Source organism: Drosophila mauritiana, chromosome 2R (genome assembly GCF_004382145.1).
Source record: "Drosophila mauritiana strain mau12 chromosome 2R, ASM438214v1, whole genome shotgun sequence".
NCBI classification, from domain to species: Eukaryota; Metazoa; Arthropoda; class Insecta; order Diptera; family Drosophilidae; genus Drosophila; species Drosophila mauritiana.
In genome coordinates this window covers 4,001,823-4,073,911 of record NC_046668.1, presented here as the reverse complement: position 1 = coordinate 4,073,911, position 72,089 = coordinate 4,001,823, and the positions used below count along the sequence as shown (strand labels likewise).

Sequence of the window (72,089 nt, the reverse complement as noted above, 5' to 3'; positions counted from 1 at the left end):
TATAACCACTTGGAAGAGCAATTAGCTCTTCTATAAATCCATTTATCTCAGAGTCCTGCGTCCGTTCATAAATAGCGCGTTGACGAGCTGTCATAAGTTTGGGGTCTTTTATCTTTTTTAGTTCCTCATCAACAACGTCTAGTTTCCCGGTTTCTATGGCTGTAAGCCATCGATCCTCTTCACTGGACGTATCACTGTTGCGTCTTCTTTTACCTTTTTTAGCACCCGTGTGAGGCAAAGTGTCATCATGTGCCAATTTTTTTGTGCAAATATTTCTTGTGCGTCTGAGCGGATGTTCATGAATATTTGAATTAGATGCAAGCCCATCCGTAGTGTAATGAAGATCTTTAGGGGTCAACGAATTTGACATAGACTCAGCAGAAAAGTACTCTGCATCCTTAGATCCTTTAAATAAATGGGGTTACATTTTAAGAAGTTACATTAGTTAGGTGATTGATATAAATTACCTTCTTTCACCATTTCAATTGAAATATACACGTTTTGTAGCAGCGGTTAATATCTTTTTGTATAAGAATTGGCTTAATGAGTATTTTGTTTGTTACATTTCAATTTTTTATAGAGCCAGAAAAATTGGATTGATCATACATCAACTAAGACGCTTATAGCCTAATTCCACGAATGACATCCCCATTAAACGGTTGGGAAATGTGTGTAATATCTCTGCCCACATGGCATAATTATTTTAAGCTGATAGATATTAACAATATAATTAAGTAAAAAAAATTGAATTGTGCACAACATAATTTTGTGTTCCCCTTGCTAAATGTCTTTAAACAATGCACAGAATACATCACAAAAGCATGTTTAGCTGTTGAGTTGAACCGATAACCGATGAAACTGTATAGTAAGTAAATATCGTTGCTTATTTTGACACTCCTATCTGACACTATATGTGCATATACAAACGAGTTCTAATTCTGTATGAAAAGCGCTTAAGGTAATAAATAAATAATGGATAAAATTTAATAAAATTACAAATTATTTGAATTTTTCGTCGGGTCGGGTTCAAAGATTTGTATGTTAGTGTCCAAGAAATTAAGAAAGAAAGAATTGGCATTCAGCATACAGATTCTAGAGACAAAGACACACACACGTGTTGATATTTTTTCACATTTTTATTGGTCTTGTAAATTTCTATCAATGTGCAAGACAACATTTTTGCCACGCCTACTCTAACGCCCTGAAAGTGCCTAAAACTGCCACTCCAACTCCTTGAAAATTTCCCGTTACTCTTCGAGCGTACTAAATTTTGTTGAATATGTTTTATGAGGTGCCATAAAGTTTAACTGTGCCTCCAAAGTTGGGATGTAAGCAAATAACAATTTTAGGAATTGCTGGTGGCAGGAAATTGCTGAGGAAGACTGCCAATATGCCACCATTTGGATTAAAATTTATAAAAATGCACAAGGAGATGCAGACTGACACCTACATACAAGCGCATGGCTACGGTGGAATGTTGTCCTCCTTAAGCAAAACTTTGTTTCCAACCTTGATTTTAGACGTATCGACGCGCCACTTGCTTCTATCTTGCAGTAGGGACAAATACTCGCAGATCCAACCATTCCAGAAGTGTTGTTGCATCTGGGTCACCCGTAGCCATCTGCTGATGCGGCCTTCGCGAAGATGAATTATGTCTGGCTTAGAAAATTTTGTGTAGCTGGAACCCTTTGGAAACAGCGCCGGCATAAGCTAATTAGACAGAGTGAAGTGACCGAAATCTAATACGAAAAAGTTCTTAATTCTTCGATGGCTAGATGGAATCACCTACGACTTTGTAGAATTGAAATTTTGCCGACTTAACAGCAGTCTCTGTTACCTGCGGCAGTTACATCAAGCGGGTAAGCAAAATTATCTCAAAAACTTTGGAGAAAGTTGATAGCAGGCTTATCGGGCGGTATGAGTCGATCTGTGTTGGTGACTTTCCAGCTTTGAGGATCTTTATAATGCGCGCACGCTTTCATTGCCTCAACACGCACTCTTTTATATAACGAAGTGTTTTCGACCCAATATATAAAGTTGAGACTAAAAATAAAGATTCCAGAGACATGGACGAAAGTGAATAACGGTTAGGTTGAACGGTAATTAATGGACCTTGGACCCCGGCAAAGCGGAGAGACTGTGAACTAACGGTACTCTAGCCGGCCAAGGGCACAGGTCGAACGTTAACGGTGCGGACTTTAAACATGCACAAAGACGACGGACCGTGAACTAACGGCACATTAGTTGGACCTTTTACCCGAACGGGCCGCCGCAAAAGGGGAAATAACGGGATCCCCGCCGCCTATAAAGGGCCGGCGCCGGTCATGTTTGAAAGGGACAGTGTCAGTGGTCGACAGGTGGTCCCAGGCCTAGCGTTGCCTTAACCCGTGGACGATACACCCTGCACCCATCACATCCTAAGCCCATTCCGTTGTCAAGGACCCACTTGTAAGCGTAGTCGTTGGTTCGAAACTATTGTTTAAATGAATAGTCGATTCCGTTATAGGATGGTTTGTATTAGTTTATTCGTAAGGAACACACTTTAGTAGGCTAGAGGTACACATACATAAGTTCAGTATAGCAACATAGTATATAAACATTAAGTTATTGTTCGCTTTCGGGTGGCATTCTCTCTGTTTCGCAACATCGGCTCTGTAGCAACAAGCATAGAGAGGGAGTCAGTCGAATGCTAAAGCTGAACACGTGAAGTACCAAATAAACCAAAGAGGCCAACTCCTGCGTTTGTGTTTTATTTAAATAAAAGGACTTATAGTACCCCTACAACACCTATTGCTTGAATCGTTATATATGTTGGCCCGCATGGCCATTGAATAGATCGTGGCGATCACCGCGGGAGTCAGCTGTAAAATACTACAATAAAACAACATTAATCTGAAACTATGCCTTCTCCTTGCTCGGGCAATCACACAAATCATAAATTTGAAGGGACTAATACACAAACTCTCTGAGCTAGCCACTGCAACTCGTAGCGAGAAGAACAAAGAAAAACAGTTCGTTACATCTGGCGCCCAACCGTAAGTGTCCTGGCAAATGGAAAAGAGAGTAGGATGGGGAAGTCGTGGCTGTGCAGCATAAAGAAGGATAACTTTCCCGCCAAAGAGGTCGTGGGAATGCGGAAGACGCTGTCCGAGATCATAGACCAGACCACAGACGAGACCGAATCAGTCTGGATGCATAACAAAAGGAGTACGGAAGGAGACCGGCTGTAGAGGTCAAAATCTCCAGCGTTGAAGGCCTGGTGAGGAGCCTCGAATTCGCTAGCATGGCGGATGCCAACAGGAGCAGGTCCGAAAGGCAGGGTTTCGGACAGGAACGTCGGCATGCCATTCGCGAAAGAAGGAACGGTGGGAAGGCAGCCGTGATCGGCGGAAGGGCAGCACTGCTGTCAGGCAGAGAAAGCAGATATGGCGAGAATTTCAAAGACTATATGGTAGACATGCAGACCCTAATGCGACCCTTGGGGTTGTCGCAGAAGGAGACACAGGCGAGGACAAAGGAGAACAGCACCCCAGCTTTGCGAATGTTCATACGCCCGTACGAGTGCCGACACCTGGATGCCCTGATGGCCCTGACCGACGAACTCGAAGAGCTGGACACATAAAGGAAACGAATCGATCTGGAGCGGACTACCAGGGCCCACCACCAGCGAGATTTCCCAAGGGTGGAACCAAACGCGGCGTGCAGGAGGTGCCAAGATGACACCGCAGGCCTGCCGGACCCGGTGCGGCGTGATTTTGTGCCAAACTCGGCACAAGCCTGCAATACATGCGGTGGCCAGGGCCATTCGTCTCAAGAGTGGCAGAACCGTCCGAACAATTTTTGCTGGACCTGCGGGAGAATCTGTCCAAGAACTGGAGATAGGGAAAACGCCACGCGACCAAACCCTGAGAGGGACAATTAGGGTTAGCAAGGTGCAGCCCCTCAAAATTAATATGCAATCTGAAAGCGGAAGAAGCGCAATTGTCCGACACAGTGCTAATAGACGGAGTGGAGATAAGGGCCACGATGGACACCGGAGCTTCGGCTAGTTTTATTATCGAGGAGCTGGCGCACAGGTTGCAGGTGGCGGGAGAGGTCCTACCTACGAGGAAAGAAGTAAGAATGGCAGATGTATGATATAAAGAAGTCACATCGCTGAACGAAGTCAACATAGAACGTGGGGAGAGGACTGTTAGGATGCAACTGCTGATTCTACACAATATAATCGATGCTCTAGTACTAAAATAGGATTTTCTAACGAGAGTGGGAGCAAGGATGGAATGCGCCGGACTGAGCGTAACAATACCGGTTGGCTCAGCGGAACAAATCAGGACAGAAACTGTCAGTAGCAATCATGGAGAGGACTGCGGACTTCTCGGAGGAGGATGTTGACGAATTCTTAAGGTCGGAGTTGATTAATTTAGGAAGGGACATCAACAGTGGCAGTGCATAAGGTAACAATGATGGACGATCAACCAGTCAAACAGTATTACCCGAAGAACCCTAAGATGCAGGTATATATCAACGCCAAAGTCGACGAGCTATTACAAAAAGGATGCATCGTGCCGTCTAGAAGCCCGTACAGCTCACCAATAGTGAAGTTGAAAAAGAAGACAAGACAATGGAGATTGTGTGTGGAACGGCTACGACGGTTACTTTCATATTCCGTTGGAAGCAGTGAGTCGACAGTAAACGGCAGTATGAAGTACAAGCCCAACCAACTACCGGCAGCCGGAAAGATTCTGACCCAGGTGCCAGAAGAACCATGGGCAACCGGGTGCGCAGATTTCGTGGGACCCTTGCCGTGGGAATTCGATGCTGTTGGTCCTGGTGGACAGGAAACGACTGAGACACCACGAAATTATGTTCGAGAGCGTATAGTGGCCAGATACGGGGTGCCCAAGGTGATGATAACGGACAACGGTGTGCAGTTCAAAAGAAGAGCGTTCAGGAGGTTTTTGGAGGAGCTGGGGGTGCGACACGGCTCACGGCTCCATATACCAGAAAGGGCCAACGGGACCGTCAAAATAATAAATAACTCGCCGGCATTCATAACGCAGGGAAGGGAGCCGAGGCTGCCGAATGCCTTATTCGACGAGCAGACGACCGGGACGGGCAGGTGTGCGGAGAAACTGAAGAGGCGCAGGATCAGGCGCGCCACTATAATCTTCGAAGACGGCCGTGGAAACCCAAGGTGGGTTTCGGTGGTGGCTCGGCGTCGAAGTTGACGCCGAGGTTTGACGGCCGTCCCCAATAAAAAAATTAGACATCAACGGTTATCTGCATCCTAGAGCACAACGCAACCAGGAAAGTGATGTCGGCTCACATCAGCGACTTGAATTCGGGAAGCGCGGGTGCCGGCGGGAAAGGGGATTTCGAATGCTAAACGGTAGCAAAAACTGTTGTGCGAAGAATGGAGGCAGACGATACAAGGTATCGAATCAGCACAGAAGTCACTCACGTACACACACAGGCCCGTTGGTTTCAAACTTTTCGATAGTGTTATCGATTTGAAGTGCAACGAGGCGGGAAGTTGTGAGTCGTTAAGGCCGAATAAAAACCCGGATTGCAGTAAACGGGTGTATCAATGGTTAAGGGGGAGGAAGTTGAGGGTGAGGTAGGCACAGCACCACACTTGAAAAAAAAGGTGCGGGTGTCATGGTGGTGGCGCGGGGTATCGATTATGCGAAGATAAAACACGTGCACATGTACAGCAGCTGTGCTCCGCCGAGCGACACCCCCAATCAGTTCGAAGAGTTTCTGGAGGCGCTCGTGGACCTTGCGAAAGGGTGAAGCCCGAAGGTCATTGCCGGCGATTTTAATGCCTGGGCAGCGGAATGGGGCAGCAGGACATCCAACACCAGAGGCCGAGCTGTGATTGACGCCATGGGAATGCTGGACCTAATGCTGCTGAACGACGGATGGAAGCCGACGTTTTACAACGATAGGGGTACGTCCTTTATTGACGTTACCATTGTCAGCAGAGGGCTAGTGGATAACAACAACTGGATGGTCCATGACGTCATAACGCTGAGCGACCACGATCTATCTCCTTCAGTCTCTGTAGAACAGCCGGGCAAGCATGGGACACCAGGAAGATCGATGAGGCCATGCTGGCCATGAATATGCTGGGAAGAATTTGCGACGCAACCATGCCAAAGAAAAATAAGGTACAGCGCAAACCACCCCTCTACTGGTGGAGTGCCTCCCTAAGCCAACTACGGTCTGATTGCCTAAGGGCTAGGAGAACGGCGCAACGAGCCAGAGGCAGTACCCACCACGCGGAGCTCTTGGAGGCTTTTAGAAGGAAACGCATAAAGTTCAAGCGACAAAGCGCGGTCGTATAAGGAGCTGCAGAATGGCGTAGACAGCGATATCCGGGGCCTCGCCTACAAGCTTGTTACCAACAAGCTAAGGAGGAGAGCGGTAACCCCATCCGACCCGGGGGTCCTGGCTAATATTGTAGGGGAGCTATTTTCTAAGCAGACCACACTATGGAGACCAACAGAGGCAGCCCCTGATCCAGATTTCCCGTGCGTTACAGAACTACAAGTCGTCGAGGCAGCCAAGCGCATCAAACCCAACAAAGCCCCTGGACTAGAAGGTATTCCTGGAGCTGTTATTAAATGATGACTCGTAATCCTCGCAGCAATGTTCCGCATGGGGATCCCGGAGTACCTGAGGATAGTCGTTGGCAGCTACTTTAGGGACCGGGTCCTATGGTACGATACGGAATATGGCCCAAAAAGATACCGAGTTTCGGCAGGTGTTCCCCAAGGATCGGTACTTGGACCAATCCTGTGGAACATCATGTACGATGGGATCTTGGGCATCATCAGGCCCGTAGGTGTAGAGCTGCACTGTTTCGATGACGATGTGGCAATCACAGCAGTTTCAAAATCAATCGCAGGGTTGGAAGCTAAATGTAACTATACGATTGTGCTGCCATCCTCTGGCTCAAGAAAGCCGTGGACTTATCAGCTCATCCCAGAGATGACGGTTTGGGCAGAGTGCCAACACAAATGCTTGGACTACCACCTAACCCAGTTCCTCACGGACCATGGCTGCTTCCGGGCCTATCTACTCCGGTTCCGTCACGTTGAGTCAGCCCAATGCTTGTTCTGCGTCCACGGTGAAGAAACAGCAGAACATGTGCTAATGCAGCTTCACGGTGGAGAGGGAGGAGCTAAAGACGCTGTCAGGTACCCCGTTCAGCCCTAGTGGCTTGTTCGCGGCTATGGTGGCGAAAAGCGGGGCATGGGAGCTGGGACACAGCCTTATCATTAATATGATGAAGCGTGTCCGATCAGACGAGATGGCCAACAGAGTGGGTGTCTAAGTCCAAACAGGCGTCCTGGGAAACGGCGGGCGAAGAATTCTACATCAGCGTTCCCAGCTCGTCGTAAAAGGCGACTAAAGGGTGGAAGGAGGAGCCGTCATGGACTACACTGAAGGGAGGGAGTGCGACCTGGCCTCACATCCTGATCATCGAAGTCATACCTTGACTGGCAGTCCCGGTGAACGAGCAATGACTGAAGAGCACGCGGAGGTTTTTGATTTCGTACGTAGCCATAATTCCAATAGGGCTTATGAATCGTGCATGCCACCTACGGACGGTAGGTGGTATCTTTAGAAGATTTTAATTTGCCTACCGAAAGTCGTATAATAAAAAAAAAAAAACAGGTATCTGCTGCGCCTTCAGAACAGTGTCCAACAAGGCGGCATTGGTGATCGCCGGCATACCGCCTCTAGACCTGTTAGCGCAGGAAAACAAAGTGGTCTTCAACCAAACCCACGGTAGAAGCAGAAGCTAGGCAGCACACCCTGGAGACATGGCAGCACAGGTGGAACAACGGGCTAGAGGGTCGCTGGACGCAGTAGTTGATTCCAAATCTCAAGCCGTGGATAGAACGGAAGCATGGCGAAATAACGTTCCACCTAACGCAGCTGATCAGCGGGCACGGTTGCTTTCGCAGCTATCTGAAGCGCTTTGGTCATGAGGAGGCAGATGATTGCCCATGGTGCGGAAGTGGACGGAGCGATAAATATGCAAGGTAAAGGAGCTATTTGGAAAACGTACTTGGCAGCAGACTAAATGCGGATAATCTAGTCCCATTCATGCTGCAGGGGGAGGTGGAATAGCAGGCGGTCAACAGCTTCGCGCAGCGATAACTACTCAGCTCAGAAGGGCTGAGAGAGGCAGGACGGTCCACGAGTGAGCTCCCTTTGATCGTCCTCGCGAAGCAATGTTTCACGGCCATACCGCGGGGGGTTCTGGATTTGCCCTCGTTACTGTTACTGTTACATTGTTAATTAATTAATCTTAATCTTAAACTGAATAAAAAAAAATTTTAATAACTCAAAAAAAAAAAAAACACTAGAAATTATCACTAACTTAAATAACTTTATTATTCCGGACCCAGCTCGCTGCCTTATTACGGAATCCCTTCGCGGTCGCCAACTTGGCCTTAAGATTTACGTCAAAGCATCCCCGCTATTCTCAAAGAAAAAAAATATTGCCGCAAAAGCCGCGACCATTGCTTTGGGCCAGACTCCTGGAACTAATCAGTTCGATCGCTGTCTTCCCTTCCCGCTTGGAAACTTAGAACGCGAGCGGGAACCGGGAATTCAAGGCTTATAGAAACAAAAGATTTACGATAAAAAAAATCCAAATTTTGCGGAGACATTGCTACGCCTCTTCCGATCTTTCTTTACTCTTCTCGCTTATTCCATTTTTCTTCTTAAATGCCCTTCAATTTTGGGCTGCACTACTTTCTCTTTCTTGGCCGACCCCTAAATTAAATGCAGCGTCTCGCTTTCATTTACACTTACAAATATAACTCCAATAACTCGGTTGCGCCCGAGCGAGTAGTTGGCGCTCCTGGAAAATCTCTAAATTTTCCGTGTCGCGGAGGCCTGATGGAGACAGGAGCGGCTGTCTTTAACACGCAATGTTGGCCCGTGTACTCACCAGCAGTAGGCATAGCTCCAAATGTCCATGGATCGCCCGCCGGCGCCGATTCTCAAGGCCATGGGGCAGGACAGGGTGAGAGAAGCAACAAACTTTTCTCTTCTCTTCATGCCACCACGTAGACTGCCGGTCACACCAGATGATCACGCAGTCAGCTGGTATAGCAGTCATGGTAAACGGCTAAAGGTCCCAGGTTTAGCAGCGCTGGTCGGATGCACGAGTCCCCAAGCACAGGTGGCGCTTTTTTCTTAGTGGATGCACTCACTAAGTAAAGCTAACAGCTACGGAAATCGCCAAATGATCGGATTACATTTATGGGCGGCCGACAGGTATTCTTGGCAACATCCCATGGAAACCCGGAGACAGATACATAATCGAGCAGGAGAGGTAGAACAAGAGTGTAAAAAGTCAAGAATCACACCAAAAGCCAACCCCCCGCGTAGGCGGCACACTCAAAATCCCCTCTCGCGACCGAGCTGGAGCGGTATATCGCCCAGCCTCTGTCAAACTCAGAATGGAGGGAAGACTGCTGTAATAGCAGTTCCAGGATCTGGCGGATCCGCTCGGATCCAAAGATGCTTCAAATGTCTGGAGGAAAGAAGCACCGTAGACAGAAGCCAGTGCTGCTTCAGATACGGGTCCGCGGGACACAAGGCCGCTGAGTGCCCCAACGAGGCTAAATGCTTCTTGTGCGCAAGCAGAGGAAGCCAAGCGACCAACCGCCAAGCAGGCACTCGGAAGTGCCCATTGGCGGGCAAAGGAGCACCAAAGGTACTGCAATGATGCGTTTGATTCAGCTAAACCTGAATCACTGCACGGCAGCCCAGGACCTGCTGGTGCAGACGGTGCGCGAACGCAGAGTGGAGCTTGCGCTACTTAGCGAGCCCTACCGGACAGCGGCTAGCCCAGACTGGGCTTTCAACCGCACCAAGAAAGTAGCGATCTGGAGGTGCAGCAGAGAAGCCCAACAATTAACCGATGTTCTTTCGGACATCGGATTTGTTAGGGATAGGGTAGGCAGATGGTGGGTGTACAGCGTATACGTAGCTCCTAGCCTGACCTTAATCGCATTCAGTTGGGCATTGGATAGACTGGCAGCGGATGCTAGAGACCGCAACCAGGTTCTCATAGCGGGCGACTTCGACGCATGGTCAGAGAGCTGGGGCAACCACCAACGCGAGAGGCAGGATGGTGCTGGAGGCATTCGCGACGTTGGACCTGGCTCATCTAAACCATGGAAACCGGCACACGTTGAGGCGCGCCGGACTGGGCTCTGTGATGGACCTCACCTTCACTAGTGGCTCGTCGTTCAGGCTGAAGAGGTGGAGACTCAGCGAGGATTACACTGGCAGTGACCACTTGGCCATCATTTGCGACCTGGGATGCCCTCCCTCGTCCCAAGCCCAGATAGCAGCCCAAGCCAGGATAAAATACTAGACGGACACTCTGGACATGCAGGTATTTCGAGAGCAGTTCCTACCCACGGCGAACAGACAAGGAGCCGTGCTGACGGCAGTGGAGCTGATGAGGCTGCTGAAGGCCGCGTGCTACGGCAGCATGCAATCGAGCAGGACGCATAGCCGACAAAGAGCCCCTGTCTACTGGTGGAACCAGGGGATAGATACGGCTCATCGTGAGTGCCTCTCCGCCAGACGTCGCTATCTACGCGCTACAGGTGCGGAGTCTTTTGCCGAACGCCAATCCGAGCACAGAGCCCGCAGAAAAGAACTCAAGATAGCCATAAGGGAGAGCAAGCGGAAATGCTTCCTCGACCTATGCGATTCTGCCGACAGCGACCCATGGGAAGTGCCTACAAGGTGGTGGTCAAGAAGGCTTACACAAGGACTCCCAAGCTACTGGACCCAGCGATGCTCCACAGTGTAGCGGAACATTTGTTTCCTTTGACGGATTGCGGTTGGTCGCGAATTTCTTGGCAAACTTTGGAGACCGGCGGTTCGATCGCTTTTTCTTTCGAACCTTAATGTTTTCTTAAAAAAAAACAACCCACCGGCGACCCTCACAAATGCATGCCAGTTTTCCGTAATTTCATTTCAAATTTAGGATTTTCACTTTTTCGGGCATCAAGGTCCATTCCCCTGGTGTCACCCCGCAAATAGCCGCCGAGCTGGTGAAGAGGAGCAGACGGCAGCAGAAGATGGAATCTGGGGAAGGGCGCAAGGATCGAGTTGTCGAGTCGAGACGCCAAACGACAAGGTCTAAAGAGTTATTAGTTCAATATTTATTTATGGATCATAGTGCTATGACAACAGTGCATTTACCTTTATTTCAATATTTTCAAGGTAAAATTTATCATAAAGTGGGTTCAGTGTTGCCAGTCCCAAATTCGGATCATCGTATTCTTCATAAATAAATTTTTCGATTCAAAATGAAATAACAGGCGATTAGTATTGCTAATATTAGTACTAGTATTGCTATTAGTATTAGTATAGACGACGTTGTCGATTATCGATTGCCACCCACATAGTTTGCGGTTAGTTCGGTGAAAAATTTGTTGAGAAACCTCAATCAGCCTCTTCTTTGCAACGGTACTGGACTAATGGTGAAAAAATGTTATCCGAATGTTATTTAAGCAATCTTTTTAGTTATTTATTTATTTTTTATACATTTTTTTATATTTTTATTGCGTCAAATTCAAATGTGAAAATACATTAAGATACACTGAAATTAATTTAAGAAGAAATCTAGAGATCCTTTTCTTTGAATCTTAGGAGGGACAGTCAGTCAGTCCGCCAGTCAGCTAGTTATTATATATAAATTCTTTTTTATATTTTGCTCGTTCTATACTGTTTTAAATTTATCTTGTCTAGGCGAATCGAGCCGTACAGTACACAACAAATCCCCTCAGTCGGTCATTCGCGATTTTGCGGTTTTACCATTGCTTATACTTTACAAGTAAAAAAGGCTAGGAATATTATATCATTCTGTACGTACTGCAAATTACGCTTCAAAGTATTATTCAAACATGCATAAGTCAAAGTAGTCGTAAATACTTTCACCTATGTATATGCATTGTAATTGTAATAATTCAGTAGTTTAGTCTTCGTTTCAATACACTTTATTTCACAGTTGGTTTTATCATTTATTATTAGTTTACAATGGTTATTCTAATACGTGTGTTCGCATTCAACTCCATTGATCGACTGCCTCTCTCTCTCCAGCCCGATCGCTCGTCTCTCTGCTTATGTTAGATTAATCGGGAGAGCGTGAGTTGCGCTCATCTTCCTCTCGCACCGGTTCCCACATCCCTCCTATGTTTTTCATCTTGAGCTTCAACCCAGGTCCCGCAGACGTATCGTTTTCCTCGGATGATTTGGCCAGCGAGTGTTGGTTGTGTTTCTCCAAGTTCGTGGTGGAAGCCGGAACCGACATCGTAGTGGAGGCAGCTGGAATCTTTTTTAGATGGCTAACGTCCCTAAGAAGTGTCTTACCACCCCCTGAGACTTTAACCATATTTCCCTCTCGCTCCAAGACCTGGTATTCAGTTATGTCAAAGTTCGGTGTCAGCTTACTAGGAAATATTACGTTTTTCATTAGTACCAGATCTCCTACCTGAATGTCTACATCCTTTGCCCCTCACTTTTTATCCCCAGCTACTTTACCTTTATGCTTTTGTATCTGGTCATTATCTTTTTCAGCCGAGTCAGTAAAAGCCCCTACAACATCTTGTATGTTAGGAATTTTATCTCGAATCAAACGATTAAACATTAACTCTGAAGGGGCTGTTCCAGTAGTACCATGAGGGGTGACGTTATGCATTAAAAGAAACTCCTGAATTTCCTGCTCCAAGTTCTCCTTGTTTAAGTGTGCAATTTTTAGTCTTTTTACTAGGGACTTGTTTATATTCTCCACCTCACCATTAGCCTGAGGCCAATATGTTGGAGTTCGTATTAGGGTAATGCCATTCAAACTGCAATAATTTTCAAACATCTCACTAACGTACTGTCTACCATTATCTGTACGCAGGTACTTTGGAAACCCTAATCGGCAGAATATTTCCTTCATTGCCCCAATAATAGCTGTTGAGGATATCGATTGCATAAACTTTAGCTCCATGTATCTTGAAAAATAGTCTATAAAGACCAGGACATATTTTCCATTCGGCAATGGACCCAAAAGATCACTGGCTATCGACATCCAAGCGCTTGTTGGAAATGGTGTTCTCTGCATCGGTGCTGGGCCTAAAGGTTGAGAGACTACTAAACAGTCTCTATATGCTTTTACAAAATTCTCTGCGTCTCGGTCGATGCGTGGCCACCATACCTTTGACCTTAAACGCCGCTTCATTGCAGACTCGCCTGGATGACCTTCATGGGCAAGTTCTAATACTCTCTTTCGAAGTGTTGCCGGGATGACTAATCGTGTTCCTCTAAGCAGAATTTTCCCAAGCGTCGAAAGTTCATATCGAAATGGGTAAAATTTGTTTGATGTATATAGATCCCAAGTGTCAGTCTCCAAACCGGACATGGCGTCAATGATTTCCTCATCCATACTATTTGCTTGGGATATTTCTGATATGTGTAACGCTGCAGGAACAGAGTATTCGATGACCCGAAAGACATTATATTCATCATTTCGCCAGGAAGAGTTCGTCGCAGCCAGTTCACAAAGTCGAGACAGAGCGTCTGAAATATTCTCTTTGCCCGCCTTGTAGATTACTTTAAACTTGAACGCCTGTATGCGTCAGAGCCACCTTTCAATTCGCGCTGGAGGCTTCGAAGTTGGTTTGAATATTGCCTCCAGTGGTTTGTGATCCGTCACCAGCTCGAATTCTAATCCAGCCAGGTAAAAATAAAACTTCTCAACAGCCCAGACTAAGGCCAGACTTTCTTTTTCCGTCTGTGAATATCGCTTTTCAACATCTGATAGACTCCGACTAGCAAACGAAATTATTTTTAGTTCCTTGTCTCTAGTGAACTGTAATAGTACAGCTCCGAGCGCGACAGGGCTGGCGTCGGCTATCAGTTGTGTAGTGTTATCGGGGTCAAAATAGGACAAGTTTGGTATCTTGGCCAAGTGAGATTTTAGGTCCTCGTATGCTTTTTCCTCATTTTTATCCCAATTAAATCTGCAATCCTTTCTTAGCAAACGTCTTAATGGTTCTGTACGGTCGGCTAAATGAATATGAATTTGCCAACATAAGTGACAAGGCCCAGAAAACTGCGGACCTCCTCCTTATTTTTGGGACTTCTGAATGAAAGGATTGTGGATACTTTTTCCGGACCAACTTCAATTCCTCTGTCTGACAGGATATGCCCAAGAAATTTAACTTTATCCGTCTTCCAAATGCATTTCTCCACATTCAAGAGGACATTGTTTTTCTCCAATATATCCTTTATTTCTTTTACGGCGTTATCATGGTCATTTTCATTGGTTCCGAATATGATGATATCATCGATATAATTCAGGACATTTCGGCACGGTGCCAGTAGCTCCTCCAGTCTTCTTTGAAAAATTTCGGGTGCAGAGTTAACCCCGAACATCAATCGCTTATACCGGAACAACCCACGAGGAATTATGAAAGTTGTTATAGCTCTGCTAGCCTCGTCCAATTCTAATCGATTATATGCATATTTGAGATCCAGACGAGAAAAATATTTCGCTCCTCTCAGTTTGGTCATAAACGTTTCGAAGATAGGCAATGGATAGTTCTCCCTTAAAATTGCTTTATTGGCTAGTCTCATGTTCATACAGATGCGGAGATCCCCGTTTTCTTTGAATGTCATGACCATTGGTGAGATCCATTGAGAATGTCCCATTACTGGTTCAATGATATCGAGGGCTAACGCTTCCTCCAGTTTTCCAATAACTTTCTCTTCCAACGCTTTTGGAATCCGCCTCATCGGTTGTTGAACTGGTTTGATGTCTGGGTCAATGGATAGTTTAACTGGCAATCCTTTCCATTTTGGAAATGGAGATACGCTCTCTATACTGTGGACTCCCAAACCGAGTCGTAATACTTGTAGCTTTATCGCCGTTTCCTTGCCCAGTAGTGATTGTTTTCCTCCATTTGGCAGAGATTTATTATCTCCTATAAATTGTACTCTTTTTCCAAAAGTTTCCGTTTTAGGCTTATGTTGGCGCAGCTATCGATGATTTTATCCTTTAAACAGATCTCCTCGATTTCGGCTTTAGTGGATCTAAAATCGCATTTTTGAATTTGGTACCTCAGCCTCAATACAAATTTCGCAAATGTCTCCCCCTCTGCAGGAGAAAGGTTCCTAAATAGATGTCTCTCGAAGCTTGAGTTCTGTTTCGGCGAGAAAAACGCATTCAACTTATCGACTAACGTCTGAAATATGTCGGTCTGGTCTCCAGCCGCCGTTTCCGTTATCACGGCTCCGGGCAGTGAAAATGCTACCGTTTGTAGCTGAGGGCCGCCAAGATGTAACAGTTTGTTTCTTTTCCGGGATGGTGAACTGATGATCTCCTCAGCTTGCACATATATTTCGAAAGCTCTAAGCCATTTCTCCCATTCCACACGCAACAGGGACTTCTCAATCGTCTCGCAAAGAAACGGCCTGATTACGCTCTCTGCCATTGCTTGTAGGTCGACTGAAAATAAATTTTGCTTTAACATTTTTGGCCAACTGCCTCTGACTTAGTCAGATCGTAATTAGTTACATATAGTTTTCAAGGAATATACCGTGGTATACATATACATGTGCATACCTATCGACTGATACTTTAGTACAGCCCCTGATCCAAATCAGCTCATATCTAATTATTCGACTCGTACCTTTAGTACAGCCCCTGACTTAAATCAGCTTATAATTATTTGTTCGGCTCGTACATCTAGCACAGCCCCTGACTTAAGTCAGCTTAAAATTATTTACTCGGCTTGTACATTTAGTACAGCCCCTGACCCAAGTCAGATAGAACAATAATAAAATCTGTGTCTCTTGACACTGTCACTGTAATTTGTCAGTTGTTTTCTCTTTCCTTTTATTTTTCATTCTTTTATTGTTGTTGTGTTTTTTTTTTTTTTTACATACGAGATGCCATAACTGAAATGCCTGCGAGCATTCTTATATTTTATTTCTTTTCCTTCATTCTTTCTTCTCTTCATCACATTAGTTCGTCAGCGTGCATTTGCCCGGGCGTTCATATGTATATACGAACAACGAGAGTGAGCGAGGAAAAAAAAAATTATCGAATTATTGTGTGACAATTTTGCCATCACAGATTTGCGCTAAACATTTTTTTTTTAAAGTTAATTTACATGTTATTTCTCCCTTGCATTCATTTGTCTATTTGTATTCGTTCGCGCGTTCGATACCACATTTGTATGTACATATGTATATATGTATATATACGAAGAACGCCAGGGAACGAAAAGAACAAACTAACGGGACTGTTGCGTGCTAATTTCAGCATATGCCGGTTTGCACTGAATTTTTCTTATTTTAATTAATTTATAAGTTGTTGTTTTTTTTTTTACCTCGTCGCCAATGTAATAATTCAGTAGTTTAGTCTTCGTTTCAATACACTTTATTTCACAGTTGGTTTTATTATTTATTATTAGTTTACAATGGTTATTCTAATACGTGTGTTCGCATTCAACTCCATTGATCGACTGCCTCTCTCTCTCCAGCCCGATCGCTCGTCTCTCTGCTTATGTTAGATTAATCGGGAGAGCGTGAGTTGCGCTCATCTTCCTCTCGCACCGGTTCCCATAGTAATTAATGGCAAAAATATTGAACATGGGACGGTCATAAATACATATCACACTTATTTTAATAAAATTGAGCTTAACTTTATCAGATGGGCTGAAATGTGATCTTACTTGTAGCATCATATCTTAAAATCTCAGGTATGCAACATAAAATGAATAGCTATTCTTATTGTCATTCATTCAAAATTACTTCAATATGCAACTTCTCAAAATTTGATTACAGCTAAAAAAAAAAAAATAGCGCCAAAATTTGGCACTGTTATGATTTTTCTATTTTTCTGCAAAACTATGGCCGGTATGCATATTAAAAATCACGTTGGTATTTGGTGTACTATCTGGTACAGGCGCACTCTTGTCCGCACAGTCCCTTAAATTATTAATTGAAATCGATGGTTGGGTTCTATATCGATATTTTCTCAAACTTTTCAGCTAACCATAACAATAAATACATACATTAAGCACCTTTAGTACACTAAAGTGAAGGCAAAATACAATTCTAACTTGTTAATCATTAAAGCATGAGAATTATGACCGACTAAGCAAGTCATCTGAATGCAGTAGCTGAACCCCGAAAGCTAGAGAACAAAAAGTATAAATGTCGGAATCAATGTCAAGTGATCACAAAAGTTTATTAAAAGGTCATTCCTCCCAATATTTAAAACTAAATGTTGGTGGTCATTTATACTATACCACAATTGGAACACTGACAAAAAATAATGACACAATGCTGAGCGCAATGTTTAGTGGCAGAATGGAAGTCCTGACTGATTCGGAAGGTTTGTTGTATGTTCTTTTACGGAAAAATATTAATAAACAAAATTCTAGGATGGATTTTAATCGATCGCTGTGGAAATCATTTTGGCATCATTCTTAATTTTTTAAGAGATGGCACTGTTCCGTTACCCGAAACTAACAAGGAAATTGCAGAATTGCTTGCCGAAGCCAAATACTACTGCATTACCGAGTTAGCTATTTCTTGTGAACGGGCACTATATGCGCATCAGGAGCCAAAGCCAATTTGCCGCATTCCACTTATAACTTCACAAAAGGAAGAACAGCTTTTATTAAGCGTTTCTTTAAAGCCGGCTGTTATTCTTGTGGTTCAGCGCCAGAATAACAAGTATTCGTACACAAGTACATCAGACGACAACTTATTAAAAAATATTGAACTATTTGATAAGCTTTCGTTGCGCTTTAATGAACGAATTTTGTTCATTAAAGATGTAATTGGACCCAGTGAAATCTGCTGCTGGTCATTTTACGGACATGGAAAAAAAGTAGCTGAAGTCTGTTGCACTTCAATAGTTTATGCGACTGACAGAAAGCATACTAAAGTGGAATTTCCGGAAGCTCGTATTTACGAAGAAACGCTACAAGTCTTGCTTTATGAAAACCGCAATGCACCAGACCAAGAGCTCATGCAGGCAACGTCTTCGGCACGAGTAGGAAGTGCTAGTGGAACCAGCATTAATCAGTATACAAGCGATGAGGAAGAAGAACGCACTGGACTAGCGCGATTACGATCTAACAAGCGTAATAATCCGTCCTGATTTACAAAAATTTATTACATATGATTGACATTGTTTTTATAAACGATTGAAAAATATATATATGTTTTCTTTTCTTAATAAAACGTAATATTTCTGCGGTGTGGTCAGTTATAGGTGCAGTTAAAATGAAATTGTTTTTTGGATTATCCTGTTAAGAAGAAATGGTATCCATGGTATTAACAGTTAATAAGCTTACCTTCCCTAGCCAACCGTAGAACGATCCTTTGACCAGTGGTAAAGTTGATAGTCCCGAGCATATTAACTAGAAATGACATTATCTTTACACTGTACACCTAACAATGGGTTGCATAAGCGCGATTCTGTCCGAAAAGTATCTTTAATATCAAATTTTGACTACTGCTTTAAAACCTCTACAGTTCAAAACTAAATATCACGTTTTGAAAACGATGTTTTTTAAATTTTCAAAAACATCGATGTTTATATAAGACTATCGATGATTTTAGGTTCATCACTATTTGAAGAACAACAAGAAGAGCTACAACACCAAAGGTATGCACTAAAATTTGTGCAACTGATGTAATTAACTCAATTTCAATTGTTAGCTTGTGGTCATATATATAAATATATATATCAATATATATATATATATCTATCTATACATATATCTTATATAAATAGGATATATTTAAGATGCGACTGTTGAAACAGATCTCACTGATTTTTAAATTCCTATTACAAGTTTAAGATTATGCATATGAAAAGAAATCGCATTGTATTTCAGTTTGTAATATTATTATTTGTTGATTTTTTTCAATTTCTAATTAATTGAATTCAATAATATATAAATGCCTTAAACGGATACTCCACCCTGGATCCCGAAGAAAAAGGAGAAAACTAATTTGTGGTAGTAGGCTCTTTTTATTCTGTAAGAAATCGTTCTTATAACAGTTAAAACTAACTTAACTCTAGCTCATTGCAGTGTAACCCCGGACTTTCGCACAACAAAGAAAATTCCAATTTTTCCCGGATAATTTCCAGCATTGCGATGGCGAAAAACAGTGTGCCTACAAACATTCAGCTAAGAAATCCTATCACATTTAAACTGTATCACAACTTAAGTTCACTTAAAAATACAATGTATTTTCTTATTTATTAGTGTAAATAAAAAAAATATTAAAAAAACGAACCATCGATCTCTGTAAACATTGATGATTCGGCACCTCTAATGCTATATGAAAAAGCATCGCATTTATTTATATTTCAAGGCAGATTATATTTAGTGCTGCAGTTGCAAATTTTAAAAATTTTCCAAAGGGTTTTTTCAAATCGATAGAAATTTGCTTAAAAATTATGAAACATTTCGAAAAATGCTGTGGCAGTTTTGTTCGGCTTGTGGGCGTTAGAGTGGACGTGGCAACATGGGTCAACAAACTTGCGCTGATTCTTTGTCTCTAGAATCTGTATGCTGAATATCAACCTTCTATACATATAAATGAATACTCGTAATAACCAATTATTGTGCTTGCTACTTCCTACTCATCATCATCGGACAACTTCTTTGTCGGCATGTAGTCACGGTTATATCACCACTCTTTAGATGGAAGCTGAAACCTTTTAGCAGCTGTTGTGTGCTCTGGTTGTCGTTGAAGATTTCGACCGATTTCGTTCGCTTCCCGAGTGAATCTCTTGAGATGTGATCCGGCGAAGCGGAGAGATCGTGAACTGATGGTACCGGACTCGAGCCGGCCAAGGGCACAGATGTCGGTCTTCGGACGAGCACAAAGATGACGCACCGTGAATACCGTGAACAGTCAGAACACGCGAGGAGCCATACTTGCACGAGGATAGTAGAGTCGGAACAGAGTCCAAAGGCGTGGGCAGTCAGTATTCAGTGAGCTAGAAAACGCAATTAAGACCGAGCAGCCTGTGATGAACGAGAAAGGGAGTAAGAATACGTAAGTCCGTTAGACAAGAGGCTTCGCATAACCAGTCAGTTTGTACCGGGAACCTCGGTACAAGGACGGTTTATGCAAGTGAGGCAGTCGAGCAAGGACACAAAAGAATACGAGGACTTTGCGTGGTCAGAAGGGACAGTGGTGTCGTTGGTCGGACATGGTGATTCTGGGAAGAGCGTTGGCTTGACCTAACAGATGGTACACCCCGCCACCATAACTTCCTAAGCTCATTCGTGCTGTCAAGGAGGACGCAGGACAACGATGGAAACCCGACGAAGGAGTAAGACTCCGTAGCGAGTAAGAAACAATTCGCTACAATATTGAGCAAATTAACAAAAAATTTTACATTTCTGCCTTTGGGTTTTGTTTACTCTCTCTTATGTACGTCGTCCACCGTGCTGTTTGGTGTTGTTTTTGCATGCACATTAACTGCACTGTGAAACCCGCTCCCCCACACAAAATCTAAAATTCTAAGCAGTCAGACTGTTGTACATTGAACAGCTCGTTTGCCACTTTGGTCCGAAATGGAAAAAACTGCCGCTTGGTTATAAAGCCTGAGCAGCCAAATATTGACTATGTGATAAAATGGTGTACACTATGTGCGCCGGATTTAGGGACCGAACAAGTGATGACCTAGCTAAGGGCCAAATCTAAAATATTGTTGTGATGCTTGCCTAGGTGAGGTTCAGGCGCGAAACTAAAGGTGGCATTAAAGGACTGATCAAAAGATTTAACATAGATTTCGTCGAGCTGATGATCTCGTTTTCGTGTAAGTTTCGCCGTTGAATAGCCGCTGGTGGTAGGCAGCCTAAGGGGAACGCCCCGCACACACAGTCTATTGATCAATAGGACTCCACAGCTAATCAGCTGTCAATCGCAGCAAATCCTCAAATGTTGCTAAGATAGGCTAAAAAGGTAACAAATTGGATGCAAGAAATTACAGAGAAATCTCCAAATTGTCGGATTTTGATTTTTGAAAATGTTATCAATCCTCATTTGCAGCATCTTCGTAGTTCAATAATATAAGCACGGTTTTATGAAACGCAGACAACCTTTTGGAACTTACTTCCTCCGTCAAAACGACCCTAAAAATAATTTTCAAAGAAGTGTCATCTACATGTGTTTCAGTAACGAATTTACGGATCTTTTAAATTTAATTTTGGGGTTTCTGAATGGGGGGACACAACAAGTCCTCTTTAAAAATTGACTTTCTTATATTTACCGAGTCACATCAAGTGTCCCATTAGGGAGCCACATTGATCCGCACCTTTGTACCCTATTAATTAACGACCTTTCATTAGTAATAACACATTCGCGTGTACGCAAGCGATGCATCCAGTATAAGAATATTTCTTGGCATTTTGGCAGAATTTTTATTCATAATAACACGGGTTGATCATCTTGGTGTTATTTTGGACCATAATTACCTATTTACCTTCCCTATCTAAACGTAGAACGATGTCTGGAACAGTCTTTATTTGAAAGCTCATTCATAGTGAAGTTGATAGTCCCGACTTGGTTAGTCGGCTAAACTTCTCTGCTTCAAGCAGATTCATTGAAAACTACATACCCATAATCTAAAATCATAGACCTAGCTATGAGTTGAATGACCCTTACAGAGTATTATTTTCTGACTGCAATAGACTTTATCATATAATATGTAATATCGTAAACCAACCAATTATTCCTTTTTTAACAAATAGTAAGATCTTACTAATATTTATATTATATTTTTTCAACTTACTCGTAGAATAAAAGAGGATATATATATATATTCTTTGAAAAGTATGTATCATAACATGCAGAAGTAATCGTTTCCGACCATATAAAGTATATGTATATTTTCTTGATCAGGGTCAATAGCCGAGTCGATCTGGCCCTGCCCGTCCGCCTGTCCGTCTGTTTGGCCTTATAAACGTCGATATCTCAGGAGCTATAAGAGCTAGAACTCAACTTTCTATTAAGCATACAGATTCTAGAGACATAGAGTCATGTTGAACCATGTTGTCATGCAAATCCTGCCAAAGGAATGAATAAGAGCGCCTGGCCAAACGTTCCCCAAATAACGGAAACAATTTTAAGGCAGAGGAGAAGATCATTTTTGAAGAAACACAGAAAATCGATTACAATGAAGTGGGAGCATCATTTGACCAAATTTATTGAAAATTCAACGCTGGGTTTATGAATATGTACCAGACCTAGCTCGACGAAGGAAATGGTTCACCAATCGACCACCCCTATCGGTCGCTGACGTAGTCTTGATCATAGAAAATGCCACATAACTGCTGGCCCAAGGACATGGTCGAGAATGTCATTCTAGCGAATGATGGCCTTGTACAGTAAGTAGCAGTACGTTCACCCGATTGAGTCATGCGAAGACCCGTAGCCAAAGTTGCGTCAGCATCTATGGCGATAAGCACGCCCGAATAGAGCGGAATTTAGGGGTGTGGGGGAATATTGCCGCCGAAATCAGCCACGAAGCTCAAAGTGTATTTTTTGGCTCTCCCTTTATTTATAGAATATAAGAACTAATATAGAACGCATCCGCTCTGTTGCTCTCCTCAGCAGCAGCGCAGACCTTCCCATTAAGGCTTTGTTTTAAGCAGATGAGTCGCTCTCATATCTTCAAAAAGAATTCAAAACTCTTATCATTATGGAAAACACAATAATACAAAAGAAGCTAAAACAGATCGAAGCAACAATAGGTGTCGATTAGCTCGCGTTTCGCTTACTGTACAGCTTGCCCGATTTGTGTGAATCCTAAATGTGCGCAATGAAAACATGAGACACGATGAACACGATTTACAAAGTCCCTTGTACAACTCTCGTTGAGGCAAGGCATCGCATCACCCTGGTGGATGGGCTGAGTTCTTTGCCACCACTTCTCGCGCCGAGCAAGCGTAGGCAGATACTCCAGGACCCACCTCCTCCACTGCTTTTTCGTAGAACCCTCCTTGGGCAGCTCCCACGAAGTTGTTGCCGTTGTCTCTTCTCCTTGTGACGGGACACATTCACCAACAGCGGCCCAAAGTAGTCCAATCCGGTATATTTGAATGGCGATCCACCCGCATCCAGTCTGTCTTTCGGATGGGGTCCCATTTTCGGCGGCATCGGCCGCGCTCGCTGCAACTTGCACACGTTGCACGATGAGATGACTCTCCGCATCACACGCCTCATCTTCGTGACCGAGAATCTCGTCCGGATCTCTGCAATTGTAGCCACTTTCTGATGCTTCATCCTGGCTTGGAAATGTCGCACAATCATTTCTGTAAGCCTGTGCCCGTGTGACAGTATTCTAGTTTCCGCCGACCTTATCACGTCGGGAAACGACTGCAGTTGTGCCTGTCTGACCAACAGATTCTCCGCGGCCTTACATTCTGTTGCAGTAAGGCCGCAAAAATTCCCTCTTCAGCTCAATCTCCACTCAGGACGCTGCTTGGCACTCGATGATACTCCACGTTGACTCTGAAGTCATCCGTTGCTTCCTGCTAACGCATTCCGAGGATCTTCTGCTCAGCTTCAGCCCATCCGACTTTTTTGACTCACCTAGGCACAAAAGCCGTCTCCATAGTGGGCGAGCTGCTACTGTCCACGTAGTCATCAACATAATGGTAGTCAGTGATGGCTTTGAAAGCTCTCGTTTCCGAGTCCAGAAACTTCAGGGCTTTCGGAGTCTTTACGTAATGTGCAGCGCTCGGCAAACATGCTCCTCCAAATGTCATTACCTCCATCTCGTAGATATCCGGATCTCTCTCGTCGTCGCTATCTCTCCAGAGGAAACGTTGGTAACATCTATCCTCGGGTCAGTACTTGGTGAAACAAATCCTTGATGTCCCCGATGACTCCGACTGCTCCCTCTCTAAAATGGAAGAGCACAGCTGGCCAAGGCTTATAGTGCTGAGCTTTGTCAAGCGCCAAATAAAGCTAGGTTCTTCCAACTTTGGATGCAGCATCGAATACAACCCGTATTTTGCCGGGCTTGTTGGGGTTTTCGACACCAAAATGTGGCAAGCCTGTCGCTCGCATATCCTTTAGACACATAATCTTTGATGATTTCATCATATGCCTGCGCCAACGGCTTTTGCGCTTCAATTTCTTCTCAATGTTGATCATCCTTTTGTACCCCACCTCGTAGCTCTGTGGCAACACAACGTGGCCGTCTTTCCAGAGTAATCCGGTCTGATAGCGACGCCCTACTCTCACCGTGGTGTCTTCGAGCTCCCTTTGTGCCCGCACATCGTCGCTGGCTGCGACTTGTGGCGGTGGCTTCACTCTAAAGTTCTTCATGTCGAAGTAGTCCTCCACCAACTGTTATCTGCAGACTCATCACCCTCCGACAAGCTCCGTACAGCGTAACGGACAGTCAACGCAGCTTAAATTTCTTTGAGTGGGTGCTTCCGCTTTACGCAGAGCCCTTCACTCCAGGTTGTTTCTGCTAATTGTTCGCTGCTGGTTTCCTTCTTGGTCCCTTGGCTGCGTCTGAAAATTGCTGACTGCTGATTCCCTCCGTAGCGTCTCAAACCACCTCACGCCATGTAGCAGACGATGACGCATACTCTGGCATCCAAGATCTAGTAGCGTGCCCGCTTCGTAGGCATGTGAAGCAGAGTCGGTGCCTCCCCACAATGCTCCACATTCCCGGCGGCTAAGCACCAACGAATTCTCGGCCATTCGTGATTGTGTGTTGTCTTCCGCAGATGGGACAACCTCCATGTCGATCGTCCTGTTCGCCTTCTTAATGGTCCACGTTCGCATGCAGACATCGAAGACAGCGCAACCCACGTTTGCGTACTCTTGTACTCCACGCGCGGATGTGAACTACAGTGGGGAAGGGCCCAATCGTTCCACAAGCTCCTCCATGAGGGTTTGGTTCCCCAGGAGCTGCTCCGCCTTCGCTGACTGCAAGAAAGCCGCCAGGTTGCTCACTCGAGTCGCGAAGGGAATGATCTTCGCCAAATTGTGCTCCCAGATCGGCCCAGCCTAAAGGATGAATTAGTAGCATCTTCCCTTTCTCGAGGGCTTCATCCTTCAGCGCCTTCAACAACCTCGGGTTGTTCTCCAATTCTCCAATTGTACTCTCTGGTCGTCTCCACGAAGCACAGGTGAAGATCGCCCACTCCTCAGCCTGCCCTCCAAGTGCCGGCAAGTCCAGAAGCTTTCGTGGCCCATATGCTCCCTGTATTCCATTCGGCGTGCGCTGGCTTCACAATGCTTGTTGCACACAGTGGGTCCTGCGTTGATGTAGCAGTCCTGAGACAGATTGTTGTTGCATCTTACTTCAAAGGTGCGTTTGTAGAGGTACGTCTCCAACAACTTATGCCCCGAAATACGGCAGCACTTGTTTAATTTTGAACATAAGTCCGTCGAGCCTTACTCTGTAAAAAGTCTTAGCTACGACCAGATATGTATAGTGCTGACCAATACTCTTAATTTCAAAGGCACTGCGTATTTCTGTAATAATAACCAGGTTCCGTGTTTTTATCGAAAACTAAATTGGCGCGATGGAATTATATTGCGCTGCATAAGACGTCAATAGAAGAGTAAATTCGAAGAGTTTCGAAAGGCTGTTAGTAAATTGGTTGTCTTTTTCCACCGCATATTTTTGTGTATTAGGCAATACGCACAGACATTACGGTGGTAAAACACCGCAACAGCATATTATGCGGTGTGAGTAATACATCCACCACTTCTTAAGCGAGTATATTTGTAGTGCTCAAATCAGGCATCGGTGCTGATCTCTGGTATCCAGGAATGTAGAAAATGTTCTTATTTATTAGATGCATTTCACATATCAACATTGTTGAGGCAATGAGCTTTTTCATTGACTTTAAGAAGTGGTGTGGCAATTTATAGACACGGTAAAGTTAATGTTTCAATTAATATTTCAGTTTAATTTCAATATATTTTGCCACACAGGGCTGTAGAGTATAAAACGAACAGCGGCAGTGTCTGTATCGAACCTATTAAGAGTTAAAGTACATCACAGCAGTACCGGTGCGATCAACACTTATTTTGTAACTGAGCTTGCTATGCAGAAGGCAAATGAGCAAGTTTCACAAAACAAAGATTTAAACAGTTGTGCTCGCTCTCTATTGAGAGAGATGAACATAGCACAAAGGGGAATGCAAAATCTATTGCTGCACACAGCAATGTACAAGAGTGATAAAATAAATAACATAACTGAATAACCAAACATTCTCACCCCGTTGGAGGTACAACATCATCCTGTTTGAGTAGAACGCAAGGTTTAGCGACGGCTCTATTGAAGATTCCAGTGGCAGTTTTGAGAACAGCAACACGTGCGACGCTATCGGGTCCAGGATTTATTACTCGAGCTAGTGGCAATTTGAGGAGTGGCAGGTTTCCGTCTTTTACTAAAACGACATCATCGATTTGAACGTCTGTTTTCTGTGCTCGCCGTTTGGAACGTTGCTGAAGAAACGTTAGATATTCACGTCTCCACCTGCTCCAGAATATTTGCTGGTAGTAGGTGATTGGCTGTCAGCGATCCAATCGGTTGAGATTTAATTTTGTTAGATCAGGCTCAGCAAACAAGGCGAGGGGGCCGTGCCTAAGAAGTGCCCTAGCCTCGTCAAGGTGTTTTAAAAGAGAAACTAAAGGTCTTGAATTGATTATGGCCGCAATGTGGCAAATGAGGGTGCGCAGGTCATCAACAGGAAAAACAGCAGGGCCATTAGCTCGGTAAAAATGATGCTTTGCTGTTTTGACAGCCGACTCCCAGAGGCCTCCAAAATGCGGCTATCGAGGAGGGATAAATCGCCATTCAATGATATCAGTCAAGCGGAATTTATGTTCTGCAGTTTGATGTGAGGTGTTCAGGAACAAACACTTAAGATCCTGAAGCTCATTCCGAGCGCCGGCAAAATTGGTGGCGTTGTCCGACCATATTCGTGCAGGCTTTCCACGAGTCAGTATAAATCGATGCAATGCATTAAGAAATGCAGAAGTGGAGAGCTCCTGAAGCAGCTCAAGGTGAACAGCTATTGTAGAAAAGCAGATAAAGATGCAGATATAGCAATTGATGGGTGCTTTGTTCCGAAGAAGATTTTTGTAAGAAAGTGGGCCGCAAAAGTCCAGACCAGTGGAAGGAATGTAAAGCTGTTGCGCGGTTCTCAGAAAGATCACCCATAATGTGACAAGATATATGTGGCTTGGCTCGAAAATTATGCATTTGCTGACTGCACTTGCAGTTGTCTTGCGACGGCCAATGGGCCAGAACTGCAGTCGAATCAAAGCGAGTAGTGCGCGAGGTCCAGAATGCAGATTGCGACGATGAAGTCGAGTATAAAGGCACGAGTGACTAGGTGCTGACGTGGCAATATTAATGGATTAATGGCTTCAGTCTGCCACCAACTCTTGTCAATTATGGGTTGTCAATGATGGGTACGAGGGATGCAATTGAGCTCTATGATTTTACTTGTCGACTGTTGAGCAGGGCATTATAGTCCTCGGTAAGGTGTGCCATCTCATGCCTCCGGTGAGATGATTAACAGTCAGGCCGGGGTGCCTGATACGATAACGAAATTCGAAGATGTATACAAAAACATGTTCAAATTTTTGTCAGGAGTTGACAAATTTACAACTGGTTTGAAAGCGTGAAGGCTCATCTCGTATCCAGCACAGCACCACAGCAGAATCTGACCTGTAATAAACAGAGATCCTCAGGTATTATTATGGCCTACCTTGGCCATAATTTACCAAAAATCTCAAACAGGGAATCACAGGGAGAACATCCCAGTTATACCATAGGCAAACAAGTTAGTTTTTCAAAACATTATAAAAAGTTTTTTTTTTTTTTTCTAATTCACTAATTCTATTTATTATGGTTTCAAAAGGAATCGTTCAGTAATTCCTCTGAACTTAACCTAATGTGTGATAAAGATAAATGAGACCAAGTGGTATCTTAATTATAAAGTACAAAAGAAAATGTAATATGTTATGTTATCCTCCGGGTAAGGAGATCGCTGGGGTGTACCCTCTTCAGTCTTCGGAGGGAGATGGGATCAGCTAGGATAGTTGCTAGTCGGTTCGGGTGGGCCATAAGCCTGTCGGCATAACGGCTGCTGTGGAAATTAATCTGATCCCCAAGAAGGGTAATTTTCAGATCTCTTTCGATGACTATGTTCGTCACGTACCAGGGGAGCCCAGATGCGTGACGTGCAGCTCTCGACTGGACCACACGGAGCCTATTAAGCTGGGATTTGGCGGCAGTTCCCCACACCTGGATGGCAAAACTCCGCGTTGGAGCGAGAATGGCTTTGATTAAAAGAGCCTTAGAGCTCATTTGAAGTTTGCTGGAGTGGAAGAGCCAGTCGAGCTTTTTTAGCTTCGCCAGTGACTTAGATTTGACCGACGTGATGTGGGCCCCCCAGGTCAGTCTCCGATCTAGATGAACTCCTAGGTAGCAGTGCGATCTAGCATTGGTGATAGGGCTTCCATTGAAGGTATATTATCATAAATAAAATTTCTTACAGCTATCATACATGTTATTTGAGAATTAATAAAATTTAGACCGCCAATAACAATACTGCAATTTGCAGCTTTCGATTTCCCTTGTAGAGTGGAAAAGCAATTTTGGCCCCTCAAAAATCAAATAAAAATATACATACATTTCTTTCGGACATGTGTGCGTGTTCACGGCCAGCAGCCAAAAATTAAACGGACCAAAAAGAAACAAAGAAATGAGCGGTATCAATCTAAAAATTGCAAGACAAATTGCAGAGAAAAATTCTGCCCTTAAAAAATCAATTCCACCATTCCGATCTGCTAAAGTCCTTGGCCTTGAAAACGATACTGATTCCACTAATACTCAGGCGATAAAAATATTGCGGCGCCTTCCGCACCAAGGGACCAGGTCCGCGATTATGTGAATTTAATTTCACTTCTTTATCGCATCCTTTTTTCTTATTCAAAAAATCAGTAAATAAACTCACTTACCCACTTTTGGGAATCCACCGACAAGAGCGCTTCCGGGTGATCTTCCTGTGGAATTCAAGGCTTAAAACAAAAGGTTAACGATAAAAAAAACAAAATAATACGGAGACATGCCACTTCCGATCTTTCTTTTCTATTCTCGCTTATTCCATTTTTCTTCTTAAATGCCCTTCAATTTTGGGCTGCACTACACTCTCTTTCTTGGCCGACTCCTAAACTATATGCGGCGTCTCGCTTTCACATACAACTTTTCCGTCTCACTGCTTCGTTAGACCGTCAGAAATGGAAGAAATCCATTTTAGCCTTCGGATTCACTCTCTATAAGCCATTCCCATGGAACTGACAATCAGCTCTGTTGACCTCATTCAGTCTTCTGCGGCCATTTCAGTTCAGGGGACCAAACGTAGATGGCGGCCCCAAACATTCTTACCCCCATAGATGACGCTGCCGACACCAGCTGCCACAAGCGCTACAAACAGCCTCTACAAAATCAGACTTATCGTGGTATCTCCCTACGAATCGACCTGGTAAATCTTCTAAATCGTAGTACGAATTCCCAAACTTTCTCCGGACCCGAACTTTCAGGTAATTCGGACCCAATTTGGCATTATACCCCGCTTGAAAATTACTCTGCCTGTAATTCTTACGAAACACTTCCTGGCCCACATTATAAGATATTACTCTGGATAAGAGGTTGTAAAGCCGCTGATTCTTATCATTTTGCTTTTTCATTACTTCCACGGCCTTATTGCTCACTAACTCCAAGGAACCCTCCCTAGCGAAAACCAAGGACCGATCTTGAATCAACCCCAAAGCTTAACAATTTATATGTAGATCCTGAGCCCGCGAAGTGCTGCCCGAACACCATATAATATGGAGTAGTTCCCAAACTAGAAAGCACCGCGGATCTCAACGCACAGCAAATACAACTCATCTCTTCGTTCCAATTTTTCTGATCTGGCCTGACGTACGACCGGATCGCCGCTAATACCGACACACCCGTTTCAGGCACCCCGAACGTATGGAACAAATCCTGTTGCAAATACATTATGACTACATTGGCCGTAAGCCAATCTTCCAACTTCTGTCTTGGCTTTAATAAGTCAGTCAAAGGCGCTGCTACTGACGCAAAATTATAAAAAAAAGTGGGGTACCAGCCAACCAACCATTCCTAAAAACCTCCGAAGACTTTTCAACGAATTTGGTAGCGGAAATCGGTCATCGCCGATATTTTTTCCGGATCCGACAGTGTGCTCTAAATATTTCACCTAACGCATGCCTTACTGTTTTCTACGTTAAGCGTCAGGCCTTTCGTCTTAATATGACCTGCAACTACTTTCAGAACTTTCAGATGTGATTCCAAGCTATCGTAAACTACCAAAGGTCGTCTAGGTAAACAAACACTTCGATTCTCAGAATCTGGGTCGAGGGGTATCTGCTTATTTCTTTCAGATCGAGGCTAGAAATAAACATAGCCTTTGGGAGGCGACCTAGAATCCCTTCTATCTGCGGGAGAGGATACGCATCTTTTCTGGTGACTGAATTCTCCTTTCTGCTATCCAAACAGAGCCGCACTTTCCCGGGTTTGTGCACTAAGACTACTGGTGAAGACCAAGCGCTATCAGACTCTTCAATTACACCAAGCTTAAGCATACGATCAATCTCAGTATATAGAAGTTTTTCCACAGCTGGAGACACTGGAAAATTCCGCTGCTTTACCGGCTTAGCATCTCCAGTATCAATTACTGGGACAGAATAGAAGTCTTTCCCAAGCCAAAAACGAAACATGAAGGAAATGCTTGTATTACTTTTTTTAGCCCGTCTTGTTGCTGTGTAAAAAGATAGTTAGTTAAAGAAGTTATTTCCATCTCCGCTGGCAGCAACTTAAACTTAGACCAAAAATCAATACCTAAATATAAATTTTGGCTAAGAGAAGGAATCAAATGCAGGTCGAGATTTTCTTCCCTTCCTTTGAAGGGGTGAAGGGGGTGCTAAATCGACAACCCTCGCTTAAACGGAATTCGACTCTTTATTATTTGCTGCCCTAGATTGCCCCCTATGACACTTACTGCCGATCCAGATACTGGATAACAGTCCCATTACTATCCGATCTAAGACGCGTATGGACGGCTGTCCTTCGCCTTATGTCGAATTGTGTTGATTGTTTTCAAAGCCATCCATCCAGTAATTTCTCATCCGCTGAGCATTTCTGGAATAGGATTGTGTGTTTTTCACATTTTACACAAGATGGCTTGCAGGTATTTGGCTTGCCACAACCAATCTTGTGCAATCTTGATAACGGTGACCTTCTTCTATATCTATATCTATAGGTCTATTAAACATTTTTTTTTTGTTTTTCTATTATATTCTGAAATAATTTTGTCAGTAACAATATTCCGTGCCATATATATACATTTATATGTCCTTATTATATGTCGTATAACTTTATTCATAAAAAGTAACATCTTATTAATAATATTTAAACGAAATAGGGTATGCAGTTTTTGCTTTTTACATAGAAGTATTAGTCATATGTGTTACATACGAGCTACCTAAAGTGTTGCTTTTTATATTAAAATTATATGAATATCTCTTGATTCCCATGTCCAAATTGCAATTGACATTATAAAAGGTTTTTTATACTGCTGAAATGTGGTCCGGAATTTCTCCATTTTCGTATTTTTCCCACATTCGTAGAAACAATTTTTCTAATCCTTTGGCATACTGTGAGCAATCAAAGAGAGGACTCTCTACGCGGGCTTTCCATACTTTTGCCCGTAAGGCTTTCAAATATTCTTTTTTTGTTCCCAGGCGTATAGCAATATTTTGATATTCTTCTCTTGTACGCGCTATTAACTCTGGGCATCCAAGGGTAGCAAGCTGAGAGGCAGCCACTCTGAAACGAAAACGAATGCATAAAATTGATATATTTTCATAAACAAACAAAAATTTTGAATAGGAAAAGAAAACATAATACAAAGCTGTATTTCAGGGGGTCACAGAAAATAATCTACTTTCTGTTATGATTTTTGGCCTGTGAATTTGTTAAGTACATCCACAACTACAAACCTAAATTCTTCATTGTTGTAGTTTAATATGAGTAAATTAATCTAATTGTTTTATGATTTTAATTAATTGCATATGCAAAATGCCTACTGCACAATCTTGCCACTTAATTCTACATATACAATCTTTTGGGTTTCGCTGCCATTTTCTTAGGTATTTTGAAAAATGTTTAAAAAATTCTATATTACTTAGCACATGTGTTATCTTTAAAATGGGCTTTATAATAATGTATCATTTGGAGTTCTTAGTACGAAATTCGGTGTTTTATTGTGTAATTTGTAGAAACATTTGTCATTTGTTATAGAAACAAGTTATAATACAAACTTTTTTTTTCATATTTTACAAAAAATACGCGAAAAACACAGAACAGCGAATTTACGGTATTTGAACTATTGTGACTAAGAATGAATTTGCAATTCTCCGAAGCAAACTTAGGTTGTGTCGGTCACTATTTATATCTTAGTAGGTGCGAACAACTTTTGATCATAATAATGGAGTAGATTAAGCAACCAGTAAAATCTTAATAATCTTTCTAAAAACGTTTGACGATCGGAGGTAATCTTTTGGCACAAACTTGAGTCACTATTTTCTTCATGCACACTTTCCACTTTCTATCTTTTATAGTTCGCGAGATCTCATATGGTGAGACTAACATTTAAAGATATAAGACGCCGATGTCAAAAGGTTTAAACCCAAGAAAAAAATGAAATTCTGGAATGCAGAAGACAACAAGAGAGAATGCTATAGTCGAAGTCCCCGACAATCAGATACCCGTTACTCAGCTAGTAGAAATACGATCGCGAATTTTCATAATTTTTCTAGGATATCGATAGATATCGGTGAGTAAAAAAATCGAGTAACAGCATGAGTAATAAAAATATGAAAAGATTTTGCAAAGGTGTGGGCGTGCAAGTTTTGGGCGGTTTGTAGGCGTAAGAGTGGGCGTGGAAAAAAGTTAAAAGAATAGATTAAAATTTCCATGACTAATAGAAATATGAAAAATATCAAAACATCTCTAGAATCTGAATGGTAAATCTCAACCTTCTAGCTTTTATAGTTCCTGAGATCTTAACGTTCATACGAACGGACACGGTCAGATCGACTCGGCTATTGATCCGGATCAAGAATATATATACTTTATATGGTCGGAAACGCTACCCTCTACCGAGCCGAGTATACCTTTTACGAGTAACGGGTATTAAAAAGACGAAACTAAGCGGGGTGATAGAAAATCTTTTGTAGAGAATTCCATGAACATACCTTGAGGCTAATGTCTCTCCTGGCAAAGTTACGACAGGGGTACCCGTCCACAAAACGTCCATAGATGTTGTATGCCCATTGCATAAAGGAGTATCAAGACATATATCAGCTAATTGACCGCGTCGTACGTGCTCTTCTTTTGCCGCAACATTGGAAAATATTACTCTATCAGGAGATATTCCTAAAAATAATATATGTTTTACTTTTATGTCGTTAATTGAAGAATATCATATTTACCAAAGTCACTGACGGTTTTTTTAATATTTTGCTCACCAACTGCTGGAAACCTTAATAACCACAAAACTGACTTAGGCACATTTTTTAAAATTTCTACCCATGACTCGAGGGTTTGTGGATCGATTTTGTATAGCTGATTAAAATTGCAATACACAACAGCGTCGTCGGGTAACATATATTGACGACGAGTAGTTATTACAATATTTTGTGGTACCTCTTCACCAGTAGCGGCCTTGTTGTTAGTTTGGGTAGTGGCCAATCCGTTTTGAACTACAACACCATTTAAAGATGTTTGCACTTGACCAGTGGCTATCATTGATACTATTTGTGTTGTATTTGGTAACTCCGCGACTTTATGAGTTATCTCGACTGGTTTTTGTGCGTTAACAACTTCTTTTATCTCCTTTACATCTGTGTTTTCAACAAGGGGGGATAAGTCTGTTGCATTTATAACCGTTACATTATCAACAACGGAAGATTGTTGTTTGTCACAGACAATAATTCGTTCCTTTAAATGTGGAAACATTTGCTTATGATCACCTATAAAATATGTGTGCGGCATATAAGATAATTTTTCACTATATTGGTAAGCCAATTCTATTGGACTAGTTACAGAATCCGTAATAATGTAATCCATAAAACTAGCCCCACTAGTACCTGGATAGCCTAACCACATTACTTGAATAGGAGCAGGGCGAAGAGCAAATATTTCATTTCTTGCGCCCTTTGTGTAGCCATTCATATTAACCAAAATATGTATGCCGTCATTAAATATCTTGTCCGCTGCCTTGCCATTGCACGGGATCTGAGAGAGATCCACAAAGTTTTCAGACTCTCGACTGATTTTGTGTCGAAATGTTGTACCATCATCTGGACTTAAGGCATAACAAAAGATTTCCACTTTTGAACGATCATGAAGACCTGGCACAGATTGCATTAAATGCGAGGTAGGATGATTCCCAAAGTCCGAGCTAAGATAACCTATTCGAAGCCTCCCCTTTGTAGGCAACTTCTTTAAGAAGTTATACGGTTTTTTATGAAGCACATGAACTTTTTCTAAACACAAATTAGCATGTCGCGCTGCAATTGCTTTCCGACAATCATGTGTCAACGGATAGAGCATCGAGTGGTGTGGATGCACGGATGGTAAACGGTTTTTTTCAAGCTGCTCAGTGACAATGCTAACCAGTTTTTTCATGCGAATATCATAGTCAGTCCAATCACAAACAATTTGCAGGCAATGAGCCAAATTGCAGTATGCATCGGGAAAATCAGGTTTTAACTTTAGAGCTGTTCGGTAAGACTGAATGGCTTCAGGAATATTTCCGGAATCTTTGTGTATGCTTGCCAAATTACTATGCGCATCTGCAAACGCTGGGTTAATTTGAATTGCTCTAGTGTAGCATTGCAATGCCCCGCTGACGTCTTGTAATTCTTTAAGAGTATTTCCCATGTTCGAATATGCATCAGCAAATGTGGGTTGAATTCTGATAGCTTCCTTATAATGCATTAACGCTTCCTTTAATTTGCCTTGCTGTTGCAAAACTGATGCCAAGTTTGAATGAGCAGCAGCAAAATCAGGGAAAACTTCCAAAGCTTTTAAGTAAAGTCGCGTAGCTTCTTCAATATACCCTTGCTCTCTCTTTATGTTAGCTAAATTATTAAGGGAATCTGCATGATTTGAACATAGTCTTAGTGCAGTGTTATAGCAGTCCTCAGCTTCTTTAACCTATAAAGATTACTTAGTTGGAGCACACCAAAAACATAAATAACACAAAATAATAAAGCATACCTGCCCCTTTTCTTTAAGGGCGTTAGCAAGGTTGCAGTACGCATCGGGGAAATTCGGTTGCAGTTCAATTGCCCTCCTATATGTATCGATAGCCAAATCAATAAGACCTTGTTCATAGTAGACGCATGCCAAATTGCCATGAACTACAGCATTATTCGGAGATAAATTTAATGCACGTAAATAGGCGGCCACAGCTCTGAAAATTATTAAATATTTTAAGATGTGTGAAGTGTTAATTTCATAAATAGGTTGTACAAATTATTGTATATATACTCGATTGCCAATAGTAATTTGCTCAAATAAATTTAAACGTACCTTTTCCATAAAACTTTTAACTGGAAAATAATTGAAAAGGTAGTTCTGCCGTTGCTTGTACATTTCAACTTATTTGTATATTTTTCGTCCGAACAGCATATTTTTATTACTGTATAAACCATCACGGATTGATACTCCATTTAAGTAGAAAACTTTTTGATACTAGTACTGTATTGCAATACAAAAAATGTACACAAATTGTCTGCCGACAAAAAAATATTTTTATTAACATACATAAGAGCACGCGTCCAATATTAGTTTCGTTTAATATTCTTTTGAAAAAAATATGCGTGTGTATATACAACACACATAAGCACGGATACAACGAAATAGATTTTTGTGACGTAAATAAACGCAAATGTTTTCACACTGTTTATCAACTGAATAGGTTAGGTTAAATAGCTTTCATATTCGAATGAAAAATGAAATCGTATTCAGATTCTTTTTATACTGTAAGTCTATAAATTATTAATTCGGCAGTTTTCAAGGCTGGATTTGCATGTATTTTATACAGTCCGATTTTTATATAAATATAATTATAATATTATAAAAGAAATAACGTTATAGTCGAATTTCCCGACTACAAGATACCCGTCAGGCTGTAACAGCTTTTGACAGTTAGACAATCTTCTAAATAATACTTGCGTTCCTTTACTTTACGACACTTCATCCCTCCGAGATATCAGGAACTATAAATACTGAAGTGTTAAGATTAAGCATGCAGATTCTAGAGACTTCATTTTTATATTTTATCATTTCTCTTTGCAATTTTTTAGATATGCCAAAAACATTTTTGCCACGTCCACTCAAACTTCCAAAGGTCTCCCAAAACTGTAACGCCCCCAGTTTTGAAACAATTTTTTCGAATGTCGAAATGCCAAACGAATGGCACTTCCACTATCATTGTAAGGGTTACCGTTACTCGTAGAGAAGAACCTCTTACTCTACTAGATTCATTGAAAAGTAGGTAACAGGCAAAAGAAAGCTTTTCCGACCATATAATGTGTATATGTCTTGTTTAGGATCAATAGCAGCAGAGTCGAGCTGGCCATGTCCGTCTGCCAGAACATCGTATGAAATCAGGATATATAGAAGCTAGAGAGTTTAAATTAAGCATACAGTTACCAGAGACACAGACGCAGCGCAAGTTTGTTGACCCACGTTGCCGCGCCCACTCGTACGCCCTAAGACTATACAAAACTGCCACGCCCACTTTTTTTTTGATATTTTTTTTTCATAAATTTATTAGTCTTGTAAATTTGTATCGATTTGCCAAAAAAAAAACTTTTTGCCACGCCCACCACTCACGCTTTACAAAAATATTTTGATATAAATTTAAAAAGTATAAAGTATGCCAAAAAGTTTTTTGGCAAATCAATACAAATTTACAAGACTAATAACATTATGAAAAACAATAGAGAATTCTATAGTCGAGTTCTGTTACTCATCAGACAGTATGAGTGCGTAGAAAAAATTGCACAACTTTCTGGGATATCGATAGATATTGGGGAATATAATAAGAAAAACTTTAAAAAATTTTCAGTGTGGAAAAAATTTTAAAAAAATTCCAAAGTGTGGTCGTGACCAGTTCGGCGGCTTTAGGGAGTTAGAGTGAACGTGGCAAAATGTTTTTTTTTTTTGGCAAATGGACAGAAATTAACACGAATAATAAAATTATGAAAAAATATCCAACAGATTTTCAAAAGTGGGCGTGGCAAAAAAACGTTTTATTGCAAATCAATAGAAAATTACAAGACTAATAATAAAGTGAAAAAATATCGACACGTTTTTGTGGTTGTTAGAGCTGTTTGTGGGCGTTAGAGTGGGCGTGGCAACATGGGTCAACATGTCTCTAGAATCTGTATTCTGAATCTCAACCTTCTGGCTTCTATAGTTCCTGATTTCGACGTTCATACGGACAGACGGACATGGCTAGATCGACTCGGCTATTGATTTTGATCAAGAATATATATACTTTATATGGTCGGAAATTCTTCCTTCTGCCTGTTACATACTTTTCATCGAATCTTTTACTTTACGAGTAACGGCTATAAAGAGACATGAACATACTAACAGAATTTATACCATCATATCAATGCCTTTTCGGTAATGTAACTTCGCAAGCACGACGTCTCGGTTAATGGACAGCTACAGTTATTGCACGCGGATTTAATAAATTAATTATTATATTAATTATATACACTAAGTGCCGAAGTTTTTTATTGCCGACTGAAGCAAATAGATGTAAGTCTTTTATCAGCTGTACCAGGGAAGTTTTGGAAATCTATGGTGATCAAGTGAGTTTCCCTCTCCGATGAAACGTTTCGAGGTCAAATTTCTTATTTCTTGTGTAGCGACATACAGGCGGAAATTGAATCTTCGAAATTCTATGCCTGGCAAAAAAAAGTTAATTTAAATTTTGGTTCGGGAAAAGAAAAGTGAAAGTCTGCTCTTAGGGAAAATGATCATAGGTAGGGTAAGGCCAGCAAAAAGTGTCGTATCCTTTCTCTTTGCTGAAACTATCCTTTTCTGAATATACTTATTTGGTTCTTATACTAGCTGACATATTCTTTTGTCAAAAGAACGCTCAATTCTCGATATTATTAAATAATGTCAGTAGCGAAAGGGTATCTGTACAGGGAAGACCACCAACCCAAATGCCGACGAGCTACAGATTCTCTTATCTTTCACCAACTTATTTCGTTAAGCATTCTTAAAAAAATAAAAAATTTATAATCTCTACAACTTGTTACGGCCCATTGCCCAGCACAGAGCTTAGTCATGTAGTTAGGCCGCAGCGAAGAAGCAGAACCAAATCTCTAATGCCTCTTCCTGAGATTTGACTACAAAGTGAGGCAAATACCATCCAATCATATTCTTTCGATTTGTAATCTTTGTTGTTAAAATGACCTAATTGCCAGACTGATATATAAATTTCTATGACTTTTTCAAAAGCTTTATAGTTTTAGTGACGAATTAAGCGTATAATAGATGTTTCTTTTGGTTAAATCCGAAAGTGTGGCTGCGGATGTCAATAAAAAACAATATTATTTGAAAACAACAAGCTAATTTGTCCAACCTTTCTACAGATTTTGACTGGATTCGTAATTTGTGCATCGTACCCTTTCAATGATTTTGGGCCCCTTTTAATTTAAATTAATAAAGATCTTATTTGTGACACATTTAATAAAACGTATTTTTTGCATTTTATTTTAATGCTTCCCATTTATATTTCAGCAGCATTTTGAAAAAAAAAAAAAAGGAATTTAGTTCAACAAAAATTGACCAGAGAAAGTGCAATAGTCGAGTTCCCTGATTATCAGATACCTGTTACTCAGCTAATGGGGAAATGCGAAATTTCATAATTTTTGTGGGATATCGATATTGGGAAATAAAATTTGAAAACAAATTTACAGAATTGTTCAATGGTGTGTCTGTGTGTTCGGGCGTTTTGAAGGTGTAAGGAAGGGCGTGGCCAAAGTGTTTATGGAATACCTACAGGAATTGGTAAGACAAACACTAAAATATGTGTCCACAAACTTGCGCCTTGTCTCTATGTTTCTATAGTCTATATGTTTAATCTCAACTTTCTAGCTTTAATAGTTCCTGAGATCTCGACGTTCATACGGACGGACATGGCCAATTCGACTCGGCTATTGATCATGGTCAAGGGTATACGTGCTTTATATGGTGGGTTTCATTTAACAGCGTCTTGGACGACCTCAACTGAACCCGAAGAAGTCCGGCATTTGTTCAACAAATGTTTAACGTTTCCGAATGAGGTAACGTTTCCCGACAGATGGAAGCGCACGACACTACTACTCCATCTGCCAGGCTGTCCATCTGCCTGCTGGACACGATTGGAAAGGTCTTCGATAAGGTGATCGCGGCCAGGCTCGACGAAGCAATAGCGACTCCGAAGAAAGTCCCCTTGAAACCAGTACGGATTCCGGAAAGGATTGTTGACGCTGGACGCGATCTCCACGGTCACAAACACGATTAAAAGAGCCATTGAAGGCTCCAGTTGAAAGGGTGGTACCAAAAACTACTGCCTGGTGGTAACGCAATCAACACGGCTGACTGGGCAAAGACTCTGGTCGTAAGCTGCTTCTTCAGCAATCGGGTGCTCGCCCTCGAATCGACATTGGGCTCCAGAGAGTTCGAGGTCACGGCCGGAGTCCCACAAGGCTCAGTCCTGGAGAGCACAAAAATCGTACTGCTGACAGTGGTCGCAAAGGAGTTGGCCGCCGCCGAAGAATCAGCAAACACAGCGGTCAAGGCTGTCGAAGCATGGCTTGTGTTGGCCTCTCAAAAAAGGATTCTCTCCTAATATCGAACAGGAAGCTCGTGGAAACCACACGCATCCACGGTGGGGGCATCATAGAAGACCTCGGAGTCCTGCTCGACACGCGCCTTTCGTTCCGAGAGCACCTCGAGTACGCCCACAAAAAGGCCAGCGCTACTGGTGGGTCTCTGTCGAGAATTCTTCTAAGCATAAGAGGCCCAAAGCAAAACACTCGGAAATTGCTGACGGGCGTTGTAACAACCGAGCTGATGTACACAGCCTCAGTATGGGCCGAAGCTTTTGCGACCAAGATGTACATACGCGGCGTCTAAGCGATTACCGACTGTTAGCGGTTAGGACAGCCTGTGGCCTAGCCATCTGACAATCCGGGTGGGAAAACTTTTCCAAAGGACGCTGGACCCACAGGCTGATCACCCACCTTAAGCGCTACGGGCATGGCACAGACGACGGCTGTACGGACTGCGGCGAAGGGATAGTAGAGGATGCCTATCTCGTCATCTTTAAATGTCATCACCACGAGCGGCGGTTAACTCCCGAGTCTTTGGAGCCAATAGTGGTGGATACCCCGAGGATATGTGAGGCAGCTTATATATACGAAGCGTCCTTCATAAAGTCCTTCGTCCTTCGCTAGAATCGGTTCCCTTATTCGGTTTCTAAATCTCCACCACCAAGTAAAGTTACGTAGTCATAGTATACACTGCGCATCATCAGATTAGCGCCCCCTGCATCACTCCGTTTCCTTTTATGTTTTGTATTTTGCCATTGCACGAAAAATCTATCAATGTTATTGTTTTTTTTTTCACTGATATCCCCTCTCTCTTTGAGGATATAAAAAAGAGGTCCGGTGAAGAACCGTTAAATTTTTAATTCCGCTTTGTTTTATTTTCGGCGAAAAATTAAGCACGTAAATTGCATCAGCAGATTAGCGCCCCCAATGCAGTTTTTAATAATTTCCGTAATTTGAAAGGCAGGACGAGAAAATTTTTTATTTTGTTAAATTGAAAGGTTTGCTTTAATTTTGCGAAAAAAAATGGGAAGAGGAACGCTGTTATCCTTTCAGGAAAAATCCGAATTCATATCTTTCCATGAATGCGGGCTGTCTTTTCATAAAATTGCAGAATAAACCGGCAGACATCGCAAAACTATAGCCAATTTTATTAAAAACAAGTATACTTATGGAAATAACTATAAAGGTCGCAATAACATTGTCTTTAACACGGCAGATCGTAGGTCCATACGTTGAATACCTTGCAATTCCCACGACTTCTCCGTCAAAATTCGAGAAAAAGTGGCGAAAAACCGGTCAAATCGTTGATTCAAAGGGTTATTAAGAAAGCTAATCATTTAAAACACGAAAAACTGAAAAAGAACCCCCTCTTAATAAATTGCGAAAAAAAAGCACGAAAACTTGAATTCTACAAGCAACGAGTATAAAAAAATTCGGTTCGAAGACGATCAAAAGTCAAGAAGTGGAGCGACAACCCCTAAATAGTCAAAGATCAGCAATAAAGCGTTTAATAAAATCCTTGGTGTTACTATACAATACTCTGCCGCGTTCCTTAGGTTAAATCACTAACATAATATATATTTAGTGGGGAAAACCTAAATGTAAGTAATGGTCTTACCTATCAAATATTCGTGCCTCCTTAAGAACGTTTCCCAAATTTATATAAGCATCCAGAAAATTGGGATCAAGAGTCACAGCTTTTTCAAAGTGATGTATAGCTAACCAAATTTCTCCCTGAGCGTTAAACACACATCCAAGGTTACTCCATGCAACTGCAAAGCCAGGGCATGTTTCAATAGCCTTTAGGTAACAGGCCTAAAAATATAATATGAGAAATAATGTTATTTATTATATGATTATTAGAATTTTGTTTGTTTGGGCTTGCTTTTGTCCATTTAAATCAGTTTAAGCAAAACTCAAATTTTTTAGTCTACTAATTTGATGTATTTTGATCTATACATACTTTGGCTTCTTCCAAACGACCGAGGGCCTTAAGGAGATTTCCCAGATCGCTGCGCACACAATACAGATCCTAAAAATGTGTACAATAAAGCATATATTTGTATAGGAATTTAAATAAAACCTTACAGGATTATATTGTAGCGCTGTAATATAAGCTTGAACAGCAGACTCCATGTCACGAGCAGCAACCAATGCAGCAGCCAAATTAATGTATCCATCAATAAAATCTGGTTTTAGACGCACAGCTCTGCGATAGTTGTCTAAAGCTTCTTGTAACTGTCCGCGCTCTTTAAAAACATTTCCTAAATTACTAAAAAAAAAGATTTTTGTAAATTACTTGTCGGTGGAAAATAATGTTCTATGATTTTATATATGTACATATAACACAGCTCTACAGTCAAAAATAAATGTACGATTAAGTAATATTTGAACAATTTTGAAGTTTGTCCTCATTTTATTCTCCAATATCTATCCATATCACAGAAAAATTATGAAATTTCGCGTCCGCATTTCCACTAGCTTTCCAGTTATGTTCTATGCTTCTCCTTAAAAAAAGTTCCAGACAGCATACTGTGGTAACTATTATTTGTAGCAATGGCAGATGCTGCTTAATTTTTTCCTAATACTTGTCGCCATGTTAATGAGAGGCTGATAGATGATTTTCAAGCGGAGATGTTTACTTCCGTTAGATTAGATGGTGCAAATGTGTCCACAGTGTTGGTCGATGCATTCAGCAACGATTTCGTTGTGTGTAGGATAATTCTGGGAGTCCTTTCCGACTTCATTGTCGATTGAGAGGGGTTTTAACACAAGGGGTTTATATTTCGAACTTAACATTATAAATGTTCAAGTCCTTTTATTTACTGCCACATGCACTATGCTTACTCGCTTAGAGCGATGTAAAAACTAAACATTCAAATTAATGATAGCATTCAAAGACTTATTTGAAATATGTACTATCTAAGATTCCGTTGCCCCATTTAGGTGCTAATAAATATCATAAATATCGTCCGTACTTCATCACCGGTCAAATTGCTGACCGGAAGCTCTCACATAGCCGACAAAGCTCTGCATATTGGCAGAGGCTGCCATGAAGCTTTTTTATGTTAGCTTTTAAGTCAGTTCCTTCTTGACATTAAAATAAATAACATTTTTTATTATACCAATTGACTGAGTCTCTTGGCCAGCAAAGACAAAAGGACAGTTACCCTTCCAACATAATCTTCCTATCTTAACATAAGAGCATTGGCTACCCAACCACATACCAGTGACTGCAGCGAGAGATCCTCCGCTGTAGTACGAGTAGACATAGTATTATTGGCAACCAACGACACTAAAATATATAAGTGAGCTTATATACCTAAATTCACCCATCAAGCTGCATTTAATACATAAAAATATTTAAATATTTTTTGCGATTTCAGGAAAAACTACACTTCAAAAAGAAGAGAACATATAGGTGTTTTAATTATTATAGAAATGCAGAATTATAATAATTAAAACACCTATATGTTTTTTTAATGTGTTATTATTATAAGATTTAAAGTATCCCAGCAGCCGCGCTGAAGAAATATTAACATTCAAATATTGATTGACTTTGCGGTTTATATTTTATTGTGTGCATTTTATTCCACTTTCTTGTATTATTTCGACACTGTCTCTCCATTTGAACTTGAATTTTCGGCATTAGCTTCGCACCCGTCTTAAACTTTTTTATCGTTGACCCTCTCCACTTTGTTCCCCGATGCATGCATTCATTGATGGGCAATTTTTTTTACCGTTCACTGTCTTTGCTGTGGCGATATTTTATTTTGGCTTTAACATATTTGTTTGTCTTAGCGGAGACCCGATCCCCGCGAACCGTTCACCTTATCGTTGCTGGACAAGGCAGCCACTTTGTTCAGCGAACCCTCGTTCAATGCTTTCGAAGCGGCGACTCAGCCCGCGCGACCCTCTGGCCCCATGGGCCAAACGGCTTGAGTATTTTGTGAGAAGTCTTAAAACTCTCCACAAATATCGGTGCAGGGGAGGTGCCTAGCAACAGCGAAGACGGTAGCACGCTGGACCTTGGACCCCGGCAAAGCGGAGAAACCGTGAACTAACGGTTCCGCGCTGGACCAGGGACTCGATCCGGCCAAGGGGACGGAGGTCGACCGGTAACGGGACATGCACAAAGTGGACGCACCGTGAACTAACGGTACATGAGTTGTACCTTGACCCGGACCGTGCGCAAAAGGAGAAATAACGGGGCCTATAAAGGGACGGCGCAAGTGCAGCCCGCGGCAGTCAGTCACAACACGCGAGGAGCCGTACGTACATGAGAACGGTCGAAGAGAGTATAGTAGGAACTAAGTCTGAAGGCGGAAGAGGGGATGCAGTCAACCAGACCGCGCGTGAGAGGAAGTAGTGAGACGGAGCGTTGAAAGAAGGAGTTCGGGAGTGAGAACGCGCGTACAAGTAACGAAAGAATAAACAGTGGAAGCGTTGGGCAGCAAGTGGCCCGCAGGAAGTGAAGGACGAGCACTGCAAGGGAAGAGTGATCCTGGGAGTGGAGGAGAAAATCCTGGCGTGTCTGAAAGGGTCAGTGGTCAGCGAAGGTGGTCCCAGGCCGAGTGTTGCCTCGCCCGTGGACGATACACCCTGACCCATAACATACTAATCCTGGCCGGGCCGACACGTCGTCCGTTGTCAAGGAGTACCCAGGACAACGAAGGAAAGGCGTTGCAGGAGGAACGCCGCAGGAGCAGCGAGATCACCGGAGGAGTCAGCTATATAACAGTAAAATAAATCGATTATAATAAGAGGGCAATCACACAAATCATAAATTTGGTGAGACGAACGCACAAACTCTCTGAGCTAGCCGTTGCAATTCGTAGCGAGAAAAAATAGAAAAATCGGGTCGTAACAATTTACTTATAAAACATACCAGCATACATAGGAGTTCTAAACTATAAGCTAGCGACTCAATAGTGAGGATTCAACAGAAAATTCTGCACTGGTGCTAACGCATCCACAACAAATAAAATTCAAGAACTGGCCAGCCAAATCGCGGCTGTTCAGATTGCTCCCGCCCGGACAGAAACGCCATAAATTCAGGTTTTTCAACCTTTAAGAATTGAGAAAATAGTCCCTTTGCAGTGAAACGCAGTTCGATTAAGAATCGACTCGATTTTACATACACGAGGTTGAGAAAAAGCTCACCTTGCTTACCAACAAGGCCACTATGTCGTACGAAGCGTCGGAAGCAACGGTGCTGTGCGAGAAGTTCCGTAACGACGCCTTGTGCGTTTTCGTTCCAGGACTTAGACGCAACCTCACAGATGTGCTGTTCGCGGCAAAGCCGAAGGACACGCCAACAGCGCTCGCCTTGGCGCAAGAAGTAGAGTCTAACCACGAACGGTACACTTTCGCATCTTCATTTGCAAAAAGCCAGCAAGATAGGGATAGGTAGTAAGCAGTATCCCAAAGTACAGGAGCGACAACAGGCCACCTCCAAAGGCCAACCCGCAGGGAAGTATAGGGCAAAACCCACACATCACTAGGCAGCACACGGCACAAGTGCACTCGGCTCCACGACAGGGTGGCTCGAGGAAACACACCGGAACCTATAGACGTTTTGATCACAAAAAAATGTTTCGTGTCCATTTTTAACCTTAAAGCTATCTTTTTTATACTTCCAGGCTTGACTTCCTTTGACGCGATCGTTGGCCAAGACCTGTTCAAACAGGCCGGCTCATCACTTTGCATAGCTTCCGGTCTGCTCAAATAGGGCTCCGAGATAGAGCAAATCGATTTTCAGACTTGGCCCGAAGTCAACTCTACCAACGTAGATTTCTCGGACGCACCTGTGTTAATTAAGGGAAGGGTGCTTTTTACAAAAGCTCGGGAATAAGAAAAAAAAACTTTTACGGTGGTAGCCACCATCCGGACGATTGACGAGGAGCCCGTTTATGCCAAATTGTACCCATATCCTATGGCAGCGGATGATTTCGACAGAAGCGGCCAATATGGGTCTTAGACAATAAGGGCACCAAAGAAGTGGACAGTAATGCGTATGGTACGTGACTTTCGCAAATTAAATTAAAGGTACCAGACAAATACCCCATGCGGAATATCTCAATGACATTGGGGAATCTCGGAAAATTCAAATACTTCACGACACTCGCTCTGAAGTCGGGCTATCACCAAATCACGCTCGCTGAACGCGACCGTGAGAATACATCATTCTCAGTGAACCAAGGGAAGTATGAGTTCCGAAGACTTCCATTCGGACTCCGAAATGCTGCACGCATCTTCCAGAGAACAATTGACGATATTCTCAGAGAGCAGATCGGCTAGTTCTGCTACGTTTACGTTTATGACGTCATCGTCGTTTCAGAAGATGCCCATTGGGTCCTAATGAGCCTATATGATGCAAACATGAGGATATCGGCAGAAAAGCCGCGTTTTTTTTTGAACTGCTGAACTGCTTCCAAAACTGGTAATTTTAGGAGAGGCGCGCTCCCCTTGAAAACGCACTTTTATACTGTTTGGAAATAAGAGACTGCACTCAATAAATTTCTGGTGCAAACAATCCTTGCTTGAGGATCTCGCAAACATTATTATTCATAATGATGTGAATACGTTCCACTGCGACTTTCATACGCCTGCCTAATCCAGGACGAAGTGGTTCGAAAATTTCCAGCCCCAAAGTTTTGGCATTGTAAAAATAGGGTCACCGACATTTTCGCGGTCGAGGACAGAAAAGAAATCCTCACCGCTGAGCACAACAGAGCTCACAGGACGGCCCAGGAAAACGTGAAGCGCGTACTCTCCGAGAACTACTTCCCAAAAATGAACCGGTTTGCGAGCGAGATAGTAGTAGCCTATTGCAAAACTTGCGCCAATGCGATTGACATCCAAGGAAACAGGAGCTCGGCCATGTAGGAAAAATTTTGCATATCGATATTGTTAAATTTATGTATGTATTTACGTAGCTGCGCAATCGAAAGACAACGGAAAAACTCTTAGCATAAGATCAACTCTTTAATTTGAAGTCATACTGAAGCGGGACTCTTATATTTTATCTCTATGCTGTCAACTGCCTGCGTGCAGTCATATTGTAACCTACTACATTAGTTCTAATAAAGTACTCAAATGAACAGATATTTTCACCATGGATAAAAAGTACTTCCTCCTGTATAGACAAGTTTTCTAAATTCGCTATGGTATAGCCGATTCCGTTTAGAACCATAGAGGATCTAAAAGCTCCCCTGCTACAACTTATTATTGTTTTTCCCAAAGGCAAAGCCATCTACTGCGACAATGAAACATCATTGAAATCGCACACAATAGTGGCCATGCTAGAAAACCATTTCGGCGTCAGCAACTCGAATGCACCGCCCCTCCATAGCGTCACCAACTGACAAGTGACCGAGGAAAAAATTAAAAACGCCCAAAATATGACCAGAAGCCGATAAAGTCCTAGTAAAGTCAAACAGGCGACCAGGCAACAAACTCACTCCCTTATGCGAGAAGAGGGGACCACAATCCTAATTAAAGGGAGGGTGGTCCACAAAGACAACCTCAAGTAACTCGAGCGCAGAGCTCAGTTGCAGTTATCTCGGAGTTTTTAATTTATTTTTTTCATTTATAGCCACACGCAAAAGTTTTAATTATTTTTCGTTACTCATAGCTACTTTGCATAATTTTTGATACTTTTTAGTGTAATTAAATTTTTTTCATCTTCTCCTTGTGGTGGGCAACTCATTTCTGAACATGCATTAATCGAAACACCCATATTACAGGTCGTTACCATCGCTTCTACTCTGTCTTCTGGCCGTGACATCGGCCCATATTACCGATTATTCCCAAGCGGATTACATTCCCGTCACTGAAGGGTAGAGTCCTAGTCTGGGAGGAATTTGCCTATTTTAGACACTCAGCTAATCTCTCTGAGTATAGGCGAGTGGTGGATGAGACCGACAGAATGGTCGACATGTTTCCCCATTCCCACATGCAAAAGCTTCTGAGCATTGATATAGCTCATCTCCGTGATATGCTTGACTCGTTGAGTGTCCATCACAGAGTAGCCAGGAGCAGTTACCCTTCCAACATAATCTTCCTATCTCATCATAGGAGCATCGGCTACCCGACCACATAGCAGTGACTGCAGCGAGGGAACCCCCTGTATTTAATTTAATATAATTGATGTATTCTTGATCAGGATCAATAGCCGAGTTGATCTGGCCATGTCAGTCTGTCCGTATGTACGTCGAGATCTCAGGAACTATAAAAGTTAGGTTGTCTAAAGTCTTAGATGCAGCGCATGTTGCTACGCCCACTCTAATTCCCACAAACCGCACAGAACTGCGACGCCCACTCTAAAGGCTTAAAGCCGGCTTGACGGCCGGTCACATCCACACTTTTTAACAATTTTTAAATTTTATTCCCCAATATCTATCAAAATCCCAGAAAAATTATGAAATTTCGCATTCGCATTCACGGCTGATAGTCTGGCAACTCGACTATAGCATTCACTCTTGCTTTCTGTTGTTGTCGAGCCATAAAGGTGCTGATGTCAAACTCATCATCGAAGTCCGAAGGACCAGGCATAATGCTGTAGTATGCACACATATCGGTTAACCACTGTATTCATAATATACAATCACATTGTATCACTCTGTTGCAATGTGTACATAAACAGTTCAGCCCAAGCGTATGTTGAGGGCAACGTACCTAATTTGCATGATCAGCAGTACTCACGCTGGCCAAGCGCTGACCGCTAATATGTGTGTCTATAGCACCCCTCCTCCAGCACCGTCGCTCGGCGACAATATATATATATATATATATGTAGGAAACGCATATAAGCGTCGCTGCGCTGCAGGCTATGCCGGCAGCTCTGCTCCTCGACTTAGGCTAAGAAACCATTGTATTTAGATCGCCAAATTATTGACGAATTAACTTTGAATGGAGCGGGACCTTCCCTGCTCCTACAAACCAATAAAGAGTGAATTCAAACTACAAACCAATCTATAAACTGGGAGCTACAACATGGCGACCGTGACAGGACACGTATAAGCTGTAGCAGAAGGAAAAGGAAAAAAGGAAGCCGCTTGTGATAAATTCCAACTTACATCAGCTAGCACTGGATGTGAGAAGATCAGCACGCCCGGCATTCGACGCTCCTCAAAAGAAAAAAAACTTTTGACCACACAACAACTTCAACAAACAACTGGAGCAAAGAAACAATGATCTGAGTGAGTAGAGTGTGAGGGTGATGGGTAAAAACAGGGGCGGAGTTCGAAATAAGGCAAAAAAGAGAATAGCGCACCTAAAGTGGCTATTATATACGAACACTCCACCGCCAGTACCATATGGTCGAAAGCTCAAAAATTACAAGCCGAGCTAGACCACTGCGTAAAATTTCTTAGTGAAACAAACCCAACCACACCCGCTCACTCAGTAAATAAAATACAATGCATACCAAAAATTAATAATATTCAACCTGCCCAGCCAAAAAGCCTTCCGGAATTTAAGAAGATCTGCCCGAAGGACTGCGAGGGACCCTTGTTCACACCACATTGTGAACACACTTGCAGGCATTGCAACACCGGCACCCAACACTAACAAGAGGACATTATCATCAACGTGGTGAGCAGCCCGCTCACTACGTCATCGAGGGCGTGTCAGCGTGCCAACACCGGCGACGCCCAGCTGACACAGGATAACGTGGTGTGCAGCCCGCCCACTACGCCAACGCGGGAATAGTATTCACACTGTGGTGCGCTATCCGCACACTACAGCAACGGTGGATCTCCAACAACAAATGACAAGAGGGAACCGACAGCGCTTCAAAGAGCGCAAAATTTTTTTTTAATAGCACTGTGTGCAAAATTTTTTTCTGATTGCACTGCGATGCATATTTTTTTTAATAATTATAAAAACCAATTGTAACATTGAGCGGAACCTTTTCTGACCGATGAGAAGTTCGGCCTGTAAAGCCAAACGAAAATTTAGGTAGGAAACCTGTAAATTCATACGGATGAATTAATTTTAAATCTCTCACCGCCGCAAGGCGTCTTAACAAAAAAAATGATATTTAAAAATTAAAAAAAAAAACAAAATCAATAAATACAAAATAAGTAAATGTCATTTGACCCAATATATTCAGAAAATACTGTATTAGGAGAAAAACTCTTTTCAAAAATGGGTCTAGTAGATGTTAAGTCAGTGGACTCCACTGCCAATGTAATCAACAAGGTCGAAGTTGTTCCTTTAAACCTGGATTACATAATAATTTGTTTAATTATTATAACAATAATTATGTTGATAAATACATGTTATAAAATATACAAAATGCATAGTAAATGCCTTAAGAAAAGATATGTAAGCAGAGCTAATGACTTGGACAGGGTTTGATAGCTGAAAGGCAATAAATAAAGCAAAAAAAAAAAAACAAATTTAACCCAAGTAAGCAAGAATAAAACTGCCATGTCAAAAGCTTCAAAAAGGAAAGAAAAAAAAAACAAGCCTAGTTATGACCATATAAATAAATATGAAAATATAAAATGAAATATAAAATATAATTAAATAAATCTTTTTATTAAATTTATTAAATAAATCTTTTTATTAACACCCCAGTTCCTAACTTGATGGATTGGCTAAATATAATAGCTAAAATCAAGAAACTGCGGGAAGACTTTGATAGATCGTTTAAGTGCCTCAATAAGAGCGCACCAATAAGTAACGATACAAAGATAAAACATTTAGAGACACTATTAGGAAAATATAACGAGGTTCGTGTCATAATACTTGACCACAATACGAAATTTTCTTCGTTACAACAGACACAAGTAAAAGATATAATATCTCGATTAAAAGAGAACATATTATATGTGTCACAAAGGCACAAGTTACAAGTACTTGTTCCAAATACACTAAATTTCCCAGCTGAACTATTACTAGACGTAATTGCTGAGGAAAGAAATAAGCCAACAGAAAGTAAAATAGTAAACTAGATGGCACAATCAGTAGTAGATTTCCTAAAAACAGCCTCGTCTCTATTATTTGAGTACGACGGCAAAGCAGAAAACCTACAGAGTTTCAAAGACGCTCTGAACTTGTTAGATTCGATAAAAGGAGAACATGAGACTTTAGCAGTCAATGTCATTAAGACCAAACTAAAAGGTCATGCTAGGAATCTCATTAGCACGGAAAATACTATACAGGAAATTAAAGATAAACTCTCGCGAACAGTAAAGGGGGAATCTGTTGAGGTACTCTCTGCAAAATTACTAAATCTGCAGCAAAAGAACAAAACAGCCAACCTTTACACGCAAGAGGTGGAGCAATTAACAAAAGCTCTAGAAGGTGCTTATATTAGTGATGGTTTGAAACCAGAACTTGCAAACAAATATAGCACGACACAAGCCGTCAAAGCAATGACGAGGAATTGCTCGATTGATAAGGTAAAAGTTATCATGCAAGCAGGCACGTTCAACAGCATGAACGATGCCATATCTAAATTTATAGACAGTTGCACAGAAGCAACTGGACATTCCAACGCTGTTCTGTTCTACCAAAATCAGACTCAGCGCGGTACATACCGCGGTCGTTATAACACAAGGGGCCGCCCTTATTCCAGAGGCGGTCATCGTTATAACAATACCAATAATAATAATAATAGAGGAAACTTTAGAGGCCGTGGCAACTCGAACCGAGGCCAAAACAACAATAATCAGAGATATGTAAGAGTAGCCCAAAATAACTCGGGAAACTCCGAACACCCTTTAGCTGCTCATCAATAAATAGACACAAGGTTCACACAATTAATCTTAGCCAAAACATATTTGTTAATTTTGTCAATGTAGAAACAAATAAAAAACTTGTCCTTTTAATAGACACAGGTGCAGATATTTCTCTTCTAAAAGAAAATTCTGATATCTTTAATGATATCCAAGGCAACAATAAAATTAATATTCAAGGAATAGGACAAGAATTAATTCAATCCAAAGGATTAACTTCAATTGAGATACAGACAGGCAATTACATAATTCCACACGATTTTCATATAGTAGATTCACATTTCTTAATCCCATGTGATGGAATATTAGGAATTGATTTCATAAAGAAATTCAATTGTCAATTAGATTTTAATCAAACAGAAGATTGGCTCAAGATGAGACCAACTAATTTGAATTTCCCAATATACGTTCCAATAACATACAGCTCTGGTAATAACTCAATACTTCTACCAGCAAGATCCCAGGTTGTCCGAAAAATACAACTATCCTCAAATGAAGATAGTGTTTTAATAAAAAACCAGGAAATTCAAAAAGGCATTTATGTTGCAAACACAGTTGCAACAACCAAAAATGCATTTGTCCGATTGCTAAATACAAATAATAAAGATCAAATAGTAAATATAAAAGATCTACAATATGAATCACTTTCGAACTATGACATAGTTCAAACCAATCCTGAAGCAAGAGAAAAAACTGTCATGTCTCAATTAACAAAAAATTTTCCACCACAATTCAAATCTACACTAACAGATTTATGCACCAAGTATAGCGATGTATTCGGACTTGAAACCGAATCAATCACAACAAATAATTTCTACAAACAAAAGCTAAGATTGACAGATGATGAACCAGTATATATTAAAAATTATAGAAATCCTCATAGTCAACTTGACGAAATTCAAGTACAGGTAGAAAAATTAATTAATAACAAAATAGTCGAACCGTCTGTGTCCTCATATAACATCCCACTTTTGTTAGTTCCAAAGAAATCTCTTCCTGATTCTGACAAGAAAAAATGGCGATTAGGAATTGACTATCGTCAAATTAATAAAAAATTGTTATCCGATAAATTCCCACTACCTAGAATTGATGATATTTTAGATCAACTAGGTAGAGCAAAATATTTTTCATGCCTAGACTTAATGTCAGGTTTTCATCAAATTGAACTCGAAGAAAGTTCAAGAGATGTAACGTCTTTTTCAACGAGCAATGGCTCATATCGCTTCACGCGATTACCATTCGGTCTAAAAATAGCACCAAATTCTTTTCAGAGAATGATGACTATAGCTTTCTCTGGACTTGAACCTTCTCAAGCATTCCTGTATATGGATGATTTAATAGTTATTGGTTGTTCCGAAAAACATATGGTAAAAAACTTGACTGATGTTTTTGAGAAATGCAGGAAATACAACCTAAAGCTACATCCAGAAAAATGTTCATTTTTCATGCATGAAGTCACATTTTTGGGTGGATGCGGACGCACTGTCCGATTTATTGCATTTTGCAATTACTATAGACGTTTTATCCAAAATTTTGCCGAATATTCTCGTCACATAACAAGATTATGTAAAAAAGATGTAAAATTCGAATGGACAGCTGAATGCCAGCATGCCTTCGAACATCTCAAATCGGCACTAGTTAATCCCAATTTATTACAATACCCAAATTTCAGCGAAGAATTTTGCATAATAACGGATGCAAGTAAGCAAGCTTGTGGAGCAGTGTTAACTCAATACAAAAAAGGTCTCCAACTTCCAGTGGCATATGCATCAAGAGCGTTTACGAAGGGTGAAAGTAATAAAAGCACAACAGAACAAGAATTGGCAGCAATTCATTGGGCAATAACTCATTTCAGACCATATATTTATGGTAGACATTTCACTGTCAAAACAGACCACAGACCACTTACATACCTGTTCTCTATGATAAATCCGAGCTCTAAACTAACTCGTATGAGACTTGAATTAGAGGAGTATAATTTTACAGTTGAGTATCTAAAGGGAAAAGACAACTATGTAGCTGATGCGTTATCAAGAATAACCATCAAAGAACTACAAGAAATTAACAGAAATATAAAGAAAGTCACTACAAGATATCAAAGTAGACAAAAATCCTGCGCAGGAGATAAAGAAATAGAATTGCCTAAGCAATCTATAGAAAAAGCTTCAAAGCCCAACGTATATGAAGTCATCAAAAATGACGAATTACGTAAAGTAGTGACCTTGCATATAAAAAATATGCTATGTTTCTTTAAACATGGTAAGAAAATTATTGCAAGATATGATGTTAGCGATGGAATACTTGATGGAATAATGGAATACTTGATTTAGGTCATTTTTTCCAAAGGCTTGAAATGCAAGCCGGTATAAATAAAATCAGCCAACTCAAAGTGGCACCGTGGGAAAATATCTTTGAACATGTTTCAATTGATAATTTCAAAATAATGGGCAATAAAATATTAAATTCATTGAGAGTAGCGCTACTCAACCCGGTGACCCTAATAGAAAAATTAAAAGAAAAAGAAGCTATATTGTCTACATTTCATGACGATCCAATACAAGGAGGTCACACAGGCATCACAAAAACCTTGGCCAAGGTCAAAAGATACTATTACTGGAAAGGTATGTCTAAAGATATAACTGAGTACATTAAAAAATGTCAGAAATGCCAAAAATCAAAAGTGACAAGAAATACAATAACTCCTTTAACAATAACAGAGACACCAATAAAAGCTTTCGACAGGGTGATAGTGGACACTATAGGTCCGCTACCAAAATCAGGAAATGGCAATGAATATGCAATCACTCTAATATGTGATTTAACTAAATATCTAGTTGGCATACCAGTTGCAAACAAAAGCGCTGATATTGTCGCTAAAGCAATTTATGAATCTTTTATTCTAAAGTACGGTCCAATGAAGACGTTCATTACGGACATGGGAACAGAATATAAGAATTCAGTTATAAATGACTTGTGCAAATATCTAAAAATAAAAAACATAACATCAACTGCACACCATCACCAGACAGTTGGAACAGTCGAAAGAAGTCACCGAACTTTCAATGAATATATACGTTCATACATATCGGTTGATAAAACTGATTGGGACGTATGGCTTAAATATTTCGTATACTGTTTTAACACGACCCCATCAATAGCACATAACTATTGTCCATACGAACTTGTCTTTGGTAAAACAAATAATTTGCCAAATCAATTTAATAGCATAACTAATATAGAACCCATATATAATGTAGATGATTATGCTAAGGAAAGTAAATATAGATTAGAAGTAGCCTATAAAAGAGCTAGAATTATGATAGATGAACATAAAGAGAAAAATAAGAAACTTTATGATCAGAAAGCAAGGAACTTAGATATATTAGTAGGAGATAAAGTTCTATTAAAAAACGAAACAGGTCATAAGTTAGACTCCAAATATACAGGTCCGTATAAAGTAACGGAAATAGGAGAAAATAATAACATTATAATAACTAATAATAAAAATAAAAATAAAAATAATAATAATAATAAAAAAAAAAAAAAATATTTTTCTTTTTGAGGTTTTACTCAAAAATTCTCACTACATAGATGTACTTAAAAACAATCATAACACAATTTTTAATAATGTATAAACTACCTTTAAAATAACTTCATAATATTACGTTATTTTTCAAAAGGAGGGAGATGTAGTATGCACACATATCGGTTAACCACTGTATTCATAATATACAATCACATTGTATCACTCTGTTGCAATGTGTACATAAACAGTTCAGCCCAAGCGTATGTTGAGGGCAACGTACCTAATTTGCATGATCAGCAGTACTCACGCTGGCCAAGCGCTGACCGCTAATATGTGTGTCTATAGCACCCCTCCTCCAGCACCGTCGCTCGGCGACAATATATATATATATATGTAGGAAACGCATATAAGCGTCGCTGCGCTGCAGGCTATGCCGGCAGCGCTGCTCCTCGACTTAGGCTAAGAAACCATCGTATTTAGATCGCCAAATTATAGACGAATTAACTTTGAATGGAGCGGGACCTTCCCTGCTCCTACAAACCAATAAAAAGTGAATTCAAACTAAAAACCAATCTTTCAACTGGGAGCTACAACAGCATCGGCTACCCGACCACATAGCAGTGACTGCAGCGAGGGAACCCCCCCTGTATTTAATTTAATATAATTGATGTATTCTTGATCAGGATCAATAGCCGAGTTGATCTGGCCATGTCAGTCTGTCCGTATGTACGTCGAGATCTCAGGAACTATAAAAGTTAGGTTGTCTAAAGTCTTAGATGCAGCGCATGTTGCTACGCCCACTCTAATTCCCACAAACCGCACAGAACTGCGACGCCCACTCTAAAGGCTTAAAGCCGGCTTGACGGCCGGTCACATCCACACTTTTTAACAATTTTTAAATTTTATTCCCCAATATCTATCAAAATCCCAGAAAAATTATGAAATTTCGCATTGGCATTCACGGCTGATAGTCTGGCAACTCGACTATAGCATTCACTCTTGCTTTCTGTTGTTGTCGAGCCACAAAGGTGCTGATGTCAAACTCATCATCGAAGTCCGAAGGACCAGGAATAATGCACTGCTCCTTCAATCAAGAAAGGAAATTTAGCTTATGAGCTGTTGACTTTTACCGCATCAACAGACCGCACAACAATATCGTCTGTCCTGTTCGAGAGTTTGGGAGTGTGTGAAAATATTGGTTATTATAAAATTTTTACATTTTTAAATGAAAATTCGATTTTATCATTGGTGTAGTTTTTGGTAAGCCAACAACACTAAAATTTGCCTTCTGACCCGTTCTAACTATGTGCTCGATATTTGTCATCAGACGAGTACATTTTATGCCAGCTATCATAAAAACAGACTCAAGTTTTAAGTCATCAGAACTGGGCGTGTTTTAACATAACAACTTATATGGTTATTTTTGTGGAGAAGTACTCACCTATAAGCTTCTGCCAGCACAGGGTTTTGTTTTATTGCCAATGTTGAGAATTGTGCTGACTTATCAAGACGTCTGCACTGAAAGTGAATAGATGACAGCAACAACAAAACTCCAGTATTTGTACTGTCTTGACGCCATAATTGCATGCAATGCTTTTCCGCGCTTTCATAGTCAACAGCTTGGTATTCTCTATGGGCCAACTCGAGTAAACCTATATTGTAATATAGATCGATTTAAACATTATAATTTTTGTACAGTATGTTTATATATATTCTTATGTACATATATATTTATACACGTCTCTCGTGGAGTAAAAGGGTACACTAGATGTAGAAATGTATGTAACAGGCAGAAGGAAGCATTTCCGACTATATAAAGTATATAAATCTAGTCTATCTAACCATGTCCGACTGTCCGTATGTACGTCGAGATGATATTCAGCATACAGATTCTAGGACAAAGACGCAGCGCAAGTTTGTTAACCCATGTTGTCACGTCCACTCTAACGCCCACAAGCCGCACAAAACTGCCACGCCCACACTTTGGAACAATTTTGAAATGTTTTCTTACTTTATTCCCCAATATCTATCGATATCCCAGAAAAATTATGAAAATTCGCGTTCGCATTCACACTAGCTGAGAAACGGGTATCTGATAGTCGGGGAATCCGACTATAACATTCTTTCTAGTTTTTCTTTATATATTTCTTCATTTACTTTATTATTCTTATGTTCATTTGCTAGGTATCGAACTTTTTAAGTCCGATAACCCTGTCAGTTATTGGATGATATTGTTAAAGTTAAATATGCGTCATATAAGCAATTAAGATTATTAGGAGGATTTAGATCTTCAATGCACGTCTCCATAAGATGAATTACAGTTTAAAATCCTACGTTTTTTTACACGGTTTGGATTGCTTCGAATTTGTAAACCTGTACCTAGTTACTAGGTAACTAATTTTACAAGATGGGCAAACGATGAAAACTCATTTTAAAGGATGGGCAAACGACAAAACCTAATTTTAAAGAATGGGCAAACGATAAAAACTAGTTTTAAAGGATAGACAAAAAATAAAAACGGGCAAACGAAATAAATTATTATTAAACGGTTTGCAAACTATTTTTATTGCAAATATTGATTTTTAAGAGGTGGACTTACGAAATTAGTTATTTTTAAGCGTAGGCAAAAGGAAAATATTTTGTTGAAGTGTTTTCAAGTGCGGGCAAACGATAAAAACAAATAATATTGGTTGGGCAAACGTTTTTTTATAATATTTAGTATTAAGAGATGGGCAAACTCTTTATTCTCTAAGACCGAAATTAACTTGCATGTCTTATTTTCTCTAATGTATACATTATTTTTAAGGTTCTAAAGGGTGGGCAAACGTGGGCAATCGATGCTATTCCTATTAAAAAAAAGTGCGCAAAAAAGTCAACTTTTGGGTTTTCAAAAATTCAGATCTCGAAAACTGGACGTGGACAAAAAAAAATAATTGCTGAACAAACATGGGCAAACGATGAGCATACGATTCCAGCTTGCAAATTTTAAATATTCGATTTTTACGACCTCAGCTTCTTTGGTCAAGTTCCGCAACAAATTTTAACCCCTTTTTGCCAAATTAATAAAACAGCAAGGCTTGCTTCTTCCTACCGAATTTTACAATTATCAGAGGAAGTAATGTGTATAAGCTCCAATTTTGAGATTTTGAGACACACACTGACAACTGCAGACACATGCATATTTATGCAGATTGAAGTCCAGGTTTAGACCATACAAATCCAGATTTAGAACTACCCTAAAATGGTCCGAGTCTGTGAATTTTCACGATCTATCACTACGCAGTCAGTGATATTCCGATGATAATACACTACAAAATATAATATAATACGTAGAACACGCGTATTTTAAATTTATGGTCAGTTTAAACAAATTAGGATAGTATTAAGCACTTCAATTGGTGCTGATTAACCAAGGTAAGTCCTAACAATTTTTGAATTATTTCTATATTTTAATTGCTAATACATATAATACATGAGTTTCTGAGCTTGGTCAAACTTCGCGGAAAAGCGGAAGCTTATCAATAAACACCTTAAAAGGGAAAACTGTATTGAAAGAAACCTGAATGAATTCCGAAAAGTACCGAAGAAATTTTATTGACCACCAAATAATAAGTTTAAGTTGTTTCAAACAAGAAAGGTATTTACAAAATAAAATAATTAATATTAGAGAGAGAGAGATAGTCGAGAGTTCCTCGACTATCAGATACCCCTTACATACGGCTTAAAAAAGGATGCACATTTAGAATACGAAAATCGTTTGTTTCATAAGCATGTCAATAATTCTTTTCAAAATATTGCGTTTACAATTTCCTGGTATCTTTCATAGATTCGGACCAATGCAACTTAAAAATAAATTTAACTACACAAAACAAGCTGAGACACTGGACGATTTTTATGCAATGTGTGAATTTTTCAGATGCGTACAACATATGCAGCTCTAAATATATTGTGAATATGAGACACCCATATCTACCTCGGGCCAGGCATAACCAATTGTTTGATTAATTGATTTTTCCTTATTTAATTTTGGTTGTATTCGCTTTCTAACTTATTCATTTGCACTTTAATATAATCAAAGAACTAAATTACTTAACTAGATGTATTCTTTAAAAAACATCAAATAGAAACGTATGTACATACAATGTATATAAATGTATGGTTATTTCTTACCGACTGATGAAAGAGATTGAATATCATTTTGTTTTACGACTAGGTTACTGCCTGTTGAATTCGGATTTTGATCTAATAATATATGGGCCGCAGACGGCAGTTGATGGCTTTGTCCTTGAGACTGCATATTTCTTCGTCAGTTTGTTCAACATGCATTAAAATCCAACGTTGATAACATGTGTCTAAAATCAATAAGCCACCCTTAAGTAAAGACAGTGTGATGTTGTTTACATGTTTAAACCTTTAAGAAAGAGAATATCCGTAAAATATGAATTTGAATTGCATTAAGTTATAAAAGCAACCTGATTTAATTATTTTCAAACACCCACTCAGCTGTTAATACGATTTGCAATAGAAAATCAAATATTTACATACTCATATATTGAAAACTGTGAACAGCAACTTAATGGCTTATACCCTATTCTTACGGCGGCAAAAACAATATTTTAATTATATCAATGTTATACCACATAGAATTTGGAATTGAGAGAGAAAAACAATTATATTGTCGAGTTCCCCGACAATCAGATAACCTTTAGTCAGCTCTTGGAAATTCGAACACAAAATTTATTTCTTTTTAGTTTAGTTAGGAGGGCGTATCCAAATATCAATAGAATTTTGAAAGTCTTATACAAAAATCTAGTGGAAATGCGAACACGAAAGTTCATAATATTTCTGGGATATCGGCAGATATTGGGGAATATAATGGCAAGTGTTTTTGGTATAACGATGAATATTGACAATAAAAACAATAAAACGACTAAAATCAAAAAATTTTTCAAAAGTGTGGCAGTTTGCGGGCGTTAAATTGGATTTGGCAACATTCTAGCCTCTATAGTTCATGAGATCGACGGGCTTTTGATCCTAATTAAGAATATATATAATTAATGCTACGGTAAACGAATTTTTAAGAATTCGATTTTAAATCGCAAAATCAGTGCTCCGGTCTTCGAATTCGTAAAAGTTTTTTAGATTTGTCAAACGGGCTCTTGTGTCTGGCCGAAATGAAAACTAAATGACTTTAATATCATATAATGATCTTATTTACAAAGGTGAAAAAAATAGTTAACTCAGTGGTCTTTTGATGTTTATTTCACAAGGCACCAAGATCATTCTGCCACTTAGTTAATTGATAAAAAATTTATTTTTGAATCCACCTTAAATTTGAGAAACAAAATTTTGCCGTCGTTACCAAAAATTTTAGATTTGGAAAGTTGTACGATGCCAAAAGTAATCCCGAAGGCTGCCACACTGTTGGTGAAACGAAACATGTACATAAAATAAAATAATGAAGAATTCATTAATTAATTTAGTGTTGCTCGTAAACAATGCTATTTAATTTAATTACTGAAATGGACAAAGTGCAGTAAAAAAGTAAATGCGAGACTCGGAATCAAACCGGTGCAAAAGGTAGCCGCTCTATTGTCTGGACAACAGCTTAAACAGCTGTTTATTACTTACAAAACATTCTGATAGCAACAATTTTGCGAAAACCAGAGCACCTACAAACGAAATCAAACGATTTTGCCCAAATCGAAATCGAAAAAATTACGATTACCCGGCTTGCCTGAATAAAATAAAATAATATCGCAAAATTTTTCAAAAGTTTGGGTGGCGTTATAGTCATACAGTCAGATCGATTCGGCTAGTGATACAGATCATTAATAAATATTCTTTACGGGAAATTTGCCCTGAAGAAGAGAATCCTTTAATATATCACTTATTTCACATTTACATTTACTATTTACAAGTGAGACATTTTTCTTTTCTAAACCACGTAGGAGTTCCAAGAGAACAATACTTCGAAATTTGAAGTAATTTGTTTCTATTTTTTTTATTAACAATCTGTCTTAAAAAAGTATGACAATAAGTAAATTTTATAACTAATCTTAAATTAACAGAGGCAGTAGTTATCCATTAATCCCTAATACATACTCTATGCATAACATGTTTTACTACTTAAAACCTGTCAGGGAGATCTAGCACGTGAAATCTTTTAAGTCTTCTGACGTTGTCATTAATATTTACCAAACTTAATGCTAGGAGTATTTTCATGTGTTCTTAGTCTGTCTATATATTTTTAATATGTTTAGCTGTTTCTTCTTTAACATAAGTCCTTATAGATACTTGCATTTGAAATTTAAAATGGAGCATTAACAATTCGTCTTAATATTTTTGATTGGTAGCGTTGTAGAATCTCAATATTTGAGTTGCTGGCCGTTCCCCAAAGCTGTATGCCATAAGTCCACACGGGCTTTAGTATAGCTTTATATAAGCGGACTTTTTTTTCCAGAGTGGTTGCAGATTTTCGCCCAAGCAACCAGGTCATCTTCAAACTTTTTTGATTTAGTTGCTGGCGCTTTGCTTTTATGTGGTTTTTCCATGTTAGTCTGCGATCGAGGTGCAAGCCAAGGTACTTTATGCAATTACTTTGTGGGATTACTGATCCATTAAATGACACTTCTGGGCAGTCACCTCTTCTTAATGCATACGTTATTTGCGCAGATTTTAGGGCGTTGACTTTAATTTTCCAAAGAAGGAACCAGCTTTCAATAAGGCGTAGCTCTGCTTGCAGGAGTTGTGAGGCTTCCTCTTTAGATGAGCTGGTAGCTAATATAGCTGTATTATCCGCGTAAGTTGCCACAGTGCAGGTATTTGTTACCGGCATATCGGCCGTGTACAGGGTGTATAAGACAGGTCCTAAGACGCTTCCTTGTGGGACTCCAGCTTTTATAAAATGCAAGGGCGAGTATTCATTTGTTTCACATAAAAGTGTCTATTGGTTATGTATGACCTCAATAATACAAAATATATCGCAGGTAACCACTTTTTTATTTTATATAATAAGCCATCATGCCAGACTCGATCAAACGCTTGTTGAACGTCAACAAATGTTGCAGTGCAGTATTTTTTGCTCTCAAATGCTGACAAAATTTCATTTATAATCCTGTTACATTGCTCAGGGGTTCCGTGGCATCTTCTGAATCCAAACTGGTGTTCGGGTATGATAGCGAATTCGTCCAAGATTGGCAACATTCTCTTTAAAAGTATTGTTTGAAATACTTTAGAAAATATTGACAACAAACTAATGGGACGGTATGATGTCACTTCATTTTCTGCCTTGATTGGTTTAAGGATCATTATAATTTCTGCACATTTCCATTGGCTTGGGAAGTGGTCAACTCTTAACATCGCATTAAATATGAATGTTAGAAACCGTGGTAGATTGGTGGTAGATTTTTCAAGGTTATGCCATCTATTTTGTCCGAACCTGGAGCCTTTTTACTATTGAGCCATTTAATTTCTGATGAAACTTCATTAATACTGATTTTACGATGGGTAAGCTCATTTGGTAGGGTGACTCGAGAAAGTAAATGAAAGTGCAAAAGTAAGGTGAAAAAAAAAAATATATATTTAAAAATAAAAAGCAGAACGCCATCGCCTATCCATGCGCCCAGTTTTTATGGATGTGAAGGCGAAACTACACAATTGCTGGCTTCAACCGCTGCCAATTCAACAGCTATTGACATTATAAGCTTTTCGGACTTTTCTTCTCGAACCAGGAAGCCGCAGTTGCCAAATTTGGAAATTGCTGGAGCAAATAAATAAAATACACTTATAGCTTCTGCTAATCAACCGTTATGTTTATTTTGCGATGCGAGGGATTATTATTTGACAAAGTGCTTTCCAAGTCTTCCATATAGAGAAGCAAAGAAGTCGCACCTTTGTCTTAGCTGTTTGCGCAATGGGCATAGTTTGCAGCAATGCATGACGACTCTCTGCAGATATTGTCGAATGAATCACCACTCATTATTTCATATGAATCATAACCCGTCTGCGCCATCAACCTCAACTCGGTCATGTGACCCAAGATTGAGCTCTCAGCCATTGCCATCTACTATATCAACATTAGTATCACGCTTTCACTAATCATCGCAACCTGATCATCAGTTGACAAGCCCTCCACTAAAAACCTCAACTCCTATTATCTACGTAAGAAATATAATTGAAGCTTTTATGCCTCGCCGAGCAATTTAAGATTCAGCCTTTAAGCTAAACCTTATAAGTTCCCGATTAGCTAGTCGACTGAATTTAAATAATAAAAAATCGTACACATTCAATTCTGAGATCGGAGAAGTTGTCGTAAACTGTGTTCTTCAAAACTTAATGTTGCTTACAAACAATCGCAGACGTATTCAGATTCGAACAAGTTACAAAGAGATAAAAAAATATTGACACACCAACTTCTATGCTCGAACTTGACCCCTCGACGACTTATTTTACTACTTGACAACTTGACTCTATCTTCACGATCCCAATTTTCTGCACTTTGTACGAATTGCAATCGCTAGTCCCCCCTCTTCATTTGTTCTGGTAATGTTACTTTCTTAATATCGTATACTATCGCTTAGCAGGTACGTTTATACCTATCAATGTATCAATGCTCAACTCTTATATCCTTATATTCTGATTCTGACACAGACGACACAGCATCGTTTTCCACTACATATTTCCAAAGCTTCATATTATTAACGCTGGTAGAAGTAAGAGCTGGTCCTTCAACGAATGCTGCCTTCTTTACATCGTATGAACAGATTAACGAACTGGGCAATCTTTTCCCAAATTGGGTTCGCTTAATAGCAACCAGGTTACCTTCTGTGTAGAGCCTTTCCATGACTCGGGTTTTGTCGTAGTTCTTCTTGTTTCCTTTTTGGCCTCTTGAATTTGTCTTCGTGCCGCTATTCTCATCTGGTTTCTTTCTTGATCGAAACCATTGGCTAATTCTTCCTCCAGCAACGACGACAAATTATCGCTAACTTTTGCATTTGTACTCCAATTAGTAACTGGGAAGGATTCTTCTTTGTGGAGCAGTGGACATGCGAATTTATAGCTCCTTGAACTTGTGCTGCAAGCTTATACCACTTGGATGGATCTTCAGCGGACTATTTAGCTATAATTGAGATAATGCATCTGTTCACACTTTCAATTTGTCCGTTTCCTCTTGGAACTCCAGTGGTATTCAATTTCTCGTTATATGCTCTTGGAATATATTTGACGCGCCTCCTCTATCGCTTATGAGACGAACTGGGTGGCCAAAGACAGCTCACCGTGATGATCAACTTGAAAAGTATGCAGTGGCTCATTTCCCTCGTCAATACAAAACAGCTGACCTTCTTTCTTTTCAACCTTTTTGTTCATCAGAATACATATCACGCGGTTGTCGATGATTTAAGCTAAGTTGCTGTAAAGAATTCGTAGATTTCTGGAGGAAAAAAAATATCATGTGCTTTCCTTATTACTTCGTTCTCCATTGACTTAGGGATGGCTATGGACTTGTTACCATCCACTACTTTTAAAAGTGATCCTTTTAATAAGTTAAATTTCTGCTGAGCTGCCCTAATTTGAGCTGAGATCGACTTTACTACGAAAACATTCAGCGTATAGCGATGTGTGCGCGTTGCGAACATTCAGCATAGACTGTCGACGTGTTTAATTTTATCTCCTGCAAGATGCTCAACTTGGAATGAGCATTATTCAAGATACAGAATCCATTAAGCTTCATCTCTGAGTTCATACATATTCTTCACCGTCTGAGAAACCCCTGCGCAACCGGTGAGCAACTATAACTTGACTCCCAGTAGGTAATGGCGAAACTTCTTTACAGGTAAATACGCAGCTTTAACTTTTAGAATATAACTGTGGCGCTTTGAACCTGCTGCTGTAGTTTTTTCTCTAACATGCAACTGGATGAAGTTCGCCTTCGAATATCTGCATTAATATGCCACCAAACCCATTAAGAGTAGAATCAGTATGTAGTTCGGTTGGTGCTTCCCCGTTATACAACTGCAGGACACGTTCATTTGACAGTATATCCTTTAGCTAGTTCATTGCACTCATTTGTGTGACCCAAAAAGCTGCTCCCCTCATCAAAGGAAGAACATTTTTTCAACTTAATGCAATCCATAGCTGCCTCTAGGACTGTTTTTAGATTGACTATGCACTCCTCGTCTGGATCAGATTCTGAAAAATGGCATTGACAAAACTGTCTCTGAGTGCCATCCTTTTCAGCTGACAGAAATCAATACAAATTCTGTTTTTTTAGCCACTCTTCTTTACTATGCGAAATTTAACGTTGACTTCCGTATTATTTCATTCATAAGCCAATCGTTAAGTTGCTCTCTTACGGCGGCCGCTTACATAGCTGAATACCGACTTGGTTGGTGACGACATGGTTTTATTTGTTCGTTCGTTACGATCCTCATTTGTATAGCATTGTATGGTTTGGAAATTCAGCTGGCTTGTAATTGTGAACTGTTCAAAAACGCCTAAGTTATTTTTGTTCTCTACAAAATTATATAGCTCATTATGTCTATTGTCTGGACGCGCTGGCACCTTTTTGAAAGTGAACACTTTTTCGTCCAATGTGACACAAAACCTGGATGCAATGTCAAAACCAAGCAATATCTTCAATATTTTTATCCGGAACAACAACAAATTTTTGTTCTACCTCAGTTCCAACGACCCACACGGTTTTCGTAAATGTACCCAGCGGCATTGTTTTTACATTTCCTAGACATCGCAATATAGTAAAACATTTTTCCACATTAACATCGGTCAGTTTCTTACATTTTGAGTTGCAAACGATTGACACTGTGTCCAGTGTCAATTTATTTCTGGTCCGTTCCCGTGTATCGCATTATGTCGTTTTGAATACTGAACCACCTACACAGATTTGGATACTTATGGACACTCCCTTGCAATACGTCCCACGCCGTCACGCTTAAAGCATTTTATCTTGCAATCTTTTTCAGTTGCTCAGCTGACCCGCAATTATAGCAACGAGCATTTTTGTGGATGGGATTGTATGTATGTTCCACCATCGTACGACTTGACTTGATTGGACATGCACTTTAAGCTCATGAAATTCTTTGCAGCTGTACAGGCTAAATTTGAATTCTCTTGGTATATTGAACCCGCCACAATCGACTCATAGCCGATCGTTTCCTGTGCTGCTATGTTTTCCATAATCCAAATATTCTCTTAGAAGCTCTCGTCTTTTTTCTTCTTTCACTTTCCCAGTTTTGCATGTAAACCAGCACTTCTTATTGTACGGCTTAATTGTGTAGTTAATAGGTTTTCTAACTGCTCAAACGTATTAAAACCTTCCGAATCTAGGAACAGCTTTGCCAGCTTAGTTATCTTTCCCCATGATTGTACGGATATCTGTTGTTCGCTTAAGCCATACGCATTTTGTTCAAAATTATTGAAACACTTTACCAAAGGAATAGTCTCTTCGTCATAGCCAAAGCCACATTCGCAAAATTTTCAGTTGAAACTGTTGTTTTATTCGCGTTACTCCTTTCTTTTTCAGTTTGTATTTCCAGATAACTTCTTTTGTGGTGATTCTCTCTTTTTCCAACTTCCCTTCCGTAGCGCTTTTGAGATCGTGCGTTCGTACTCGCTCTCTTCTGACGACGTACCGACGCTTTGAATTTCACAACGGATCGCAATAGCTTATGTATCCAACCGATTTGACTGGATCAGGCATTAGATGTAAGGCTTTAGACCGGGATGAGCCCCAAAATGTTAGGCATTATATCCTGTTTATTAATATAGTTATGTTTGATTTAACAATAATCGCGGAATGACAAATAAATGGACTCTGCTGACAATGGCTGTAGCTTGAAGACGATTTGGCTATGATTGACCCTGCGACACTCCAACTTCTACGCTCGGACGTGATCCCTCGACGACTTCTTTTAATACTTGACAACTTGACTCTATGTTTACGATTCCAATTTTTTGCTCTTTGTACGCCTGCACTCGCAAGATTTTTCCCTCCACTTCACTTGTTCTGATGATGTTACTTCCTTAATATCGTTTTCTATCGCTTCGCAGGCACGCTGATGACTATCGATGCCTAACTCCATATCCCAGGAAAATGAAGGTTCGAAGCATTCGTCCAAGCTTCGCTGGGACCCAATCAGCCGACTTGGCATATTGCAAGAGCCCAAAAGACAGGAATGGTACGTGTGCTATGTGCGGAGAGTCGGGACATAAGGCTTTGTTTCCGGCAAGAAACATCAAGCAGGTGGCAAATAATACCCATCCAGATGCAGAGGTTGTCGTCAGAAACCATATTGATGCTACTGATTCCACATAATTTAAATAATTGCAGGGTGGCGCAGGAGTTGCTTACTCATACTGTACGCGATCTAAAGAGGTTCGCTCTCCTCAGCGAACCGTTCAAGGTAGGCCCATGTGACAAGTGGGTTACAACAACATTAAACAGCGTCTTGGACTACCGCAGCTGCGATATACGAGCACACGGATGGGACTTTAACGTGTGGGCCGCTCTAATGGGCTCCCCACACGCAACACAGGGGCAAATCAATCCTCAAAACATTCGCTACGCTGGACGTTCAACAGGGCTGGTGCAGGGTTAATTATCGACCTCGCGTTCGTAAGCAGTCTGGACGCATGCCATGCGATTAGAGCCAGCAATGGTTTAAGCTTTCTGAAACTCTGCGTCGCAGAAGAAAGCGGTGTGGCGGTGCCTACAGGATGGTAATTAAGCGCATCCATGGCAGCCCAAGCCACATCAGCACCTATCTGCGATGGAAAGCATCGTCAACTTTCACTTCCCCAGGCGTTGGTCTGCCATTCCCAATTCCCAGATATGGCCAAGCGGAGACAAATTGCGGCCGTTCACGGAGCCCGAGATCCTAGCAGCTGAGAGGAACCTTAAAGCCAAAACGACCCGAGCGCATCCCAAAGAAAGAAGCCACGCTTCTGTTGTCAATGCACCTAAAGGAGACCGCCATTTTTTTAAAAAATGTTTGAGCGAGGTAACGTGCGAGGAAGCGCACGACACTACTACTCCATCTGTCAGGCTGTCCATCTGCCTGCTGGACACGATTGGCAAGGTCTTCGATAAGGGGATCGCGGCCAGGCTCGACGAAGCAATAGCGACTGCGAAGAAAGTTCCCTCCAAACCAGTACGGATTCCGGAAAGGATTGTCACAAACACGTCTGAAAGAGCCATTGCAGGCTCCCGGCGGAAGGGTCACACGAAGAAGTACTGCCTGGTGCTGACGCTTGACATCCGTAACGCATTCAAAACGACTGACTGGGCAGGGACGCTAGTCGTCCTCGAATCGACATTGGGCTCCAGAGAGATCGAGGTCACGGCCGGAGTCCGACAAGGAGTTGGCCGCCGCGGAAGAATCATCAAACACATCGGTCAAGGCTGTCGAAGCATGGCTGGAGTTGGCCTCTCAAAAAACGGATTCTCTCCTAATATCGAACAGGAAGCTCGTGGAAACAACACGCATCCACGGTGGGGGCATCATAGAAGACCTCGGAGTCATGATCGACACGCGCCTTTCGTTCCGAGAGCACCTCGAGTACGCCCACAAAAAGGCCAGCGCGCTTCGGGAAGCCAAGGAGCATTACCCACAAAGGAAAAAAATAAAAAATCTATGATCTCTACAACTTGTTACGGCCCATTGCCCAGCACAGAGCTTAGTCATGTAGTTAGGCCGCAGCGAAGAAGCAGAACCAAATCTCGAATGCCTCTTCCTGAGATTTGACTACAAAGTGAGGCAAATACCATCCAATCATATTCTTTCGATTTGTAATCTTTGTTGTTAAAATGACCTAATTGCCAGACTGATATATCAATTTCTATGACTTTTTCAAAAGCTTTATAGTTTTAGTGACGAATTAAGCGTATAATAGATGTTTCTTTTGGTTAAATCCGAAAGTGTGGCTGCGGATGTCAATAAAAAACAATATTATTTGAAAACAACAAGTTAATTTGTCCAACCTTTCTACAGATTTTGACTGGATTCGTAATTTGTGCATCGTACCCTTTCAATGATTTTGGGCCCCTTTTAATTTAAATTAATAAAGATCTTATTTGTGACACATTTAATAAAACATATTTTTTTGCATTTTATTTTCATGCTTCCCATTTTTTTTCAGCAGCATTAATCAATGCATTGAAATCAATGCATGAAAGAAAAAAAAAGAAATTTAGTTCAACCAAAATTGAGTTCCCCGACTATCAAATACCTTTTACTAAGCCAAAGGAAATGCGAAATTTCATCATTTTTATGGGATATCGATAATATTGGGAAATACAATTTTAAAAAAATTTAAAAATTTTTCAAAGGTGTGACTGTGTGTTCGGGCGTTTTGAAGGTGTAAGGAAGGAAGCGTGGCCAAAGTGTTTTTGGAATACCTACAGAAATTGGTAAGACAAACACTAAAATATGTGTCAACAAACTTGCGCCTTGACTCTATGTTTCTATAGTCTATATGTTTAATCTTAACTTTCTAGCTTTAATAGTTCCTGAGATCTCGACTTTCATACGGACATCGCTAGATCGACTCGTCTACTGATCCTGATCAAGAATATATATACTTTATATAGTCGAAAACGCCTCCCTATGCCTGTTACATACTTTTCAAGGATTATAGTATACCCTTTTACTCTTCGAGTAACGGGTACAAAAGTTTTCGTAATACGTTTTTATTTTATTTTAATTCGGCCGCTTTTTAATTCAAAAAATATAATAAAACAAAAAAATAAAAATAGCGTCGAAAAGCTGAGCAGACAGCCCACCTTTTAATTTCGCCAAACTACCCAATAATATAATATATATAATTTTTATCAATTGAACTTTCGATATATGTTACTAGTTACGTGTCTTTACCTGTTCAAAAATTAATTAGGTTACATAAACCAAAACATAACAAACCTATACAACCGCATAAAAGAAAATATATAAGACAAAAAAATTCCAACAAACCAAGTAAAATGTACCTTTTATATATTTATGAGAAGACTAACTTATAATTGGTGCATTATTAATGTAGCTTATTAGCTTATTTAATCTTGTGGAACTCCTCCATGCATAGCTTGCAGCTCCAAGAACCCTCTGGTGGAGTCACAAGCGGTGGCGACAGGCAGTACATATGGTATCCCCGGTCACAATCGTCACAAAATAATAGTTGATCGTCATTATCAGAGGTCCCACAGATGGAACAGTACTTGCATTCAATGCATTGCCAACGATAACGTTTTACCGATATAATCATGTTTGCCGTGAACTGCAGACATGATGGATGACCGGAACGACCACAGTCCGAGCACGATACTAGCTCTTCGGGCATATTGGTCTTCTTATTTTCTCGTTGATCTCCCAGACAAAAGTCACAATAAGGTGATGGTTGCGCTATGTCACGATCTACACGTTGTTTGGCCTTATTACCAGTAGCAAACACCGTTTGATTTGTCCCTGTTTGGACCGGATGCGCATTGCAAACATTTGAGGTTGTCAGGCCCGCATTGATTCCAACCATTGTTGCTAGGGGAATTGAGTCATTGGAAGCTCCAGCATCGCTTGAAGTCTTATCGTACGACGACGCTATGTTTGTTGGCACTATGAGTCCTGACTGTGAATTGTCGTCATTTATGGGAATAGGCGAAGCTGAGTTGGAATGAGATGCATAGAGCCCTGTGCTAGCGACAGTAGCTGCAGTACATGCTGCATGTGCGACAGCGGCGGCAGCTGCCGCTGCGGCTGCGGATGTATTTGCACTATTTCCACCGGCTCTACGTTTTCGATCAGATTCTCCCTCAACAGCATTCTTTCGACGATTGCCTAGGGTATAAATAACGTTTACAATTCATCTGTTTAATAAATTTGTACTCACCACCACCTTTACGTCCCCGTTTGGGAGTACCCTCTACGTTTGCATTTGTTCGTCGAGGACGCGAACACTTTTTGCGTTTGCCCCTGCTGGTGTAAGACTCATCAAAATCGTTATCTGAATCAAAGTCATCCTCAAATTCATCGCCATGATGAAAATGTGATGTGTCCATTTCATCGTGGAACCATTCCTTTTCGACGTTTGCATGTGAGTCCTTACTATCATTATCTCCTGATGCTCCCATAGAGTTGCCATCCGTAGCAACAATGGCTGTAAATAAAAAACCAATAATATAAAAGTTAGATATAAAAAAATTATGTTTCAACTGATGATAAGCTTAAATTTTTTCTTACCTGCGCTTTCAGCTAGGTGAGGAATTTGTGGTACAGCAACGCCAGACGAAGGTATATGATGGTGATGCTGATGCGCTTGATGGTGGGAGTGCTGAAGATTGTGCTCGCGATACTGATAGGCTCGGAAACTTTGATTCGGGTTAAGTAAGTACTGACGTTTTGGTTTGCGCCACCGGGACGATGGATAAGTGTATATCTGACCATGTCGAAGACCCGGCATTCGCTGTTTTTTTTTCATAAAGAGGGAGCAATGTGTCTGTGCGACACCTGTCTGGGGATCGAGGAATGGCATGCGAAGTCGGCGTTCAATGCATAGACGAGTGTTGAAATTCTCGCTGTTTTCTAGAATCTCCTTGTACTTTTCCTTATCATTTAAAAAGTTTTGAATTTTTTCAAAATTGGCAATGTTTACTACCAAAGTTTTTTCATACGCAGATTTGGAAGCCATGTTGATGCCGAGTGGTAGCTGTCTGAATTATTTGGTTAAGCAAAAGCTAAACT

At 40.8% G+C, this 72,089-nt stretch overlaps 5 protein-coding genes across 8 annotated transcripts in view; 2 read left to right on the top strand and 3 right to left on the bottom strand.

Annotated features, from left to right (window-relative positions):
• LOC117137532 (INO80 complex subunit B) overlaps positions 1-593 on the bottom strand; it is a 1,213-nt gene extending 620 nt beyond the window's left edge. Inside the window, exons 1-2 of the mRNA XM_033299018.1 lie at positions 468-593; positions 1-405 (exon numbers count right to left, since the gene is read on the bottom strand). The exon at positions 1-405 is cut by the window's left edge and continues 620 nt beyond it. Coding sequence (XP_033154909.1) covers positions 1-405; positions 468-480 — 418 coding nt within the window. The 5' untranslated portion in view covers positions 481-593. The remainder of the gene's footprint in view (positions 406-467) is intronic.
• A 16,484-nt stretch (positions 594-17,077) lies between these two features.
• On the top strand, positions 17,078-18,313 carry LOC117137487 (BTB/POZ domain-containing adapter for CUL3-mediated RhoA degradation protein 3). Its single transcript, XM_033298967.1, has 2 exons — positions 17,078-17,440; positions 17,490-18,313. The coding sequence occupies exons 1-2, from the start codon at positions 17,260-17,262 to the stop codon at positions 18,212-18,214; spliced, it is 906 nt and encodes a 301-aa protein (XP_033154858.1). The 5' UTR covers positions 17,078-17,259; the 3' UTR covers positions 18,215-18,313.
• A 13,197-nt stretch (positions 18,314-31,510) lies between these two features.
• On the bottom strand, positions 31,511-59,907 carry LOC117135818 (UDP-N-acetylglucosamine--peptide N-acetylglucosaminyltransferase 110 kDa subunit). Its single transcript, XM_033296325.1, is given in 11 exon segments — positions 31,511-31,981; positions 33,412-33,592; positions 33,649-35,377; positions 35,441-35,636; positions 41,687-41,883; positions 42,032-42,100; positions 42,157-42,340; positions 56,786-56,996; positions 59,515-59,650; positions 59,653-59,755; positions 59,817-59,907. Coding segments are annotated over 10 exon segments (3,180 nt in total). The 5' UTR covers positions 59,671-59,755; positions 59,817-59,907; the 3' UTR covers positions 31,511-31,722.
• A 7,255-nt stretch (positions 59,908-67,162) lies between these two features.
• LOC117136490 lies at positions 67,163-69,299 on the top strand. 3 transcript variants are annotated; one of them, XM_033297429.1, is made up of 3 exons: positions 67,163-67,636; positions 67,694-67,923; positions 67,956-69,299. In XM_033297429.1, the coding sequence occupies exons 1-3, from the start codon at positions 67,539-67,541 to the stop codon at positions 68,084-68,086; spliced, it is 459 nt and encodes a 152-aa protein (XP_033153320.1). In that variant the 5' UTR covers positions 67,163-67,538; the 3' UTR covers positions 68,087-69,299. The 3 variants fall into 2 exon arrangements, with proteins under 3 accessions (XP_033153320.1, XP_033153319.1, XP_033153321.1); XM_033297428.1 differs by having other exon boundaries at positions 67,694-69,299.
• A 1,036-nt stretch (positions 69,300-70,335) lies between these two features.
• LOC117137285 (zinc finger protein ubi-d4) overlaps positions 70,336-72,089 on the bottom strand; it is a 1,888-nt gene continuing 134 nt past the window's right edge. Inside the window, exons 1-3 of one of the 2 annotated variants that reach the window (XM_033298656.1) lie at positions 71,589-72,089; positions 71,239-71,505; positions 70,336-71,186 (exon numbers count right to left, since the gene is read on the bottom strand). The exon at positions 71,589-72,089 is cut by the window's right edge and continues 134 nt beyond it. In XM_033298656.1, the coding sequence (XP_033154547.1) occupies positions 70,408-71,186; positions 71,239-71,505; positions 71,589-72,036 (1,494 nt within the window). In that variant the 5' untranslated portion in view covers positions 72,037-72,089 and the 3' untranslated portion in view covers positions 70,336-70,407. The remainder of the gene's footprint in view (positions 71,187-71,238; positions 71,506-71,588) is intronic. The other variant, XM_033298657.1, reaches the window with a different exon arrangement.

Coding starts and splice junctions, on each gene's coding strand:
- LOC117137487 (XM_033298967.1), top strand. CDS start 17,260: ATGTCGGAATCAATGTCAAGTGATCACAAAAGTTTATTAAAAGGTCAT. Junction 17,441..17,489: donor AGTCCTGACTGATTCGGAAG/GTTTGTTGTATG, acceptor ACAAAATTCTAG/GATGGATTTTAATCGATCGC.
- LOC117136490 (XM_033297428.1), top strand. CDS start 68,133: ATGGAAAGCATCGTCAACTTTCACTTCCCCAGGCGTTGGTCTGCCATT.